The 72,089-nt window shown below is 40.7% G+C and overlaps 1 long non-coding RNA gene and 1 pseudogene across 1 annotated transcript; both read right to left on the bottom strand.

Annotated features, from left to right (window-relative positions):
- Positions 1-6,142: 6,142 nt before the first annotated feature.
- Positions 6,143-7,015, bottom strand: LOC119877450 (annotated as a pseudogene).
- A 29,661-nt stretch (positions 7,016-36,676) lies between these two features.
- LOC102155631 lies at positions 36,677-39,490 on the bottom strand. Its single transcript, XR_005376877.1, has 5 exons — positions 38,965-39,490; positions 37,987-38,106; positions 37,814-37,900; positions 36,928-37,041; positions 36,677-36,847 (listed from the first exon to the last, which is right to left on the bottom strand). It is a non-coding gene; the product is annotated as an uncharacterized LOC102155631 (long non-coding RNA).
- Between the last annotated feature and the right edge of the window lie 32,599 nt (positions 39,491-72,089).

Here is a 72,089-nt window from a genome sequence, read left to right as displayed (position 1 = left end):
ACCCTCCTCACCTCATGGAGCTATTATGTGACGCTAAGTGAGAAGCCGTCTGTGAAAATGCTGTGACATCTGTCCAAGGCCTGATTAGAATAACAGCCAAGTAAGCACTTTTCCACGTGTTCTGTAATCTTCACAACACTAAGTGGGTAGACGCTATCCCCATTTAATAGAAAACCATCTCTAGCCAAGTCACGGAGCTCATACACAATGAAGCTGGTACCTGGGCGGCTACTCTGAACTGTCAGGGAGTTCGTGAACACTGGCCAAGTGGACAAGGGATCTCACTGTCTAGCAACAATTCTCAAATGAGTAACTGAGGCTGGAGGTCTCTCTGCCCCTCTGATCCACAGGCTGCTCTTCCCGGTGCTTGGAGGACAGCCATTCTCTGTGGGAGCAACAGATTTCATGACAGCAGGGAAAAGGTAGAGAAATTTCCTAAATGCACTCAGTCTTTCCAGATCTTTTCTGGACAAAGGCTGGTTCTATATATATTTTTTATTGGTGTTCAATTTGCCAACATATAGCATAACACCCAGTGCTCATCCTGTCAAGTGCCCCCATCAGTGCCCATCACCCAGTCACCCCAACCCCCTGCCCACCTCTCTTTCCGATACCCCTTGTTCGTTTCCCAGAGTTAGGAGTCTCTCATGTTCTGTCTCCCTCACTGATATTTCCCACTCATTTTCTCTCCTTTCCCCTTTATTCCCTTTCACTATTTTTTATATTACCCAAATGAATGAGACCATATAATGTTTGTCCTTCTCCAATTGACTTATTTCACTCATAAAGGCTGGTTCTTTAAAAATAGGACCTCATCCTTGGGCTAGGGTCTGCACTCAGGTATGCACTCAGGTGGCATCAGTATGGCCAAAAAGTGCTCATTTGTCCAAAGCAACAGTTGACTCTCCAGGGCTGCTTGAACCTCTGGCTGTGAAGCTGTCCTCACCCTTATGCCCACAGCCCTCAGCAGCCTCCTACTATCTCCAGCCCTGAATGCCTGTTTTTTTTTTTTCCCTCCTCAGTCATTACCCAAGGCAGGCCTGGCATGGGCATTGGAGGAGGACAGCATCAGTGGTGGTACACAGGGCCAGCCCCAAGCCATGGATTCCAGGCCTTGACTTCTCTTTTGAAAGGTGGTAGTTTAACTTGGAATGAGATGTGCCTGCACCTGCCAAGTTCAATACGCAGTGGAGACAAACACAGCTCTATCCCTGAGAGGCCCCGCCTAAGGCAAGACCCAGACAGGGCAGTTCAACTGGCGAACAGGGCAAGGGGGGAGGCCCAGGCTCCAGAGCAGCTGGATGGAAGTGGGGAAAGAGTAGTTGGAGGGCTGAGTGGCTGAAAAATGAGGAGGCAGTGGTTGACTTTCCATCTCCTTTCTCCAGCTAGCTACTTTCCCTTCGGCCTTAAAATAACCCTATAAGGTTTGATTTAATGCCTTTTGTTGTTTTAACTGGTCCTCCTTAGGGAGGGTTTCCAGCATTTCCAGGAGCCAGCGCAGCCTCAGAGCAAAGCAAGCTCTGCCACACTCGTCCCTTCCTCGGAGTGCAGGCCAGCACCCTGCACTCCAGCTCAGACGAGGTCGTCGTCCCCTTCCCTGGCTTTCTCCCCCTCTCTGCTACTATTCACAGGGGTGGAGGGGAGAGGTTGGGTGGTGGTGGGAGCACCAAGTTTAAAATAGATTCAGCCCAAACCAAAGGGAGCCCTGGAATGCAGAAAAAAAGCCCTGCTAGCTCTGAGTGGTGTGACGTGGAGAAAAGGGAGGACAGAGCCGGTTGCAGATACACCACTTCTGGATGGTTCCTACCCCAAGTATGGATCAATTGCTCTGGCTTCCTTGAAGAGCTGTTTCAAGGTCTCCACATGAGCTGATGTGAATTTTAGCTGCTGTTCTGTAACAGAGATGAATAAAAGACCCCAGGTAATTGCCTACCTGGATACCAGAAAGGGTCTGTAGGGCCCATTTCTAGATTCAGCTGAAGCTGATCTGAAACACTAAGTGGCTGAATAGTTACAGTTGAACTTCAGTAATTATTACAGAATTACCAGTTATACCAGTCCTGACACTTCTAATAGCAACTTAATGGTTGTTTATTAAACTCTCCCCAGTTATGGCTGCTTAGCATATCAAAAGGCTGGGAAAACACCCCCCAGATAACCTTGGGAAGAGAGACAGGCACAGCTCTAATGTGACTTTGCTAGGCTTAACAAAGATCTCAGGAGGAGAACAAATTCCAGCATAGATGAAAGCCATCCTTTAAATAAACCATAGATTGAAAAAAGTGCTAAAACATAGACATACAGAGGACCCCACTGTACAATATTCAACAACTCTCTTCTAAGTAATTTTTAATACTGGAACATATGTTCTGCCCTTGGACTCAGTATTATATAATTCCCACTGTGATGGCAAACAAACTCTCATATGTACATATTATTTATTAGATTATAAACAAAACCTTGTGTACTGTACCCTCTGGGCAAGTAAAGTGATTTTAATCCCTAACATTCACCAAGCTTGATTCTTAACTTTACTGTCTTTAGAATGTAAACAGTTGAACAGAGAGGGGGGGTTTCTCACTGAGCTACCAATAATATCTGCATTGAGATTTTACTGTGTCTCAAATGCTTTGTGAACATATTCATCTAATCTTTAGAATAGCTCTTGGGTTTTATCCCCATTTTACAGATGAGGCACCAGAGATTGAAAGGGCTTATGCAACACACCAACAGTATATAGAGCTTATAAATGTCCAAAGCCAGGATTTAACCAACAGGCATCAAACTCCAGATCCCATGGCTTGACCACCATGCCATACTTCCCTAATTTGATAGTCAACTAATATGTTGACTACTGATTTAAAGTTTTAGCTATGTAATTTAGTTTTCTGATTTGAAGGGAGCAGAAACTGTTGAGGCACCACCAGGATCATGTCTCAGATGTTTTTATGATTTCTATGTCCACCCCCCACACCAGCTTCAGTGAACCTTTGCTTTTGTATTCATTTGCCACAAATTTGCAACAGGTTTTACAACAAATTCTCCCAAACTTGGTGGTTTAAAACAGCATACATTTATCATCTTAACCGTTCTGGAAGTCATAAATCCAAAATAGGTCTTGTGGGACTAAAATCAAGGTGCTGCAGGGTTCTATTCTTTCCGGAGGCTCTAGGGGAGAATTTACTTCTTGTCTTTTCTGGTTTCTAGAGGCTTCCTACATTCATTGGCCAGTAGCCCCCTCCATGTGTAAAGCCAGCAATGGCATCATTCTGAGTTCTATATCCTCCATCACATCTGTGACTCTGCTGCCTCCCTCTTTCAATGATAAGGATCTTTGTGATGACATTGAGCCCCCAGGATATTCCAGGATAACCTCCCCATCTCAAGATCCTTACCTTAATCACACCTGTCTCTTTTATTACCTAAGAGAAGATATTCACAGGTTCAAGGGTTTAGGATCTGGACATCTTTGGGGTTCATTATTCTACCCACCACAGGTTCTAATGGATGCAACTGTTTCTTTTCCAAGGACTTCCCTTGGGCTACTGAAGCCACTTTGCTCCAAAGTATAGAGAGATGGAAGTTCCTGATAGTGTTGCCAACTGTCCTGGTCTGCCCCATCATAAGACTTTTACTGCTAAAACCAAGACAGTTCTGGACCAACTAGGGTGGTTGGTTGCCCTACCCCACAGCCAGTGACTGACAATGCTAGATTATGAAAACCCAACTCCTTGCCTCAAGTATAGGACAAATTCTGAGGGATAATTTAAACTCCGGAGTTCCCCTAGAGGATTAGGCTTAGACTTCTGACCACATAAAATTATATCCTTGCCTGATTTCTGTCTCTTCCCTATCCATCTTCCCCAATCCCTTAGTAAATTCTACTGCAAGCAGTTCCTTGGCAAACCATCTGCACACCAATCTTCATCTCAAGACCTACCATTGTGGTGAAATAATAAGTTTTGTTTACATTTATTCAGCAAACAATACTGAAATCCTATAATGTATCAAGTCCTGCATTTGGGATGAAAAAATCCCTACCTGGGTGTCTCAGTCAGTTAAGAATTTGACTCTTTCAGCTCAGGTCATGATCTCAGGGTCATGAGACATATCAGGCTCCACACTTAGTGGGGAGTCCACTTGAGAGTCTCTCCCTCTCCCCTTGCCCCTTCCCCTCCACTCTCTGTTTCTCTTTCTAAAATAAAATTAAATGTCACATAAAAGCCAAACCTAGTCCTCAGGAAGCTCACAAGAAAAGCAGAGAGACAACTGAGTAGAACCAGCAACACAATGTGATGAGCACAGAGAGAGACATTCAAAGAAGATCACAGAAAAGCAAAGGAAGGGTGCAAACTACAAGGAAAGAGGGGTGGTCAGGGGTCAATCATTAAAGAAACTTGGACATTTTGAAAGCCACTCAAAGCCATTAAAGGAGACACACATTTTAACCAATTTTTGTAAGAGGTAAAAATCTCTCTGAAGGTGTAAGATGGAAAGATAGGAAATATGAGAGAAAAGAAAATTAGAGCATCATACATACCAGCCTGTCCCACATCTGAATGACAGAAGTTACAGAAAAAGAACACAGAAAACAGGAAAAGTTTTTCAATGAGATAAGGAAATTATCAAAATTGAAAAATAAGCCAAAAAGTAAAAGAACCACCAACAGCCTAGAATAAGTGAAGAAAGACTCAGTACAAGGTATATCATTGAATAATTTCAGAATCTCAAGAATAACAAAAGACTCCAAAGCTTTCAGAGAGAATATAAACAGGTATATATGAAGGTCACATTGAAATCTTCTAGACGGGGTGCCTGGGTGGCTTAGTTGGTTAAGCATCCAACTCTGGGTTTCACCCCAGGCCATGATCTCCAGGTTGTGACATTGAGCCCCACATTGGGCTTCACACTCAGTGCAGAACCTGCTTGAGGATACTCTCCCTCTCCCTCTGCCCTCCCATCTGCTATGCTGTCTCTCCAAAATAAACTTTAAAAAAAAAAAAAGGAAATCTTGTAGATATGAGTGGTATATGCCTTCAAACATCTCAGGAATAAATATTCTCAACCTAGAACTCTATGCCCACAAACTATCAATCATGTGTGAGTATAAAATATACTTTAATGCATGCAGGAAGCCTAAAAAGTTATATCTCATGCCTTTTCTTAGAAAGCTACTGCTTATGTGTTCCAGAAAAAAAATAAAGAAGAAAATGAAGAGAAAGGAAAACCTGGAACCGAAGAAAGAACCCAAAGGAGGAATGACAGCTACCTCGCAGGTTTAAAGAGTGACCAATTCAGAAGAAGCAGACTGGTGGAATAGTGTTTGGGGCTTTTATTAATATACTTTTAACTACCTAAAAAGCATAGATCTGCTTTTATCTGATTAAAGCATCTAAGAAAAAATTTAATGATAGGTAGGTACACAGGTTATCAGTTGAATTAATGACTGGGGACAATTATTAAAACTAGAAAAAAAATTTTAAAGGAAATATAATTATAGTACCTTCCTGTACTCCGCAATATCAATGTTTGCACAAAACTAATGATGAATGATGGAAACTATCAAATAAACCAAAAGTTTTATAAAAACATAGAGGAATAGGTGCAGTTGGTGTTACATGCTAAATGGTATCCTAAATTCGTATGTTAAAGTTCTAAACCCTGGTAGTTACAAATGTGACTGTATTTGAAGATAGAGTTTTTAAAGAGGTAATTAAAGTTAAATGAAGTCATTAAGGTGGGGCCTAATTCAATATGACTGGTGTCTTTATAAGAAAAGGAAATTAAGACGCAGATATGTACAAAGGGAAGACCATGTGAAGACACCAGGAAAAAAATGACTATCTACAAGCCGAGAAGAGAAGCATTGGGAGAAACCAACCCTGCTGATACCTTGATCTTGGATTTCCAGCCTCCAGAATTGTGAGGAAATAAATTTCTGTTGTTTAAACTGACAAATCTGTGATACTTGGTTATGGCAGCCCTAGCAGTCTAAGATAGTTGAGAAACATATAAGTCAAGTCTTTATAAATTATAATAGATAGTCAATGTGCAAAAATATCCAAAACTGACAAGTCAAGAAATTTAAAATATGAATATAAATATAATTTTTAAAAAGCACTTGTTAGCATTTAATATGAACCTACTTCCACTTGGCTTCAATCTACAAGGATATAGGCCGCACCCTGCTGACCCCCTCAATATCCTTAATCTCTTCAGGGCAGCCCGGGTGGCTCAGCAGTTTAGCACTGCCTTCAGCCCAGGGCGTGATCCTGGAGACCCAGATCAAGTCCCACATTGGCCTCCCTACAAGGAGCCTGCTTCTCCCTCTACCTGTGTGTCTACCTGTCTCTGTCTCTCTCTGTGTCTCTCATGAATAAATAAATAAAATCTTTAAAAAAATTGCCTTAACAAAAAAAAAAATCTTCTCTTTGGTTTTTTTTTTTTTTCTTTTTAATGTTTACTTATGATAGGCACACAGTGAGAGAGAGAGAGAGGCAGAGACACAGGCAGAGGGAGAAGCAGGCTCCATGCACCGGGAGCCCGACGTGGGATTCGATCCCGGGTCTCCAGGATCGTGCCCTGGGCCAAAGGCAGGCGCTAAACCGCTGCGCCACCCAGGGATCCCTTCTCTTTGGTTCTTCTACTGAAAAATTTGGCCTTCAGGATGACAGGCTGTTTTGGGAGCTTTCCTTTCCCCAATCTTTGTAGTAGCCCAATCACACCATATCAATGATAGGAGCAGCTCCAGTTTTACTTTTGGCAGCATTTACCCACATCTGCTTGCTGACCAAGGTCCACAGTTTCTCAAGGTTGACAAAGCTTGGGCAGAAGTTCTAGTTCCTCTTTAAGTGGTAATGCCTCATACCAACTTTTCCAAAGTAAGCTGGATGATATTGTGATACAGCATGCCACCAGCATTAAACCAGCCATCTGGGTGCTTCTGGTGTTTGCCCATGCAGCTGTGGTCCATGTGGCCCTGAAGCTTCCGGGCCTTTCTCAGTCTGGATGGCATGTCAGCAGCCCACACAAAAGAGCTAATGGTTAAAAGCTAACGGAATTTAAAGAGTTGTCTCTGAAGAATGAGATGGGGCCCCCCACTCCATCTTGAATCCTTAAAATAGGATGTATTTCACAATTCAGGTATTTTCTGATTTTTAAAAGATAATATGCATATTATATCATAAACACACAATTACATGCACATAATTATGGGCAGCACCCCATAATTAATATTTTGTTTGAAACAGAGTACAACAAAAGGGGCAGAGACAATCCCAAGCAGGCTCCATGCCCAGCATGAAGCCCAACACAGGGCTCAGTCTCACAATCCTGAAATCATGACTCCAGCCGAAATCAAGAGTCAGGTGTTTAACCGTGTCACCTAAGCACTCCAACCCAATATTTTTGCAAAATCATTTTGAAAAGGTGACTCTTGCAGAAGTGTGAAAGGAGATTTGGGGGCATGGGAGTATACTAGAGACAAGATTAGAGTCAGAGGCTGATGAGCAGGCCAACATGACAATGAAGACCAGATTTAAGGAGAAGGCAGCAATGATAGGTAAAAAAGAGAGAGAGAGAGAAAAAAAAATGATGGATCAGGAGACCTTATGAACAAATCAAATGGAATGGGTAAAAGAGAAGGCACAATCATAGGAAAAACTCAAACTCTTGATTTGGAAACCTGCATGAACGTAAAGACTGCTAACTCTGGGAAAAGAACTAGGGGTGGTAGAAGGGGAGGAGGGCGGGGGGTGGGAGTGAATGGGTGACGGGCACTGGGGGTTATTCTGTATGTTAGTAAATTGAACACCAATAAAAAATAAATTAAAAAAAAAAGAAGACTAAAGAAATAAACTTATGTAAGAAACAGAAAAAAAAAAAAAAGGAAACCTGCATGGAGGTGTCATGCATTGAATGGGGAAGGTAGAAGGAAAGGACATTTGGAGGACAAGGAGACAGGTGAGGTTGGGCCTGTGAGATTTTCATGAGGAGATATTTTGGAGGCATCTGGGCAAATATATATCTGACATACCTGACAACAGAGTTCCTAGGGGATGAGGAGCAAGGAGGGCAAAGTAGGGACAGGATTTAAGCACTCAACCTCCTTCCTGCTTTCTTTTCTCAATGATGTCTTGTCGTGGAGGAAAAATGACAAGCCTTAAAGTCAGTCCACTAAGTTCCCATGCCTCACACCTAGGAGGCAGCTCACAGGGCCATAGACACCCCAAAAGTCCTCTCATAAGACTAGGAAATTGCTCCTCAGAAAAGCCAATTCTAGGTTCAGTTAATGGCTGAAGTGATAATTGACAACTCCCTTTGATAAGAGAAGCTGAAAATAATTCATCTTCTATCTCCCAAATCAAAATTAGGGAAATGGTCAGAAAGAAACTACTTCTCAAAAAATGCCAGTTTTAAATTGTTTCAGGGATGAGCTATTTCAAAATCAAACCTCATATGCTATTTAGGACATATCAAAGGACAAGAAAAGAAGGAAAATATCTCCATTCTTTTAGAGACACCAACAGAGCTTATATCATCAGATCTTGCCCAGAATAATTGCTTTAAAAACCACTCCAATATATGTAAATATACCTGAAAAGTCTAAATATAATAGCAATAGAATCTAAGAGTATTATAAAATTAATTCAAGTTGGATTTATTTCAGGAAGGTAGGCACAGCTAAAAATTAGGAAATCTAAGTGTAATACATTTCTTCAAAATATTTGATCCATAATGGATCAAAGGAAGAAATCATGTGATGATCATGAGAAATTTCCAAAAAGCATAAGACCTTGATTTATTTTTTAGAAATTCAATAAAATTAATAATATATACATACACAAAACTAACAGCTGGTATTCTCCTTAATGGTGAAGCATAAGCATTCCAATTTAAATCCCAAACAGTATACAGTTAACCTTTTGACCTTCACAGGGGTTAAGAATACTGACCCATGCAGTTGAAAATTCTCATATAATTTTGACTCCCTAAAACCATAACTACTAATAGCCTACTATTGGCCAGAAGCCTACCTGTAATAGACAGTTGATTAATACCTATTTTGTATATTATATGTATTACATACTATATTCTTAAAGTAAGCTAGAGAAAAGAAAATGTTATTAAGAAAATCAAAAGAAAGAGAGAACAAATTTACAGGACTGTACTGTATTTTTCTAAAAAATCTGCATGTATATGAACATATGCAGTTCAAATCCATGTTGTTCAAGAGTCAACTGTAAGCATGTTAAACAATAAAATAATTAAAAAAGTAAAACAAGTGCATTAATATTCTAAACAAGAGGCCAAGTATCCCATATTTGTAGATCTTGTCATTACATTCCTCAAAAACCCGAGAAAATCGATTGGAAATTATCAGAGATAATCAGCAAATTCAAAAAAGTGATTAATTACAAAATAAATGCAGAAAATCAATAGGTTTCTTGTACATCAAAAAAATAAAAATCTAATTCACTTAAAAAATTCAATACAGGGGCACCTAGGTGTGGCTCAGTGGTTGAGCATCTGCCTTTGGCTCAGGGTGTGATTCCCGGGGTCCTTGGATGGAGTCCCTCAGCAGGCTCTCCCCCAGGGAGTCTACTTCTCCCTTTGCTTATGTCTCTACCTCTCTCTGTGTGTCTCTCATGAATAAATAAATAAAACCTTTAAAAAAAAAAGAAAATTCAATACAAAAATAGATCCCATTCTCTTTTCAAGCAGGTCAAATTTGAGTAATACCTACCTATGGGAGTTGAAGATCCAGAAAATGACTTCCTTAAACTCACCATACTCTAGTACTACCTGGAAAGTCCTCATGCAGTTCCATTGATTTTTATATCCAACTTTGAAGATCACTTTTCTAATGGGGGGGGGCTAGAATCAGCAGATAAAGTGTAACAAGATAATTAAAACTCTCTAAACACACACACAAACAGATCCCACTCACATTAATATAAGATTTACCTGAATAGATAGTGGGTGGCTCATTCAGTTAAGCATCTGCCTTCGGCTCAAGTCATGATCTCAGGGTCCTGGGATTAAGCCCTGAGTTAAGCTCCCTGCTCAGGAAGAAGTCTGCTTGAGATTCTTTCTCTCCCTCTCCCCCTTCCGCCTTCGGCTCAAGTCATGATCTCAGGGGCCTGGGATTAAGCCCTGAGTTAAGCTCCCTGCTCAGGAAGAAGTCTGCTTGAGATTCTTTCTCTCCCTCTCCCTCTTCCTCCCCCTGCTCACACGCTGTCTCTAAAATGAATGTATAGATCTTTTAAAAAAAGAAAGAGAATAAAAAAAAAAAAAGAAAGAGAAGAAAATGAAAATGAAAAAGAAAACAAGGAGACAAGGGTTTTGAGTGACACACTGGACCAGATGGATTTAACAGATATATTCTGAACATTTTGTCCTAAGACAGCAGAATACACATTCTTTTCAAGTCCACATGGAACATTCTCCAGAATAGATCACGTTAGACCACAAAACAAGCCTAAACAAATACAAGAAGACTGAAGTCATAGCATGCACCTTTTCTGACCACAATAGTATGAAACTAGAAGCCAACCATAAGAAAAAGTCTGGAAAGACCACAAATACATGGAAGGTAAACAACATGCTACTAAACAATAAATGTGTCCACCAGGAAATAAAAGAAGAAATTTTTTAAAAAATACATGGAAACAAATGAAAATGAAACGTGACAGTCCAAAGCCTTTGAGACACAGCAAAAGTGGTTCTATGAGAGAAGTTTATAGCAATACATGCCTACCTCAAGCAAGAAAAGTCTCAAATAAACAACCTAACCTTACACTTAAAATAGCTAGAAAATGCACAACAAACAAAGCCTACAGCCAGCAGAGGGAGAGAAATAACAAAAATTAGAGCAGAAATAAATGATATAGAAACTGAAAAATATATATGTAACAATCAATGAAACCAGGAGCTGGTTCTTTTAAAAAATTAATAAAATTTATAACCTCCAGCCAGACGTATCAAAAAGAAATGAGAAAGGACTCAAACAAATAAAATCACAAACAAGAGAGGAGAAATAACAACCTTCACCACAGAAACACAATTATAGGAGAATATTATGAAAAATTATATGCCAACAAATTGGACAACCTAGAAGAAATGGAAAAAGTCCTAGAAATATAGAAATTACCAAAATTGAAACAGAAAGAAACAGAAAACTTGAACAGACCAAAAACTAGCAAAGAAATTTAATCAGTAATCAAAAGCTCCCAACAGAAGTTCAGGATCAGATGACTTCACAGGTGAATTCTATCAAACATTTAAAGAAGAATCAATATTTATTCTCAATCTATTCCAAAAAAATAAAAAAAAGAAAGGAAAACTTTCAAATACATTCCATGAGGCCAGCATTGCCTGCTACCAAAACCAGACAAAGACACCACTTAAAAAGAGAACTACAGGCCATGTCTATGTCTTCCTCTGTGAGATTTCTGTTCATGTCTTTTGCCCATTTCATGATTGGATTGTTTGTTTCTTTGGTGTTGAGTTTAATAAGTTCTTTATAGATCTTGGAAACTAGCCCTTTATCTGATATGTCATTTGCAAATATCTTCTCCCATTCTGTAGGTTGTCTTTTAGTTTTGTTGACTGTATCCTTTGCTGTGCAAAAGCTTCTTATCTTGATGAAGTCCCAATAGTTCATTTTTGCTTTTGTTTCTTTTGCCTTCGTGGATGTATCTTGCAAGAAGTTACTGTGGCCGAGTTCAAAAAGGGTGTTGCCTGTGTTCTTCTCTAGGATTTTGATGGAATCTTGTCTCACATTTAGATCTTTTATCCATTTTGAGTTTATCTTTGTGTATGGTGAAAGAGAGTGGTCTAGTTTCATTCTTCTGCATGTGGATGTCCAATTTTCCCAGCACCATTTATTGAAGAGACTGTCTTTCTTCCAGTGGATAGTCTTTCCTCCTTTATCGAATATTAGTTGACCATAAAGTTCAGGGTCCACTTCTGGGTTCTCTATTCTGTTCCACTGATCTATGTGTCTGTTTTTGTGCCAGTACCACACTGTCTTGATGGTTTATGTATACAATGGAATATTACTCAGCTATTAGAAATGACAAATACCTACCATTTGCTTCAACGTGGATGGAACTGGAGGGTATTATGCTGAGTGAAGTAAGTCAGTCGGAGAAGGACAAACATTATATGTTCTCATTCATGTGGGGAATATAAATAATAGTGAAAGGGAATATAAGGGAAGGGAGAAGAAATGTGTGGGAAATATCAGAAAGGGAGACAAAACGTAAAGACTGCTAACTCTGGGAAACGAACTAGGGGTGGTAGAAGGGGAGGAGGGTGGGGGTGGGAGTGAATGGGTGACGGGCACTGGGGGTTATTCTGTATGTTAGTAAATTGAACACCAATAAAAAATTTAAAAAAAAAAAGAGAACTACAGGCCAATATCTCTGATGTGAAAATCCTCAACAAAATACTGGAAAACTGAATCCAACAATACATTTAAAAAATCATTCACCATGATCAAGTGGAATCTAATCCTGTGTTGCAAGGGTGGTTCAATATTCACAGATCAATCAATGTGATATATCACATTAATAAAAGAAAGGATAAGAACCATATGATCATTTCAATGATGCAGAAAAAGCATCTGACAAAATAGAATACCCACTTGTGATAAAAACCCACAACAAAATTGGTTTAGAGGAAACATATCTAAACATAATAAAGGCCATAGATGAAAAATCCACAGCTAATATCATAAGTGGATATTTAAGTAGGTAGGTAGATAATATCCTAAAACTCTCAAATTTTCCTCTATCAGGAAGAAGACAGGGATGTCTACTCTTACCACTTTTATTTAGCATGGTACTGGAAGTCCTAGTCATAGCAATTAAACAACAGAAAAATAAAAGGCATCCAAAATGGGAAGGAAGAAGTAAAACTTTCAATGTTTGTATACAACATGACACTATATACAGAAAACCCAAAAGACTCCACAAAAAAACTGCTAGAACTGATAAACAAATCAATGTACAGAAATCTGTTGCATTTCTATACCCAATAATGAAGCAGCAGAAAGAGAAATTAAGGAATAAATCCCATTTACAATTGCACCAAAACCAATTAGGTATCTAGGAATAGGGCAGCCTGGGTGGCTCAGCAGTTTAGCGCCACCTTCAGCCCAGGGAGTCCCACATTGGGCTCCCTGCATGGAGCCTGCTTCTCCCTCTGCCTTTCTCTGCCTCTCTCTCTCTCTCTCTCTCTCTCTGTGTCTCTCATGAATAAATAAATAAAATCTTAAAAAAAAAAAGATATCTAGGAATAAACCCAACCAAAGAGGTAAAAGACCTACACTGTGAAAACTGTAAAACACTGATGAAAGAAATTGAAGATGACATAAAGAAATGGAAAGACATTCCATGTTCATGGACTGGAAGGACAAATATTGCTAAAATCTCAATACTATCCAAAGTAATTTACATATCTAGTGCAATCCTTAGCAAAATACCAACAACATTTCTCACAGAGCTAGAACACACAATCCTAAAATAGTATGGAACCACAAAATACCTCAAAAAGCCAAAGCCATCTTTTTTTTTTTTTTTCCAAAGCCATCTTTAAAAAGAAATGCAAAGCTGGAGGCATAACAATTCTGGACTTCAAGTTATATCACAAAGCTGTAGTGATCAAAACACTACGGTACTGGCACAAAATAGACACATAGATCAGTAGAAGAGAACAGAAAGGCCAGAAATCAAACCACAATCATATGATCAATTAATCTCCAACAAAGTAGAAAAAGAATATCCAATGGAAAAAGATGGTCTCTTCAATAAATGGTGTTGGGAAAACTGGACAGCAACATGCAAAAGAATGAAACTGGATCACTTTCTTATATCACACACAAAAAATGAATTCAAAATGGATGGGTTTGCCTGGGTGACTCAGTTGGTTAAGCTTCCAACTCTGGATTTCAACTCAGGTCATGATCTCAGGGTGGTGAGATCAAGCTCTGTATCTGGCTCCATGCTGGGAGTGGAGCCTGCTTAAGATTCTCTCTCTCCTTCCTCCTCTGCCCCTCCCCACCCCACTCATGCTCTCTCTCTAAAAAATAAAATAAAATAAAAAGCAAAAATGAACTATTGGGATTTAATCAAGATAAAAAGCTTCTGCATAGCAAAAGAAACAGTCAACAAAACTAAAAGACAACCTACAGAATGGGAGAAGATATTTGCAAATGACCTATCAGATAAAGGGCTAGTATCCAAGATCTATAAAGAACTTATCAAACTCAACACCTAAGAAACAAACAATCCAATCATGAAATGGGCAAAAGACATGAACAGAAATCTCACAGAGGAAGACATACACATGGCCAACAAGCACATGAGAAAATGCTCCGCATCACTGGCCATCAGGGAAATACAAATCAAAACCACAATGAGATACCACCTCACACCAGTGAGAATGGGGAAAATTAATAAGACAGGAAATAACAAATGTTGGAGAGGATGTGGAGAAAGGGGAACCCTCTTGCACTGTTGGTGGGAATGTGAACTGGTGCAGCTACTCTGGAAAACTGTGTGGAGGTTTCTCAAAGAGTTAAAAAATAGAGCTACCCTACGACCCAGCAGTTGCACTACTAGGGATTTATCCCAAAGATACAGATGCCGTGAAAAGCCGAGACACCTGCACCCCGATGTTCATAGCAGCAATGTCCACAATAGCCAAACTACGGAAGGAGCCTCTATGTCCTTCGACAGATGAATGGATCAAGAAGATGTGGTATGTATACATACAATGGAATATTACTCAGCCGTTAGAAACAACGAATACCCACCATTTGCCTCAATGTGGATGGAACTGGAGGGTATTATGCTGAGTGAAGTAAGTCAATCAGAGAAGGACAATCATTATATGGTTTCACTCATGTGGGGAAATAAAAAAATAGTGAAAGGGATTATAGGGGAAAGAAGAGAAAATGAGTGGGAAAAATCAGAAAGAGTGACAGAACACATGAGAGACTCCTAACTCTGGGAAATGAACAAGGGGTGGTGGAAAGGGAGGTGGGCAGGGGGAATGGGTGACTGGGTGACGGGCACTGAGGGGGGCGCTTGACGGGATGAGCACTGGATGTTATACTATATGTTGGCAAATCAAACCCCAATAAAAATATATACATATTTTTAAATGATTTAAATTTTCAAAAAAATTTTAAAAATAAAATAAAAAATTAATAAAAATTCAAAATCAATGAAGATCTAAATGTGAGACCTGCAGTCATAAAACTCCTAGAAAAGAACACAGAGAGTGACTTCTTTGACACTAGCCATTGCAACTTATTTCTAGATATGTCTTCTGAGGCAAGAGAAACAAAAGCAAAAATAAACTCTTGGGACTACATCAACATAAAAAGTTTCTGCACAATGAGGGAAATAATCAACAAAACTAAAAGACAACCTACAGAATGGGAGAAGATATTTGCAAAAAACATATCCAATAAAGGGCTAGTATCCACAATATATAAAAACCTTACACAACTCAATACCCAAAAAACAAATAATTCAACTGAAAAATGGGCAGAAGGCATGAATAGGCATTTTCCCAAAGAACACACCCGATAGCCAATTGACACATAAAAAGATGCTCAACATCACTTATCATTGGGGAAAGGCAAATACAAACTACAATGAGCTATCACCTCACACCTGTCAGAATGGCTAAAATCAACAACATCAACAACAGGTTTTGGCGAGGATGTAGATAAAGGGGAACCTTTGTTCACTGTTGGTAGGAATGCAAACTGGTACAGCCATTATGGAAAACGGAATGGAGGTTCCTCAAAAAGTTAAAAATAGAACTAAAAATAAAAAATAAAAATAAAAAACTAAAAATAAAAAATAAAAATAGAACAACTAATACAATACAGAAATTGCACTACTAGGTATTTACCCAAAGAATACAAAAATACTGGGACACCTGGGTGCCTCAGAGGTTGAGCGTCTGCCTTCAGCTCAGGGCGTGATCCCGGAGTACCAGGATCGAGTCCCACATCAGGCTCCCTGCATGGAGCCTACTTCCCCCTCTGCCTGTGTCGCTGCCTCTCTCTGTGTCTCTCATGAATAAATAAATAAAATATTTTTTTAAAAAAAGAATACAAAAATACTACTTCAAAGGGATACATGACCCCAACGTTTATAGCAGCATTATATACAATAGTCAAATTACGGAAGCAGCCTGTGTCCACCAATTGACAAATGTGTAAAGATGTGATATGAATATATCACAATGGAATATGACTCAGCCATAAAAAAGGAATGAACTCTCTTTGCAATGACATGGATGGAGCTAGTGTATTATGCTAAGCAAAATAAATCAGATTTTTACTCACATGTGGAATTTAAGACACAAAACAAATGAGCAAAAGGAAAAAAGAGAGAAAGAGGCAAATCAAGAAAAAGACTTAATTATGGAGAACAAACTGATGAGGAGGAGGTAGGTGAGGGGTTAGATGAAATAGATGAGGAGGGTTAAGGCGTGCACTTGTGATGAGCAGTGGGTGTTGTAGGGAAGTGTTGAATCACTATATTGTACACCTGAAATGAATATAACACTGTATGTTAACTAGTTAACTAGGTAGGAAAAAATTTCAACCCTACTACAAAAAAAGAGAGAAAGAAAGAAAGAAAGAAAGAAAGAAAGAAAGAAAGAAAGAAAGAAAGAAAGAAAGAAGAAAGAAAGAAAGAAAAAAAGAAAGAAGAAAAGAAAAGAAAAGAAAAAAGAAAAGAAAAGAAAAGAAAGGAAAGGAAAAGACAAAACACCAGTTTTAAAATCCTCTGACCATACATTCTCCACTAGAGAATATTAGGTCCTTTACTCAACTCAAAGTTCAAACTGCCCTCTCTGCCTACCCACTCATCCAGTATCATCATTAAGCAAATGTATAAGTCCAGAGTTCTGCACGCCATCCAATAGCCCCACCAGATTAATCACCTCCCATGAAGTCTTTAAAGATTATACCACTAGGCCTCCTCCTATGTAACTCACCCCTAACAATGCACTTGTCACACTAGAATCTAAGGGTTTTTCTGCTTGTATGGTAATGGGCTCTCTGAGAACAGAACTCAAGACGTCTGGCCTTTGGTAGGTATTTAATGTTTGCTGAATAAATCAGTGAATGAATGATGACAAATGATTAAGGCATTACTTTTCAGACTAGACCAAAACAGAAGCCAAAGCCCAGAGAGCACACTTGACTATGGTGTGGTCACTTGCCTAGGGCAACTTTCCATTCATAGAAGACTGGAGAGCTTCTCTGTTACATCCATCTATTATCACAACACAATGTTCCAGATATATTTTTTACATGTATTTTTTCACATACCAACCTTTGGCTCCTTCTCAGAAGGGACTAAGGCTTTGTGCACATTTGGACCTCTGCCAGCTGGACCAAAATCTAGAGCAAAGTAGGAGTTCTCTACTTGCTGCTTCAATGCATGAATTGACTATTGATCGAGTTGTATTCTCCTATCAGAAATCCAAACACTAGAGCCAAGCTGACAGTTTTCTGCAAGAGCCAATGATCAGGGACCCGTGCATTTTCTGCAGTTGACTTGGCCTGAGGTTCCCCCTCATCTCCCCTTTGGGAGGTCTAGGGCCACTAAACAGTGGTTTATGAGCACTGAGGGAGAATCTTGGTTAGACTTGACAAGTGGGGCAGCCACGGTGGATCTGGCCCAGGTAGCATACTCTAAACATACTTCATGTCCCATTGGCCACTGAGCATTGCAGTCAACAAAGGAAATAAGGCTGTACTGAGAGGAAAAACAAAGAGAAACAAAGCTTAAGCTTGCAGCTAAGCTGCAAGAATACTTTCTTCTTAAACAGGAAGCTGGAGCAATGGGCATGACACCAGCCTTCAGAGGTGTAGATGCCATATCAGAGTGACCATCTGGAGAGTTCCCCACTCCAAGCTTTGCTGTTAGTCTGAGGAGGCCAGAGTGCAACCAGAGGATGGGAAAGAATTATTCTTGAGCCTTTCAGAGAAATTTAACATTATAATTATAGTGTTGCTATTATTTAATCTTGAAGTTTAAAATTGTCCTAGGCCTTTATTAGACCTTTGAGAAACACAGGCCTTCCTTTGTTAATAATAACCTAAGACAATTGTGGAATTAATTTGGAGTTGTGTTCTGTTCATATTTTATCTGCATAAAATTCCCCAAGAAATTCATTAACCAGGATTTTTGTTATAGCAAAAGAACACTTATATTAAAAAAAAAAAAAAAAAAAAAAAAAAAAGGAGGTAAAAGCTACTCATAGACCTTTCTCTATAACCTAGGGAGCAGGTAACAGCTAAGTTGGTCTCAAAAGACCCTTGCTTATGACTAATTTAAATCCTTTATATCAAATATAAAGCCCTGAGAGCAGATCTAAAACCCCCAACTATCAGAGTGCTCTCACTTTGTCGGCTACGACTACTGGAATTGAGATGAGTCTATGCCCAAATCAATGTAAACACAACTTGAGATGTATCACACTATTCTTTGTGTGTACAGACACATATAACACATGCATACACACAATTTTTTTATCTCCTTAGTAATATCAATTTGCCCTAAAGAGATTTCTTTATCTCTATTGTCTCATATAAAAGTCTATATGTCTGATATTAACAGCTAAAATTCCAGCTTCTTTGCAGTTGCTGTTCTCATGCTATACCTTTTCCCATCCTTTTGTTTTCAATCTGTTTGTATCTTTGAACCTAAAATGTGTCTCCTGTAGACAGAATATAGTTGGATTTTGTTTCTTTTTCCAATCTGGAAATCTCTGAACTTGATTGGATTTTTAAACCATATACACTTAATGTTATTATTGATACAGTTGGATTTACAACTGCCATCTATTTGTTTTCTATACATCTTCTTTTTTGCTCCTCTATTTCTTTTACTTTCTTTTTTGTCTGTTTTTTAATTGTTGAAATAAGATCAACATACAATTTTATATTAGTTTCAGGTGTACAACATGGTGAATTGACAATTCTGTGCGTTATTCAGCACTCACCATCATAAATGTAGTCACCATCTGTCACTATACAGAACTATTACAATATTTTTTACTATATTCCCTATGCTGTACTTTTCATTTTCACGACTTACTTGTTTTATAACTGAGAGTTTGGAATTCTCAATTCCCTTCATCTATTTCACACATCCTCCCATCCATCTCCTCTCTAGAAACCACCAATTTGTTCTTTGTATTTAAGTTTGTTTTGTTTTCTAGACCCTTCATACATGTGAAATGATATGGTATTTGCCTTTCTCTGTCTGACTTATTTCATTTAGCACAGTACCCTCTAGATCTATTCATGTTGTCACAGATGGCAAGATCTCATTCTTATGACTCAGTAATTAATATATTAATTAATTCATTCTTATGACTCAGTAATTAATATATTAATTAATATATTAACATATTCTGTTAATACCACCTCTTCTTTATCCATTAATCTATTGATGGATTCTAGGTTGCTTCCATATTTTGGTTATTGTAAATATGCTGCAATAAACATTGGAGTGCATATATCTTTTCAAATTAGCATTTCTGTTTTCTTTGGGTAAATACTCAGCAGTGGAATTACTGGAATTTCTCTTCTGATACCAACTAATACTGGATCCTTTAGCCTTCTTTTCCAGGCATTCTCCAATTCACTGATCAGTTTGTGTTTCCCCTAAACCAATGACAAGTTCTCTTTAAATCTATAACTACCAAACCTCACACTGAAAAATATTTCAAACCACTCACTATAGCCACAAATATAAAGGGAGAGGCAAGATAACCAGATATTTAATCGGATTTCTCATCAGTGCTTTGGAAACATGCAAAACATTTACCTAACCATCCATAAATACCGAGTGTCCTCTTTCATGTCTATGCTCCAGAGCATGAGGCATCACCATAAATGAAATCTCACTCTTCATTTCTTGCCTAAGATATTTTCTTTTCTGCTAGTACATTAGTTAACTGCACACCAATTCTGGATCTGTCTTGGCTCCTTGAGGTACAAAAAATAAGATGCAGTGCTTACTCTTCAAAAAATAGTCAAAAAGGAGATAAAGACATGCAAATTAAAAGCTGCATGATGAAAAGAACAATAAATACCATTACTTGAGTATTTACTACATGCTGGCTAGTCATGAAGCTATAAGCATACCTCCTACAGTCTTTTGCCACAGCCTTATGATCTTATAAATGAGGAGACCAGGGCTTGGAGAGACCAGGTCCTATAACCAGGTGGTTGAAAGAGCATGTTGCAGCAAAGAGGGGAGGGTCAGTTCAGCCTGGGCAATGCAAGAAAGACTTCAAAGGTGGAAAGTCTTCAGTTGAAGAATGAGAGGAGGCTTCTAAGTCAAAAACATTTGCCTGGCTGTGAATTTAAAACAAATAAGGTTGCAGGTCAAATTTCTAAAAGGGCTTTTTTTTAAAATATTTATTTTTTTGAGAGAGTGAGCGACAGAGAGCATGAGCAGAGGAAGCTACACCAGGAGAGGGGGAGGCAGGCTCCCTGCTGATTAGGGAGCCCAATGTGGGGCTCTATCCTGGGACCCTGGAATCATGACCTGAGCCGAAGTCAGACACTTAACTGACTGAGCCACCCAGGCACCCTTTAAAAGGGCTTTTAGAGCCAATAATTGGAACTTTTTTAGTGTTTTCCTACTAGCCCTAATAAAGTCACAAGATCACTAAAAAACTAAATGATATGAAATAAGGTACACATGGATGATCCTCTTCAAACATCTGTCCACCCCACTGGATCTTCCCCTCCTCCTAAAATGCTACAATTAGAGATTCATTCTTTTGGTAAGGTATCTGGTCTGCTCTCTGGCAGTTCCCTATTAAATGCTCAGATGAGACACGTGCTAGTTACTATCCATTAACACTATAGCATGAGTCAGTATATCCATTCAATGCTAGGCCTAGAGTTTGACCATCAGTTACTATCTGGGTGATCTTAGGCAATTTCCTGAACTATAAAACAGGGATGGTAATGATAGTATCTACTGGTATGATTATTGCAAGGATAAAATATATGCAAAGCACTTAGCACAGTGCCTAGCACTTTTTGTAAGCACTCAGTAAATATCAGTAATCTTATTTATAATATATTTAACAAGAGCTGGAGGAGAGGAAGATTAGAGGGGAAATGTGTAGATGAGGGAAGGCCAGTGAGGGAAGATCAGGGGGAGATTGTCTCTCTGGAGCTGAGAGTCAGACACTGACATTGGAGACAAAAAGGCAGAGATTGGGCAAGTGGAGATGGAGGTTGCCATCCCTGGTATGGTACTGTTTAAGGCTCATATGGTTACATATTAGTTTCCCCATAAACTTCATCAGTCTCATTCACCACTGTATCCTGCATTTCCCACAAAGGTGCTCCATAAGTATTTGTTGAATGACTGAATGAACAAAATGGATTGCCTTTGAATTTCATAATACATATCATATACATAGAACATATTCCACAATAGTCATTGTAGTCATACTGGGTTCACAAGTTAGCAGATTACTTTTTGTCTTTATACATCTCTGTATTTTTTGTTTCTGAATTTTCTGCACCAGTCTTTAGTTTTATAATTTGGAGGGGGAAAAGTTCAGACAGTTCTTGGTTTTCTGGACAACAGCGATTAGACTGCTCTCATGTTTCCCTCATAAAAGAGGGAGTTTTTATGAAACAGAGCTTCTCAAATTCTAATGTGCTTACAAATTGTGTGAGAATCTAGTTAAATGCAGATGCAAATTCAGCAAGTCTAGGGCAGGCACCTGAGTGTCTGAGTTTCCAGCGAGCTCCCAGGCAATGCTGACAGTGTTCGTCTATGCACCACACTGTGAGAAACCAGGTTGTAGTCTAATCTGGTTGGATAAAATAAATCCAACCCAAACATACGTACCAAGAAACCAAAAGCAAGAAGAGAATATGTACAATGGGGAGACGGCACCTCATCCTGAAGCCAACATGACTTCAAGGCATTTATCTCTTAGGTTGTGCATTCTTGAGGATTCTATTCTGCTCACTGGGTCCATTGGGAGGCTGTCTTGTTCAAAAGAAGGGATTCGAGTCTGTGAAAGCATCCAAGATTCTCATATTTTCACAACAAAGGAAAGGCTCATTTTTTTACTCAGTCTTCCATTAAACACTGCCACTGTGGCTGTCAGTTGTGTTCTCTTTAGATTAATGTCTCCTAAATTAATTTTGTGTTCAATAAACCTCCATAACTGTTTGTTCAGCAGACCAAATTGGACCCTTCAATTGAACTAAGGGTAGAAGCAGAGCCACACAGCTCTTGTCCCCATTCACATGCTGTTGGCCCTTCTTTCATTAGTCACTGTCACTGCTGGTGTTCACCGGTCCCTGCTAAGCTCCTCCATATAATCAAATGTTGCTCCTATTGAAATATAATCCTCCCAGAGCATAGAGGGGCATTTTCTAAATTGGCTGAAGAGGATTACAAAGCACTGGAGAAGAAAATAAGTACAAGTGGAAGCAATCCATAATTTAAGATTCTTTGACAGCAGCAAATCTTTACTTTTTTTTTTTTTACTCTTCATTTTCTCATCGAATTTTTAATACACTCCCCTCCCATCCACCTTGTCCTGTTAAGTTCCCATAGTCGATACTGACTCTGCTAAATCCCAATATTACAGATTTTGGAGTTGGTCGAGACTCCTCATTTTGCAGATTAGGAATCTGAAGCCCAGTGAGGCTGGACAACTTTCCCCAAGCCCTGTATTGTGACCAAGACACCAGGACTCCTCCATGACCCCAAGCTGTCTTCCTTAGCTTAATTGTTTTGAGAGCTTGGGAGTGGACAAACCACGTTGGTTGCTATTTTGCTATCAGGGTAAGTCCTAGTAAACACCTTCAAAATCCAAATGCTTGGGGGGAGGGGCAAGATGGCGGAAGAGTAGGGTCTCCAAATCACCTGTCCCCACCAAATTACCTAGAAAACCTTCAAATTATCCTGAAAATCTATGAAATCGGCCTGAGATTTAAAGAGAGACCAGCTGGAATGCTACAGTGAGAAGAGTTCGCGCTTCTATCGAGGTAGGAAGACGGGGAAAAAGAAATAAAGAAACAAAAGGCCTCCAAGGGGGAGGGGCCCCGCGAGGAGCCGGGCTGAGGCCGGGGCGAGTGTCCCCAGGACAGGAGAGCCCCGTCCCGGAGGAGCAGGAGCTGCACCGACCTTCCCGGGCGGAAAGGGGCTCGCGGGGAGGTGGAGCAGGACCCAGGAGGGCGGGGATGCCCTCGGGCTCCCGGGGACACTAACAGACACCTGCGCCCCGGGAGAGTGCGCCGAGCTCCCTAAGGGCTGCAGCGCGCACGGGGGACCCGGAGCAGCTCGGAGGGGCTCGGGGGCGGCCCCGCGGAGGGGGCTGCGGGGCGGGAGCAGCTCGGGGGGCTCGGGGGCGGCTCCGCGGAGGGGGCTGCGGGGCGGGAGTGTGAATCCAACAGCGCAGGCCCGGGAGCACAGGGCGCCGGGACACAGCCCAGGATCCGGCCTCCCCCGGGACAGGCAGAGGCCGGGAGGGCCCAGGACAGCGAGGACGCTCCTGCCCGGAGCTGAGCAGATCAGCGGCCCCACCCGGAGCTTCCAGGCCCTGCAGACGGAGACCTCCGGAGTTCCTGCCAGAGCTGAATCCAGGTTTCCAGAACTGCCCCAGCCACTGGGGTTGTTCCTCCAGGGGCCTCACGGGGTAAACAACCCCCACTGAGCCCTGCACCAGGCAGGGGCACAGCAGCTCCCCCAAATGCTAACACCTGAAAATCAGCACAACAGGCCCCTCCCCCAGAAGACCAGCTAGACGGACAAGTTCCAGGGGAAGTCAAGGGACTTAAAGTATACAGAATCAGAGGATACTCCCCCGTGGTTCTTTTGTTTTGTTTTTTGTTTTGTTTTGTTTTGTTTTGCTTTTTGATTTGTTTCCTTCCCACACCCCCCTTTTTTCTCCTTTCTTTTTTTTTTTCTTCTTTTTTTTCGTTTTTTTCTTCCTTTTTTTTCTCTTTCTCTTTTCTTTCCTTCTTTCTCTCCTCTCTTTTCTCCTTTTCCCAATACAACTTGCTTTTGGCCACTCTGCACTGAGCAAAATGACTAGAAGGAAAACCTCACCTCAAAAGAAAGAATCAGACACAGTCCTCTCTCCCACAGACTTACAAAATCTGGATTACAATTCAAGGTCAGAAAGCCAATTCAGAAGCACTATTATATAGCTACTGGTGGCTCTAGAAAAAAGCATAAAGGACTCAAGAGACTTCATGACTGCAGAATTTAGAGCTAATCAGGGCAGAAATAAAAAATCAATTGAATGAGATGCAATCCAAACTAGAAGTCCTAACGACGAGGGTGAACGAGGTGGAAGAACGAGTGAGTGACATAGAAGACAAGTTGATAGCAAAGAGGGAAACTGAGGAAAAAAGAGACAAACAATTAAAGGACCATGAAGATAGATTAAGGGAAATAAACGACAGCCTGAGGAAGAAAAACTTACGTTTAATTGGTGTTCCCGAGGGCGCCGAAAGGGACAGAGGGCCAGAATGTGTATTTGAACAAATTCTAGCTGAAAACTTTACTAATCTGGGAAGGGAAACAGGTATTCAGATCCAGGAAATAGAGAGATCCCCCCCTAAAATCAATGAAAACCATTCAACACCTCTACATTTAATAGTGAAGCTTACAAATTCCAAAGATAAAGAGAAGATCCTTAAAGCAGCAAGAGACAAGAAATCCCTGACTTTTATGGGGAGGAGTATTAGGGTAACAGCAGACCTCTCCACAGAGACCTGGGAGGCCAGAAAGGGCAGGCAGGATATATTCAGGGTCCTAAATGAGAAGAACATGCAACCAAGAATACTTTATCAAGCAAGGCTCTCATTCAAAATAGAAGGAGAGATAAAGAGCTTCCAAGACAAGCAGCAACTAAAAGAATATGTGACCTCCAAACCAGCTCTGCAAGAAATTTTAAGGGGGACTCTTAAAATTCCCCTTTAAGAAGAAGTTCAGTGGAACAATCCACAAAAACAAGGACTGAATAGATATCATGGTGACACTAAACTCATATCTCTCAATAGTAACTCTGAACGTGAACGGGCTTAATGACCCCATCAAAAGGCGCAGGGTTTCAGACTGAATAAAAAAGCAGGACCCATCTATTTGCTGTCTACAAGGGACCCATTTTAGACAGAAGGACACCTACAGCCTGAAAATAAAAGGTTGGAGAACCATTTACCATTCGAATGGTCCTCAAAAGAAAGCAGGGGTAGCCATCCTTATATCAGATAAACTAAAATTTACCCCGAAGACTGTAGTGAGAGATGAAGAGGGACACTGTATCATACTTAAAGGATCTATTCAACAAGAGGACCTAACAATCCTCAATATATATGCCCCGAATGTGGGAGCTGCCAAATATATAAATCAATTAATAACCAAAGTGAAGAAATACTTAGATAATAATACACTTATACTTGGTGACTTCAATCTAGCTCTTTCTATACTCGATAGGTCTTCTAAGCACAACATCTCCAAAGAAACGAGAGCTTTAAATGATACACTGGACCAGATGGATTTCACAGATATCTACAGAACTTTACATCCAAACTCAACTGAATACACATTCTTCTCAAGTGCACATGGAACTTTCTCCAGAATAGACCACATATTGGGTCACAAATCGGGTCTGAACCGATACCAAAAGATTGGGATAGTCCCCTGCATATTCTCAGACCATAATGTCTTCAAATTAGAACTAAATCACAAGAAGTTTGGAAGGACCTCAAACACATGGAGGTTAAGGACCATCCTGCTAAAAGATGAAAGGGTCAACCAGGAAATTAAGGAAGAATTAAAAAGATTCATGGAAACTAATGAGAATGAAGATACAACCATTCAAAATCTTTGGGATGAAGCAAAAGCAGTCCTAAGGGGGAAATACATCGCAATACAAGCATCCATTCAAAAACTGGAAAGAACTCAAATACAAAAGCTAACCTTACACATAAAGGAGCTAGAGAAAAAACAGCAAATAGATCCTACACCCAGGAAAAGAAGGGAGTTAGTAAAGATTCGAGCAGAACTCAACGAAATCGAGACCAGAAGAACTGTGGAACAGATCAACAGAACCAGGAGTTGGTTCTTTGAAAGAATTAATAAGATAGATAAACCATTAGCCAGCCTTATTAAAAAGAAGAGAGAGAAGACTCAAATTAATAAAATCATGAATGAGAAAGGAGAGATCACTACCAACACCAAGGAAATACAAACGATTTTAAAAACATATTATGAACAGCTATACGCCAATAAATCAGGCAGTCTAGAAGAAATGGACGCATTCCTGGAAAGCCACAAACTACCAAAACTGGAACAGGAAGAAATAGAAAACCTGAACAGGCCAATAACCAGGGAGGTAATTGAAGCAGTCATCAAAAACCTCCCAAGACACAAGAGTCCAGGGCCAGATGGCTTCCCAGGGGAATTTTATCAAACGTTTAAAGAAGAAACCATACCTATTCTCCTAAAGCTGTTTGGAAAGATAGAAAGAGATGGAGTACTTCCAAATTCATTCTATGAGGCCAGCATCACCTTAATTCCAAAACCAGACAAAGACCCCACCAAAAAGGAGAATTACAGACCAATATCCCTGATGAACATAGATGCAAAAATTCTCAACAAATTACTGGCCAATAGGATCCAACAATACATTAAGAAAATTATTCACCATGACCAAGTAGGATTTATCCCCAGGACACAAGGCTGGTTCAACACCTGTAAAACAATCAATGTGATTCATCATATCAGCAAGAGAAAAACCAAGAACCATATGATCCTCTCATTAGATGCAGAGAAAGCATTTGACAAAATACAGCATCCATTTCTGATCAAAACTCTTCAGAGTGTAGGGATAGAGGGAACATTTCTCAACATCTTAAAAGCCATCTATGAAAAGCCCACAGCAAATATCATTCTCAATGGGGAAGCACTGGGAGCCTTTCCCCTAAGATCAGGAACAAGACAGGGATGTCCACTCTCACCACTGCTGTTCAACATAGTACTGGAAGTCCTAGCCTGAGCAATCAGACAACAAAAAGACATTAAAGGCATTCAAATTGGCAAAGAAGTCAAACTCTCCCTCTTCGCCGATGACATGATACTCTACGTAGAAAACCCAAAAGTCTCCACCCCAAGATTGCTAGAACTCATACAGCAATTCGGTAGCGTGGCAGGATACAAAATCAATGCCCAGAAATCAGTGGCATTTCTATACACTAACAATGAGACTGAAGAAAGAGAAATTAAGGAGTCAATCCCATTGACAATTGCACCCAAAAGCATAAGATACCTAGGAATAAACCTAACCAAAGATGTAAAGGATCTATACCCTCAAAACTATAGAACACTTCTGAAAGAAATTGAGGAAGACACAAAGAGATGGAAAAATATTCCATGCTCATGGATTGGCAGAATTAATATTGTGAAAATGTCAATGTTACCCAGGGCAATATACACGTTTAATGCAATCCCTATCAAAATACCATGGACTTTCTTCAGAGAGTTAGAACAAATTATTTTAAGATTTGTGTGGAATCAGAAAAGACCCCGAATAGCCAGGGGAATTTTAAAAAAGAAAACCATATCTGAGGGCATCACAATGCCAGATTTCAGGTTGTACTACAAAGCTGTGGTCATCAAGACAGTGTGGTACTGGCACAAAAACAGACACATAGATCAATGGAACAGAATAGAGACCCAGAAGTGGACCCTGAACTTTATGGTCAACTAATATTCGATAAAGGAGGAAAGACTATCCACTGGAAGAAAGACAGTCTCTTCAATAAATGGTGCTGGGAAAATTGGACATCCACATGCAGAAGAATGAAACTAGACCACTCTCTTTCACCATACACAAAGATAAACTCAAAATGGATGAAAGATCTAAATGTGAGACAAGATTCCTTCAAAATCCTAGAGAAGAACACAGGCAACACCCTTTTTGAACTCGGCCACAGTAACTTCTTGCAAGATACATCCACGAAGGCAAAAGAAACAAAAGCAAAAATGAACTATTGGGACTTCATCAAGATAAGAAGCCTTTGCACAGCAAAGGATACAGTCAACAAAACTCAAAGACAACCTACAGAATGGGAGAAGATATTTGCAAATGACATATCAGATAAAGGGCTAGTTTCCAAGATCTATAAAGAACTTATTAAACTCAACACCAAAGAAACAAACAATCCAATCATGAAATGGGCAAAAGACATGAAGAGAAATCTCACAGAGGAAGACATAGACATGGCCAACATACATATGAGAAAATGCTCTGCATCACTTGCCATCAGGGAAATACAAATCAAAACCACAATGAGATACCACCTCACACCAGTGAGAATGGGGCAAATTAACAAGGCAGGAAACCACAAATGTTGAGGATGCGGAGAAAAGGGAACCCTCTTACACTGTTGGTGGGAATGTGAACTGGTGCAGCCACTCTGGAAAACTGTGTGGAGGTTCCTCAAACAGTTAAAAATAGACCTGCCCTACGACCCAGCAATTGCACTGTTGGGGATTTACCCCAAAGATACAAATGCAATGAAAGGCCGGGACACCTGCATCCCGATGTTTATAGCAGCAATGGCCACGATAGCCAAACTGTGGAAGGAGCCTCGGTGTCCAACGAAAGATGAATGGATAAAGAAGATGTGGTCTATGTATACAATGGAATATTACTCAGCTATTAGAAATGACAAATACCCACCATTTGCTTCAACGTGGATGGAACTGGAGGGTATTATGCTGAGTGAAGTAAGTCAGTCGGAGAAGGACAAACATTATATGTTCTCATTCATTTGGGGAATATAAATAATAGTGAAAGGGAATATAAGGGAAGGGAGAAGAAATGTGTGGGAAATATCAGAAAGGGAGACAGAACGTAAAGACTGCTAACTCTGGGAAACGAACTAGGGGTGGTAGAAGGAGAGGAGGGCGGGGGGTGGGAGTGAATGGGTGACGGGCACTGGGGGTTATTCTGTATGTTAGTAAATTGAACACCAATAAAAAATAAATTTAAAAAATTAAAAAAAAATAAAATAAAATAAAAAATAAAAAAACAAAACAAAAAACAAAATCCAAATGGTGCTTTGATAGTTATAGCAACAACTAGAGCAGTAGCCCTTGATTTTACTTTTCAATTACAGAAATTTTCAAAAATACTCCAAAGCAGAGAGAATGCTATGATGTATTTCCATGTGCCTGACATCCAGTTTCAGTGATTATCAACATTTGGCCATTCTTGTTTGATATACTCACTATTTCTTCATTTTGGCTTAAGCAGTTCTTTTTAATACTTCTGATTATTTTTTCCAGGCTTTACCAATGTGTCTCCAAATGGTATGCACTTGCTGTTATCTCCAGATTTATCAATTTTAGGTATCACCTATTGACATACCTCTCTTCCCCAGCCCAATATTCTATCCTCTGGTTCAATTTCTCCAAAGATTAAGTTCTCAGCCTCCTGCAGAAGTGGAATGAGAACCTGATATTTAACAACTGCTTACACCAACTTTCAAGTAGCTACTTCACTATCTCCAGGGCTGCACCTTACCCAGCGTTTGAAAGTTCCTGTGGCACCCCCATATTGGAGCCTTTCCTGTATTCTGCATGACAAAAGCAATCAAACAGAGCATGTGTGCATGCACACTCATACACATACACCTTTACTCACACTCACTCATACACACACCTTGCAAACAATTTTAAGCTTCATCCTCTCAATCTGTGAACTTTTCTTCCCTCCTCTCTCTGGCTTGATGTTTTGTGATTCAGAGTTCCAAATGTTTCATAATTTTTTTTATAAAAAAAGATTTTATCTACCTATTTGAGAGTGAATGAGAGAGAGAGCACAAGTAGGGGAGAGGGGCAGAGGGAGAAGGAGAAGCAGACTCCCCACTAAGCAGGAAGCCTGATGTGGGATTCCATCCCAGGACCCTGGGATCAGGACCTGAGCTGAAGGCAAATGCTCAACCAACTGAGCCACCCAGGTGCCCCTCAAATGTTTTGTAATTTTCTATTCCTTGTTCTTGTGGTTGATTTTGGATAATTTGGGGGGTGGGTAATGAGAGAAACATCCCTACTATATCATCTTCCAGAATATTTACTAAGATGAAACCAGCTCCATCACTTACTAGCTATGACATTTTGAAAAAGAGACTTATCTTTTCTGAATCTCAGTTTTCTCAGCTTCTCCAATAATCTACCCTCCCAGGTGGCTGGATTGAATGAACCTGATGCCTGCAACCCAGAGGAGTCCTGTTATATCAAGGGACGGACAATGGTCACCACAAAAGGCAGTGCTAGGACTCCCCCCAGGGGGTTGGATGGCAGAGCAGGTCCCAGGAATAACTTGGTACCCTGCTTGGCACCACTACAGATAATTTATTTGCCTGCATTTCTGATTCAGCTCATTGCCCAAAGACCATGCAAGGGCTGGGGGGACAAGCAGAAGGCTCATCTTTCAAATCTCCACAGCAACCATACACTGAGGAAGAACCAAGGGGTCAAAATTCATGGTCATCCTCATAGAATTGAAATTCTGCATTCTGCCTTAGTGTTTCATTCATTGTGCTTTGTTTTCTAACAAATCAAAAGCCATCTGTCTACCTATAAAAATTATGTTTGATTCCCACTTCTAGGAATCTATCCCAAAGATACACAGGCAAAAATAAGAAGAGATATGTACATATGGCATTTTACTGTTGTGTTATTATATATTAATAGAACACTGGAAAAATGTAAATGCCAATCAATATAAAAGTGAGTGAATAAAATATAATATATAATAAGTGTATTTATAAAATATAATATAAACACAGTGGAGTGCTATACGCCTGTCAAAAGATGTACAGTGTAAGGAAGTAGTTGCTAGGATAAATAGTAAACATTTTAATGCAGTGAAGTTTGTATAGTTCCTAAAAAGTGGTAAATATAAAAATATGCATTTATGGAAGGATGAACCACACAACTCTTTAAATGGTTACCTATAATCAGAGGAGAATAAAAGGAATAAAATCCTAGCTTCTCAGAATATAACTGGTTTTGAGGATTTGACTTGAAACCATACAAATAACTTACATAATTTCAAAATAAAATTAAATTTTTAAAGTGCAATCCCTAAAATCAAAAGAACAAATGAACATAAACATAAATACCTTGGTAACACAATCCCAAGAAAAAATATTCTAAGTGACTCTAAAGTAATTACCTGTATATATCTAATAGCTTATACCTTTAAAGAAAGAAAGAAATGCAAAATTCTTGTTTTCAGTAACTACATTGTTGAGAGGAGTATTTACATTATTATACAAGAGATTTTACTGGCAGTGTTTAAAAAAAAAAAAACATGTACTTATGATGATGTCATTGAAAGTCAGGTTTTTCCATGCAAGGGAAGATGACACATATGTCAGATCAGTAAAATTTACTCTATAATCCTAAATTTGAATAGAGAGTATCAATGTAAACTTATAAGGTATTTTTTTATTTTTTAAATTTTTTTTAAGATTTATTTATTCCAAAGAAAATGCAGGGGGTGGGGGTGGGAAGAGGCAGAGGACGAGAGAGGGAACAAAGTCTACTCCAAGCCTGGAGCCTGATGCAGGGCTAGATCTCACAATCCCAAGATCATGACCTGAGCAGAAACCAAGAGTCAGATGCTTAACCAACTATGCCACTCAGGCACCCCTTAACTGTTTATTTTGAGGTAATTATAGATTCACAGGAAGTTGCAAAAATAGAGGTACTATGAACCCTTCACCCAGTTTCCCCTAATGGTTACTTGCTACGTAATATGGTACAATATCAAAACCAGGAAACTGACGTTGGTACAATGTGTGAATACAATTCTATGTTATTTTACCACTTGTATCAATTTTTATAACCACCACTACAATCAACATACAGGTTATTCTATCATCACAAAGATCTCCCTCATGGTAACCCTTCATAATCATACCCACTTCCTCCCACTCATCACCCTAACCCCTGCCAACCACTTATCTGTTTCCATATCTATAATTTTGTCATTTCAACAATGTTACATAAATGGAATCATAGAGTATGTTACCCTTTGAGATTGGCTTTTTTCATTCAGCAAAATGCCCTTGAGACCCATCCAAGTTCTGTATATCAATGGTTTGTTCCTTTTTATTATATTCCGTGGTGTGGATGTACCACATTTTGCTTAGCCATTCACTCATTTAAAGATATTTTGGTAGTTTCCTATTTGGGACTATTGCAAATAAAGCTGCTACAAATATTTGTGTTCTGGTTTTTGTATAGACATAAGTTTCATTTCTCCAGGGTAAATGTCCAAGAGTGTGTGATACGGGGTCATTCCATAAGTCTATGTTTCATTTATAAGAAATTGTCAAACCATTTTCCAGAGTGGCAGTACATTTTACATTCCCACCAGCAGTTTGAGAGAACTGGTTTCTCTGCATCCTTGACAACGTTTGATATGGTACATTTTATTATTTTAGCTGTTCAAATAGTCATATAGTGATATTTCATCATGGCCTTAATTTGCATTTTTCTAATGACTAGTGGTATTCAACATGTTTTCATGTGCTTATTTGCCATCTGTATATCCTTCTTAGTGAAATATCTCTTCATGACTATTGTCCATCTTTAGCTGGACAGTTGTTGAATTTTGAGAGTTCTGCATGTACATATGCCCTTTGTCATATATGTGGTTTAAAAATATTTTCTCCATGTAGCTTGTTTTTTCATCTTCTTAACAAAGTCTTTCACAAAGCACAAGTTTAAATTTTGGTGGGTACCAATTTAGCAATTTTTTTTCTTTTATGAATTTAGGTTTTCTATCTAAGAACTCTTCACCAAGCTATAGGTCCCAAATATTTTTGCTATGTATTCTTCTAAAAATTTTATAGTTTTGTGTTGTACATTGAAATCTATGACCTATTTTGAGTTACATTTGATATAAGTTGTGAAGTTTAGGTTGAAGTTTGGTTTCGGGGGTTTTTTGTTTTTGTTTTGACCTATGAATATGCAAATGCTCCAACACCATTTGTTTAAAAAGATAGTCTTTCCTCCACTGAAGTACTTTTGAATCATTATCAAAAGCCATTGTGGTTTATACCTGGGTTTGTTTATTTTGTTCTATTGATCTGTATGTCTTCATACCTGCTCCAGTAATACTTGCCTTAGTTATTGTAGTCATATAGTAAATTTTAAAATCAGGTGGACTGATTTTTCTCACTTCTTTTTAAGAATTCTTTTAGCTATTCTTGATCCTTTACATTTCCATATACATTTTAGAATAAACTTACCTGTTTCTATAAATAAATCTTGCTGAGATTTTAATAGGAATTGTGTTGATCTATAGATTAATTTGGGGAAAACAGACACCTTTTTTATGTTGAGTCTTTCAATCCATGAACATGATATGTTTCTCCATTTATTTAAATCTTCAATTTCTTTCATTAACATCTGGTACTTTTCAGCATATAAGTCTTTACAACTTCTGATAGATTTATACCTAAATATTTCCTTTTTAAGTAGGCATAAATGGCATGTTTGTTATTTCACTTTGTATGTTCCTTACCAGCATAAAGAAATATAATTTACTTTTGTTTGTTTTTTTTTGGGGGGGGGGTTCTTTGTTTTTTTTATAATAAATTTATTTTTTATTGGTGTTCAATTTGCCAACATACAGAATAACACCCAGTGCTCATCCCATCAAGTGCCCCCCTCAGTGTCCATCACCCATTCACCCACACGTCCCGCCCTCCTCCCCTTCTACCACCCCTAGTTCGATTCCCAGAGTTAGGAGTCTTTATGTTCTGTCTCCCTTTCTGATATTTCCCACACATTTCTTCTCCCTTCCCTTATATTCCCTTTCACTATTATTTATATTCCCCAAATGAATGAGAACATATAATGTTTGTCCTTCTCCGATTGACTTATTTCACTCAGCATAATACCTTCCAGTTCCATCCATGTTGAAGCAAATGGTCGGTATTTGTCATTTCTAATGGCTGAGTAATATTCCATTGTATACATAGACCACATCTTCTTTATCCATTCATCTTTCGTTGGACACCGAGGCTCCTTCCACAGTCTGGCTATTGTGGACATTGCTTCTATAAACATCGGGGTGCAGGTGTCCCGGCTTTTCATTGCATCTATATCTTTGGTGTAAATCCCCAGCAGGGCAATTGCTGGGTCGTAGGGCAGGTCTATTTTTAACTCTTTGAAGAACCTCCACACAGTTTTCCAGAGTGGCTGCACCAGTTCACATTCCCACCAACAGTGCAAGAGGGTTCCCTTTTCTTCACATCCTCTCCAACATTTGTGGTTTCTTGCCTTGTTAATTTTCCCCACTCTCACTGGTATGAGGTGGTATCTCATTGTGGTTTTGATTTGCATTTCCCTGATGGCAAGTGATGCAGAGCATTTTCTCATGTGCATGTTGGCCATTTCTATGTCTTCCTCTGTGAGATTTCTCTTCATGTCTTTTGCCCATTTCATGATTGGATTGTTAGTTTCTTTGGTGTTGAGTTTAATAAGTTCCTTATAGATCTTGGAAACTAGCCCTTTATCTGATAGGTCAGAAAATTAAGAATTAAAAAGATTCATGGAAACTAATGAGAATGAAGATACAACCGTTCAAAATCTTTGGGATGAAGCAAAAGCAGCCCTAAGGGGGAAATACATCACAATACAATCATCCATCCAAAAACTGGAAAGAACTCAAATACAAAAGCTAACCTTACACATAAAGGAGCTAGAGAAAAAACACCAAATAGATCCTACATCCAGCAGAAGAAGAGAGTTAATAAAGATTCGAGCAGAACTCAACAAAATCGAGACCAGAAGAACTGTGGAACAGATCAATAGAACCAGGAGTTGGTTCTTTGAAAGAATTAATAAGATAGATAAACCATTAGCCAGCCTTATTAAAAAGAAGAGAGAGAAGACTCAAATTAATAAAATCATGAATGAGAAAGGAGAGATCACTACCAACACCAAGGAAATACAAATGATTTTAAAAACATATTATGAACAGCTATACGCCAATAAATTAGGCAATCTAGAAGAAATGGATGCATTCCTGGAAAGCCACAAACTACCAAAACTGGAACAGGAAGAAATAGAAAACCTGAACAGGCCAATAACCAGGGAGGAAATTGAAGCAGTCATCAAAAACCTCCCAAGACACAAGAGTCCAAGGCCAGATAGCTTCCCTGGGGAATTCTATCAAATGTTTAAAGAAGAAACTATACCTATTCTACTAAAGCTATTTGGAAAGATAGAAAGAGATGGAGTACTTCCAAATTCGTTCTATGAGGCCAGCATCACCTTAATTCCAAAACCAGACAAAGACCCCACCAAAAAGGAGAATTACAGACCAATATCCCTGATGAACATGGATGCAAAAATTCTCAACAAGATACTAGCCAATAGGATCCAACAGTACATTAAGAAAATTATTCACCATGACCAAGTAGGATTTATTCCCAGGACATAAGGCTGGTTCAACACCCGTAAAACAATCAATGTGATTCATCATATCAGCAAGAGAAAAACCAAGAACCATATGATCCTCTCATTAGATGCAGAGAAAGCATTTGACAAAATACAGCATCCATTCCTGATCCAAACCCTTCAGAGTGTAGGAATAGAGGGAACATTCCTCGACATCTTAAAAGCCATCTACAAAAAGCTCACAGCAAATATCATTCTCAATGGGGAAGCACTGGGAACCTTTCCCCTAAGATCAGGAACAAGACAGGGATGTCCACTCTCACCACTGCTATTCAACATAGTACTGGAAGTCCTAGCCTCAGCAATCAGACAACAAAAAGACATTAAAGGCATTCAAATTGGCAAAGAAGTCAAACTCTCCCTCTTCCCTGATGACATGATACTCTACGTAGAAAACCCAAAAGCCTCCACCCCAAGATTGCTAGAACTCATACAGCAATTTGGTAGCGTGGCAGGATACAAAATCAATGCCCAGAAATCAGTGGCATTTCTATACACTAACAATGAGACTGAAGAAAGAGAAATTAAAGAGTCAATCCCATTGACAATTGCACCCAAAAGCATAAGATACCTAGGAATAAACCTAACCAAAGAGGTAAAGGATCTATACCCTCAAAACTATAGAACACTTCTGAAAGAAATTGAGGAAGACACAAAGAGATGGAAAAATATTCCATGCTCATGGATTGGAAGAATTAATATTGTGAAAATGTCAATGTTACCCAGGGCAATTTACACGTTTAATGCAATCCCTATCAAAATACCATGGACTTTCTTCAGAGAGTTAGAACAAATTATTTTAAGATTTGTGTGGAATCAGAAAAAACCCCGAATAGCCAGGGGAATTTTAAAAAAGAAAACCATATCTGGGGGCATCACAATGCCAGATTTCAGGTTGTACTACAAAGCTGTGGTCATCAAGACAGTGTGGTACTGGCACAAAAACAGACACATTGATCAATGGAACAGAATAGAGAACCCAGAAGTGGACCCTGTACAATTTACTTTTGTATGTTGATCTACCTACAGCCTTATTCGGTTCATGAGTTAGTTCTAGAAATTTTTATGTAGATTTATGGGGATTTTCTACATAGGTCATCATGTCATCTGCAAATAGTTTTATTCTTCTAATATGCATGCCTTCTATTTCCTTTTCTTACCTTAATGCACTGTCTAGGGCTTGAGTATTAGTTGCATAAGAGTGGTGGGAACGCCAGATGAGTCCAGAAGCCAGGCTGCTCACTCAGTCTTTGCTAGGCGTGAGGAAGAGGTATGTTTTATTTAACTGGATGAGGATAATTATCAAAGCATTTTCTATCCTTCCAGGCTGTACCTTTCACGGTCCTTTGGCTAGGGAGAGAAGGCTTTTCTTGGGCCTATTTTTGTCTGTGTCCATTGGCATTTTTGATTACCAGCTTCTGAGCAGGTGAACTGGGTTGCAGTCAGTCTGAAATATAATGAGGAAAAGAAAACCCAGGGAATTCACAGCCATATCTTTCCTCAAGTCATGAAATCTCCAGCTGACCCACATCCTTCTCTATACCTTTCAGAGTCTTCATATGTTTAGAATGTCCAGAAATTTGCAGTTGTATTTAGTAGAAAGAGTGGGGAGAAATGCATCTAGTCCATCTTGTCTGGAACAAGACTTTTTCCTTTTTGAAAAACTCAAAGAAGTGTTTTCTGAACATGATAACTCAATTGATATTTGAATTGGTGATCTTTAGCTGAAGGGAAGCGCAAAGTCTCAGGCCTATAATTGCTTAATGCTCCATCAGATAGAATTCTGCTCCTTAAGAGAGAGGGAACTCTGACATCTCTCCTGAGGCTTTCAGAAGTTCAACATTGCTCCTGAGATTGTCCCTAACACAAAGGGAACAGTTATTCCAAAGACACCAAAGATAGGAAGGCAGCTGGTGCATAAATGTCAGGATATAACCATTCTCCTTCATGTGTCCTGAACTCTCTTAGTCAAATTTTTGGTAGCTGAATCACTGAGTTTGGGATTTTACCCGAGAGCCCTCAATCAGAGGGAGAATGAATGGTTTGTGATATGTAAAACCCTAGTCCCCATTCTAAACCATTCCCACATGATAGTTTCAGTCTCTCAGTGTTATCATGTCAGATGTCCCTTGGTGCCAACAGAATTCATTTCAAATGTGGAAAGAGAAACAAGAAAATCAAAAGTCAGTCTCAGTGGATCTGAGTCTTGACTCCCTTACCTTATCAATGTCTCCTTTATTCTGTAGATAGATAGCAATTGGCTCCCAGAGGAAGAAGAATGATATGGGGAGGAGCTCAACCACACCCTGAAAATAAAAACTGGAATTGAGCCCTACCTTGTCATGTACCATCAATAAAGTATACTGTACCCAGCTTAAAAAAAAAACAAAACCTGGAATTGAAGCCACACATCTCGCTAAGTCTCCTCAGATAGTTTTTCATCATCTGAAGCACACTGCTGCTTTAGGCAATGAGCACTGAGATGTGTGCTCTGTTCTAGAGTGTTCCATGCCTACATCACAGAGAGACAAAATAGTCACAAACTGTTCCCAAGGGTACGGGAGGGGAGTCCATGCCTACCACAGAACCTAAGAAGGTCCTACCACCCTTTGGGCTCCTAGATCCCTCCCAACTTTTCTGGGACTTCCTATTTGCTAGCCTTGTCCTATCTTCACATCACATCTATACCTTAGTGTAGTTTTCTATTTATTCAATCTACAATCCAGACAAGCTGGGCTCCTATAACCTAGGAAGCCCTTTACTGCTTAGATATTTGGCTTGTACCACACCGGTTCCACAGCCTGTGAGAGTCTGGAGTTTTCCTAAGAATTTTGCTAATTCCTAAGCACCAAACACACACACACCTTTGTGGAGGCATGATGTAGAGAAAGTGTACATATCTTCTACACACAGCTCTATGAGTTTTTATATCAGAATATACCTGTGAAACTAGCACCCAGATCAGGAATCAGCATATTCTCTGCACTTGGATGCCCCCCTGGTCACTATTCCTACCTTTTCCCCACACCACTGCTAGAGTCACATTGAGCATCTTTTGAGGGCTGAGATTACTACTGGGGACACTTTGAAGCCATTATGTATAGTAACTCACTGACTCCCCACCATTACCACTGAGATTATTCTATTACTGACCCATTTATGGGAGAGGACTCCAGGGGACATGCAGGATAAGCTACTTGCCCAGATCCCACTGCTGGTGATTAGCAGAGCCAAGATTCAACACAGCTGTCTGGATCCTGAGCCACACTCCTGAACCACTAATGGTTCATGACCATGCCAAAATGTCATGGTGGCTGGGAGAAACAATGTGAGTCAAATAAAACCAGATTCTGGAAGAATAGCCACTCACCTCCACATGGCTCTTGGCTTGTAGCTTCCGTGTGCCCTTTTGCTTACATCTCCTTATCTGCTACTCAGAGACCAGTGAAGGGTATGAGACTCAGAGCAAGGAAGGGGCTGACCTAAAGGTCACAGCTGAAAGGGCAGAGTCAGGTTTGAGCCCAGACCAGATTAAGAACCATTCTTGTTCCATTTTCCACGAGGAAACTGAGGCCAGAAGGAGTCAATTACACTATCCTTCACTCCTTCCAGTGGGTTTTGCTTGTGGCTGGTGCTAATTTTCCTCAGTCAGGGCCCATGTCTGGACTGAATGATTAGAGGCCACTTGATTCTTTTTTCAGACTCTTTGTTGGAGCCTGGGACCTTGAGCTGCACTTGTGCTGTGACAGGGACCCATGGACCCAGGCAGCTGCTGTAGGAGGAAGAGAAGACAATAAGGAGATGAGTGCAGCACAGGATGATCAGGGTAGGGAAGTCGCATTGAGAGCCCACTAGAGGATGACTTATAGGCCCCTGACCCGCAGGGACAGCCCACAACAGCCTTGATGGCATAATGGTATCAAGGTGTCAGTTAGGCAGCATTCCATTATGGAACTCAGAGTCTTCTTCCAAGCTTATATGGTGCCTGGTAGCAGAATTCACCTGCCTGTGGGTGTAGAATTGAGGACCCCTGATTTTGCTAGCTGTTATCCAGGGACTGGAGGTCACCTCCAGGTCCTTGCCACATAGCCTTTCCGTGGGACCTCGTACAATATAGCAATTTTCTTCATTTCAAGGCCAGCAAAAGAAATTTCTACCATCCCTTGAATTTGTTCTGCCAGGGAAGGCTCAGGTTTCCTTCCTTAAGAAGGATTCAATCCTAAGGACTTAATATTGATTTTCCCGGCCCATCTAAATAATCTCCCTTTTGATCAACTCAAGGCTGACCAATTAGGGACCTTAATTACATATGGAAAATCCCTTCCTTTTATTAACATAATCATAGAATTGATATCTTACTATATTTAGAAGTCCCACTCACACTCACAGGAGGGAATTATGGACAGCATATACACCAGGGAGTCAGGAATATCGGGGCTATCTTAGAATTCTGCTTATCACATCAGGCGATGATATTAATTTTGTTCCAGTGACTTCATTTGAGAACCACTACTTTAATAGAGCTACTAAATAAATATGAACATTGGTGCACCTGGCTGGCTCAGCAGTTGAGCATCTGCCTTCGGCTCAGGGCGTGATCCTGGTCCGGGGATCGAGTTCCGCACTGGGCTCCCTGCAAGGAGCCTGCTTCTCCCTCTGCCTGTGTCTCTGCCTCTCTGTGTGTCTCTCATGAATAAATACATACATACATACGATGGTGAAACAATGAGTACAGAAAAGCAATGATTATATATTTCTGGATAAAGATTTCCAATTAAAATGGCAGCAAGAGTTCAAGTGGAAACCCACTCACTACACTGAGTACCTATTGATACTGGGTCTATTTCTTTTCATTGTGAAAATACACTTAAAAAGAGAGAAGAAGAATAAGAAATTGGACATAAGTATGCAGTGGTGAGTGGGGGCTAAAACCTTTGGCTACTGGACTCTGGAGTTATAGGCATATGGAATTGAGTTCAGCTCTCTTGGAGCTCTTAGGAGCATTTGGAACTGTTGACTATGCCCTCTCAGTTCCATGACACATTTCCCTAAGCACAAGCAGCTCCAGTGCTTCCTGATTTCCCTTTGGCCCTCTGCACATTTCTTCTCAGTCTCCTTTGCATGTTTCTCTTTCTCTCACCTTCAGGTTGTTGCTCAAGAATCTATCTTGCAACTTCTTTTCTTCTCAAGTGATATGCTTCCCTGGAATACTCCAACAAGGACCATTCCTTGTTGATAGTTCTCAGCCTTTATCTCCCTCCAGGTCTCTTTTCCTGAAAAACTGATACATATATCCACCCACTTCCAAGATAGCACCACCTATAGTTCTCTCAGCCCTTCAAACTCCATGTATTCAAATTTGAACACATCACCTTTCCTGTCCCCAATCCCTCCACCAAAAAATAAAAATGCAAAAAATAAATAAATAAATAAATAAATAAATAAATAATAAAAATGCTGCTTCTTCCATATTTCTTATCTCAGTAAAAGACACCATCATCCACCAAGATGTTTTAAGCAGACCTGGAATTCTCCCTTGATCTATCACTCCTCACCTGCCCATTTAATCAGTCATCACCACCTATCAATTTCACCTACCAAATAATCCCTCCATCCATCCACTTCCCTCCATTTCCATAGATGCACCCATAGTCCAGGTCTGCATCATAGAAATGAGTTCCTAACTAATGTCTCTGCTTCTGCTGTTATTTCCTTCCAATCCATGCTCTACTTCTTGGCCAGAGGGAGCCTACTAAAATGCAAATCTCATCATACTACTCCTCTACTAAAGGGCTCATTGGCTTCCCATTGCTCCTTATGGCAAATTCCATACCACGGCTACAAACTTCTCCATTACTTGGCTCCCCAATTCTGGCCTTGCCAATCCTCACTGCACCCTCTATAACGCAGCCATACTGAACTTTAGGTCATTCTTCCTGTACTCTACCCTCTCCCCTTTTTAAACTTCTATTCAATTGTCAGGTCTTGGCTTATACATCCTAACCTCCAGGAAGCCTTTTCTGACTCCCTTGACAAGGCTAGGGCCCCTACCAAATATACCATAGCATCCTGTACTTCTCCATCATAATATTTATCATACATTATTGTATGTGCTGAAAGTTCCTTGAACAAAGACACAGTGATGGCCATCATTCAGTCCTCCTCTGTATTCTCAGTGCAGCCAATGAAGCAGTGGGTAAACTATGTCCTTCCAGAAATGGTAAGTGGCTGAATGTCCCAGAGGCATTTCCTTGCTAGATTTACCATGGGAGATGTCACAAGTACTGAATTCCCTCAGGAATAGAGGCATAGTCACTAGGACTCAAGCAAACAGAGAGGTTTTTCCCTGAATAAAATATGATTTTAATTTGCACAATATGCACATTTATAATAATAATAGCTGCATGAGACATGCAATAATAAGTTCCTAATGCTAACCTGGGGCAAAATATCTAATACAAATTAAATTGGCTCTGTTCCTAGGAATTTTAGTATATTGCATTGTGGATTTTTAGCCAAAATTGTGCAGAGCATAGCTGATTAATATTCTAATTAAAGTCAGAATGGAACTATAGGAAATTGTTGGGTTTCCCCAGTAATGAATAAATAAATGCCTTCGTAATAAAAGTAGGCTCCCAGTAGACATTAATATGGACTTGGCTGTCTTCTGTGGGTACCACATACGTCACTTCAAGTTATGAGATCTTGAAATGCTGATGTTTCCAGAATCTGCCCCATGAATGCCCTCTTGACTCTAGAATCATTTTTGACTTTTGGAGGAATTCTAGATATATGTGCAAATCATTTTCTTCTCTTTTATACCTCAACATGGAGAAACAGTCCCATTCAAAATTTTGAAGGGGCAACTCATTACACAATTTGATTTTGCCTTTGGCCACAGATGGTTGAAACAGATGTGGACACTTATACCAAAATGGGTCAATCTGAAAGGCATATGAACATATGGAGCTGAGCTGGAAAGCCAAGTGGTCTTGGGGTCTGAGAAAACTCCTCGAGGGCAGCCATGACAAACTCACTGTGAGCCTCAAATGAGCACAAACCCAAGTCTACATGGGCTGACAGATGCAGCATTCACTGTAGCAGGAATAGGAAACCATGAGGATCCAGATGGCAGGGAGAAATTAGAGTACATGCAATTTCCCAGAGTGCTTAAAATAAACCCTCCTTCTCTTACACTACTTTGAGTCACATTCTCTCCTTGCTATCCAGCAACTCCTAAGATAAAAGGAAGTAGTGGCACCAGTCACATGATTTCCTGCCCTGATTTTTAACTTCATTCCTGATTAAGAACTGTACCAGTGGTGGCCCAGTAGTTGAGCATATGCCTTTGGCTTAGGTTATCAATCCCTGGGATCAAGTCCCCCATCAGGTTCCCCTCAGGGATCCTGATTCTCCCTTTGCCTATGCATCTGCCTCTCTCTTTGTGTCTTTCGTGAACAAATAAGTAAATAATCTGGAAGAACAAGAACAAGAACAAGAAGAAGAACAAGAAGAACAAGAAAAAGAACAAGAAAAAGAACTATAGTACAAGTGTCTTGGATGAGGACAGAGATAGGGTCCTGAGGAAAATGGTGAGGAGTGTGAAGCTGGACAGAGTAGCAAAAGTAAGGTGAAAGAATCAGGAGCCAAAAGAACTCCAGTAACTGAAACTAGGTAAATCTAACAAGAAAAGGGTTGATATGGGAGAATGCAAAACCCACACTTAGACTGGAAAAAAATCAACTGGTCAAGAATGAGTGGTGGAAGTGGAGAACAGATGTAACAGTAATGTACATTGAAATGACTGAGGGAGATTGTTGACAAACATGTCTGACATGTCCATGCTCATGAATGTAAAGCTACTCTATGCACATACTATAAGGCAGGCACTCTATTAGGTACTCTACATCCACGTTTCACAAATTTTACTGTGGTCTTCCTAATATCTAATAAACATAGAAGGCCTCACTTTCAGCAAAGTGGTTGAGGAAAAAGAAGAGATTCAAAAGAGTCTTAAATGCACCAGTTTCAGTGGTTGCCCCTTTTAACTTTGTCGAGTCTCTCTTTCACAGCTATAGTGGACATCAATCCCTATTTCCTCTGAAGCTTCCTCTTTATCCTTTCAATAGATGTTTTAATTTAGATTTCCCTAAAACAGGTCCTGACATAAAGGTTCTAGTGCAAACAGTTGATTCAGGAGGTGGTCTGGGGAATACTAGCTGAGTGGAGGAAGTGAGGCAAGAAAGGGAAGGCAGCCAACATATTATCCAACAAGTTCCTCCTAATACAGTTGCAGCTCAGGCTTGATGAGACCTCCAGGAGCCAGTGTAGGACACAAACATTAGAGTTATCTTTCCCAATACATGAGAATCTGGGGTATTTATCCATCAACTACTAAAATGATTAGTTGAATGCTTCTTCCATGACACTGATCTTTTGGCTTGTCTTGCAGACTATGTGCTCTATTGGGCAGAGAGTCACAGATACCACAGTAGCAGCCTTTGTATTACAGAGGTAAATTCTGAGGGGCAGGATGGGGCACAGATAACTACAAAACCCAAGTTTTCTTCAGGATTCATTATATTTCTCCACTGCTATGCTTTTTGGCTTCATATGTGGCTCAAAAGATGAGCTGGTTCTTTTACAGCAAGCAGAAAATGGCAGGACCAGGAACCCATGAGAAAGGAAGAGGCTAGAGAGTGTTATACAAGATTCTCACCGTCGTGTTGCAGGACAAACTTGTCTGAAATAATCCTAAAGTGCACCTATTCACTACATGCACACACAAGTGTCCCAGGGTCTGAGCATCTAAAAACTCCCATTGCAGAAAATTGGACAGCCACGTGCAGAAGAATGAAACTAGACCATTCTCTTACACCATACACAAAGATAAACTCAAAATGGATAAAAGATCTAAATGTGAGACAAGAATCCATCAAAATCCTAGAGGAGAACACAGGCAACACCCTTTTTGAAATTGGCCACAGCAACTTCTTGCAAGATACATCTATGAAGGCAAGGGAAACAAAAGCAAAAATGAATATTGGGACTCAGTCAAGATAAAAAGCTTCTGCACAGCAAAAGAAACAGTCAACAAAACTAAAAGACAACCTATAGAATGGGAGAAGATATTTGCAAATGACCTATCAGATAAAGGGCTAGTATCCAAGATCTATAAAGAATTTATCAAACTCAACAGCCAAGAAACAAACAATCCAATCACAAAATGGGCAAAAGACATGAAGAGAAATCTCACAGAGGAAGACATAGACATGGCCAACAAGCACACGAGAAAATGCTCCGCATCACTTGCCATCAGGGAAATACAAATCAAAACCACAATAAGATACCACCTCACACCAGTGAGAATGGTGAAAGTTAACAAGGCAGGAAACCACAAATGTTGGAGAGGATGTGGAGAAAGGGGAACCCTCTTGCACTGTTGGTGGGAATGTGAACTGGTGCAGCCACTCTGGAAACTGTGTGGAGGTTCCTCAAAGAGTTAAAAATAGAGCTACCCAGGACCCATCAATTGCACTGCTGGGGATTTACCCCAAAGATACAGATGCAGTGAAATGCTGGGACACCTGCACCTCAATGTTTCTAGCAGCAATGTCCACAATAGCCAAACTGTAGAAGGAGCCTCTGTGTCCATCGAAAGATGAATGGATAAAGAAGATGTGGTAGGGCAGCCCGGGTGGCTTAGCGATTTAGCGCCTGCCTTCAGCCCAGGGTGTGATCCTAGAGACCCAGGATTGAGTTCCACGTCAGGCTCCCTGCATGGAGACTGCTTCTCCCTCTACCTCTCTCTGCCTCTCTCTCTCTCTCTCTGTGTGTGTGTGTGTGTGTGTGTGTCTCATGAATAAATAAAACCTCTTTAAAAAAAAAAAAGATGTGGTCTATGTATACAATGGAATATTACTCAGCCATTAGAAATGATGAATACCCACAATTTGCTTCAACATGGATAGAACTGGAGGGTATTATGCTGAGTGAAGTAAGTCAATCGGAGAAGGACAATCATCATATGGTTTCACTTATATGGGGAATATAAGAAATAGTGAAAGGGATTATAGGGGAAAGGAAAGAAAATGAGTGGGAAAAATCAGAGAGGGTGACAGAACATGAGAGACTCCTAACTCTGGGAAACAAACAACGGGTAGTGAACGGGGAGGTGAGCGGGGGGATGGAGTGACTGGAATGACAGGCACTGAGGGGGGCACCTGATGGGATGAGCACTGAATGTTACACTATATGTTGGCAAATCAAACTCCAATAAAAAATATACAAAAAATAATAAATAAATAAAATGAAATAAATAAATAAATAAAAACTCCCATTGTAGCTGCAAATCCTAAGCAAGCTGTTTATTTTCTAATATGACCCAATAAGTCAAGGGGGCCCTAAGACACTGAATAAATTGGCTGAAAGCTAAATTCTTCTTGTTTCTTCATAAAGTCCTTGACTTTGTTCTCTCTTATACTTGAAATTGGAAATACATTGAGATTTTCAAAAATAAAAGGGGAGAGTAGTGATTTTTCACCTGAGCTGGTGAAAAATTTCACTAGCATACAATACATGTAAATATTACACTAAAGTCTTCCTAGTGTGTAGATCTTTTACTAAATTTTGTATTTTAATTCCAGTATTGTTAACATACAGTGTTATATTAGTTTCAGGTGTACAATATAGTGATTCAACAATTCCATACATTACTCAGAGCTCATCATGATAGGTGTACTCTTAATCCCCATACCCTATTTCACCCATCCCCTCACTCTCCTCCCTTCATTGGTTCTCTATGATTAAAAATCTGTTTCTTGAACACAGGCAACACCCTTTTTGAACTCGGCCATAGTAACTTCTTGCAAGATACATCCACGAAGGCAAAAGAAACAAAAGCAAAAATGAACTATTGGGACTTAATCAAGATAAGAAGCTTTTGCACAGCAAAGGATACAGTCAACAAAACTCAAAGACAACCTACAGAATGGGAGAAGATATTTGCAAATGACATATCAGATAAAGGGCTAGTTTCCAAGATCTATAAAGAACTTATTAAACTCAACACCAAAGAAACAAACAATCCAATCATGAAATGGGCAAAAGACATGAACAGAAATCTCACAGAGGAAGACATAGACATGGCCAACATGCACATGAGAAAATGCTCTGCATCACTTGCCATCAGGGAAATACAAATCAAAACCACAATGAGATACCACCTCACACCAGTGAGAATGGGGAAAATTAACAAGGCAGGAAACAACAAATGTTGGAGAGGATGCGGAGAAAAGGGAACCCTCATACACTGTTGGTGGGAATGTGAACTGGTGCAGCCACTCTGGAAAACTGTGTGGAGGTTCCTCAAACAGTTAAAAATAGACCTGCCCTACGACCCAGCAATTGCACTGCTGGGGATTTACCCCAAAGATACAGATGCAGTTAAACGCCGGGACACCTGCACCCCGATGTTTATAGCAGCAATGGCCACGATAGCCAAACTGTGGAAGGAGCCTCGGTGTCCAACGAAAGATGAATGGATAAAGAAGATGTGGTTTATGTATACAATGGAATATTACTCAGCTATTAGAAATGACAAATACCCACCATTTGCTTCAACGTGGATGGAACTGGAGGGTATTATGCTGAGTGAAGTAAGCCAGTTGGAGAAGGACAAATATTATATGTTCTCATTCATTTGGGGAATATAAATAATAGTGAAAGGGAATATAAGGGAAGGGGGAAGAAATGTGTGGGAAATACCAGAAAGGGAGACAGAACGTAAAGACTGCTAACTCTGGGAAACGAACTAGGGGTGTTGGAAGGGGAGGAGGGCGGGGGGTGGGAGTGAATGGGTGACGGGCACTGGGGGTTATTCTGTATGTTAGTAAATTGAACACCAATAAAAAAAAAAATCTGTTTCTTGGTTTGTCTTTTGCTTGTTTGTTTTGTTTCTTAAATTCCACATATGAGTGAAATTATATGATATTTGTCTCTCTCTTATTTATTTCACTTATATTCACCAGCTCCACCCATATTGTTGCAAATGGCAAAATTCATTATTTTTATAGCTAAATAATATTCCATTACATATATCAGATCTTCTTTATCCATTCATCAGTTGATGGACACTTGGGCTGCATTCCTACCTTGGCTATTACAAATCAGGGTGCATGTATCCCTTTGAATTAGTATTTTTGTGTTTTTTGGGTAAATACTGGATTTACCCAAATCCCGTGGTGTCATTGCTGGATCATAGGGTGTTTCCATTTACAACTTTTTGAGGAACATCCACACTATTTTCCATAATGGCTGCACCAGTTTTCATTCCTTCCAACAGTGAATGAGGATTCCTTTTTCTCTACATCCTCATCAACACTTGTTTCTTCTGTTTTTAATTTTAGCTATTCTGATGGGTATAAGATGATATCTTATTATAGTTTAGACATGCATTTACCCCTAGCATGTAGATTTTTAAATCAGTTGGGGCATTAAAAATGAGGTAGTAATCTATTTTTTGGAATAATTGTCTTTATATCAAAAGAAATGCTCCAGGTTTTTTTTAATATGGAAGGAAACACTCTTAGGAAAAAGTCTCTTTCCCTGAAAATATTACTTTTCTTCTTTTCTTTCATTCATTTCTGACACCAGCTCACCTGGCAGCTTCCCTTCATGATGAATCAGCTTGTAAACATAGGCCTCATTCATGATAACTTTCCAGAGTGAAAAGCAATGTGACAGCTACCAATCTCTTCCTATCTAAATTTGAAACACCAATCCTTGCTTTACACACTTTTTCACATATACTATTCCAGCATTCCATGAATGTGACTAACTCATTTTACAGTTGTCTATATATCTTTTTCAAGTCTACATTGTTGGCCTACACTTAATATCCCCCAAGGAAAGACTCTCAGCTATCTTATCCATTTAAAACAGTGGGAAATATCAGAAAGGGAGACAGAACGTAAAGACTGCTAACTCTGGGAAACGAACTAGGGGTGGTAGAAGGGGAGGAGGGCGGGGGGTGGGAGTGAATGGGTGACGGGCACTGGGTATTATTCTGTATGTTAGTAAATTGAACACCAATAAAAAAAAATGTGAAAAAAAAATAATAAAAAATAAAAAAAAAAAAAAAAGAAAAAAAAAAAAAGAAAAAAAAAAATAAAACAGTGGCATATGCCACCAGCATGGCTGCCATGTTGCACAGCTCCAGGGGACACCATTCATGTAGAATACTGTAGGAATCCTGGAATTATAAATTTATTGGTGCTGGTCATCATCAATCCAAGATTAATGTTCAATGGTGACCTTGACAATGAAGTCACTTTTCCATAGCAATTATGACAAATCCACTCACAACAAGGAAAGAATATGGGTTTGCAGGTGAGGTAAAATTTAAAAATAAGATCAGAACTAGACAAGAATTCAAAAATCAACTAGTGCAACCCCTTCATTTGACCCCAAGCTGTTCAAAGCCAGAATGGTTAACACAGCTTGGAAATGTTGAGCTCGTTCTAGAATATTCTACAATATGTCTTCTGCTACATCACTCATCATCCCTCACATCCCTACCTTCTCCTCCACTTCTACGCTCTACCACACACCTTACCATTACTCACAGAGAATCTACATCAAAGGTATCAAACTCAAATGGCTAAGGGGCTAGGCAGAGAAAATAAATTAAGTGAACGAAATGGGGATTGTGGTGACTTCAGGAGGGTTCCCCTTACCTGAGAGAAGAGCCATTACTCAGCCAAGAGTACCAGACAATTGATGTTCTTTGAGAAACACCCAAAGCCTAGATTTTTATGTGAAATTTCCTGGATTTTAAATATAATATGTTACCTCGGGTTGTTTGTAAGCACTGTATCCCAAACAAGCTAGATCTGGCCCACTGTTTGTAGTATATGTCCTTGATGATGGACCCCATGAAGAAATCAACATCTCTTTATCACTCACAGCTGGGTGATCTGTTATGCATCAGTATCTCTGAGCCTTGGTTTCCTCACCCATAAAATGAGAGATTGACCTTATGGGATTTTGTGAGAGCTAAGCTTATATAGGTAAGAACATAGCACAACTGGCTGGCACAGTCAATTCTCAATAAGAGATGGCTGTTCACTTCCCTTTGTAGCAGAGACATGTGCATGCAGCTATTGGTAGAATTCACCACAGCCTTCCACCTGTTCCTTTCCCTACTGCTAGGGGAAAATCCCCAATACTGAATGCAGTAGGGGAGGTTGGTCTTTAATCAGTCATCTTTATCCTAAATCAGGGTTTTTACAAATCAAAAAATTTGGTTTTGCATGCTTTCTAGCCTAAGGACAGTAAGAACAAACAAATAATAAAAATAAAAGAGACTATATACTTATATTTTCCATTTAAACAGAAAACATAATAGTTATAAATATGAAGGTAGGATGCTCACTTCCTGACACATTCGCTGAAGATCACACTATATCATGTGTGCTTGGATCCAATTTACCAAGTCCTGCTGGGCAGCCAAGGGCAGAAGTCAGCTGTTAGCTAAGAATACACTGATGTCATCTCTCAAAAAGTGAGTGGGCCACTACCTTCAAAAGGACTGAGCTAGGGGGTGCCTGGGTGGCTCAGTCAGTTAAGCATCTGACTCTTGGTTTTGGCTCAAGTCATGATCTCAGGGTTGTGAGAGAGCACTCCATGCTCAGGAGGGACTCCGCTTGTCCCTCTCCCTCTGCTTCTCCCCAGCTCCCCTGAGCTGGTCTGTGTTTAACTGTTGACAACATAATAACAGGAAATGGGACCAGGGCTTAGGGTCAGGGCAGAAGTCACTGGAACTGGGCAAGTCCCTGGAGCACCAGGCTGGTTCACTCCCTTTCTATTCCCCTCCTCACAGAGATACGGGATGTCCAATGACAGTAAGATGTTTGAACTCAGACTCAATGCCTGAATTACCAGTCGGACTTCCTGTGTTTCCCTCTCATTCCTATTTGGTGATGATTTTCATACCTGGATCATAATAGGCAAAAGATATGCAAAGCTGCATTTTGTAAAGGCAGTATGGATTCTGGAGCAAAGTTGTTATAAAGTCAGAAAACTTGTGACATCTCAGTTCCTGCCAAGCTAAAATATCCTCTAATTTAACATTAAATAAGCAATATAGAGATTTAGTGACCCCTATATGCCCACCAGCCCCTCACACTAGGCTTTCACACTGTAAGTACTGATTAGTGAATAGAACCAACTCTTGGTAGAGGAAATAATAACCCATGAAGTAAAGTCAATAGTGAAATGAAAACTGATAATCTCCAAAAGCATGGATTTACTTCTTCATTCTATTTCCTACTAACAGGCTTTATCCATTGGTTCATTCACTCATTCATTCATTCATTCAATATTTATTGAGCACTTAACACACTTAAGAGTTGAATTTTGAATTAAGAAACAAAACAGATGAACATAGGGAAGGGAAGGAAAAATAAGATAAGATGAAAATTGAGAGGGTGGCAAACCATAAGAGACACCGAACTCTAGGAAACAAACCGAGGGTTGTTGGAAGGGAGACAGGTGGGAGAAAATATAATAGATAATTGGATGATGGGCATTAAAGAGGGAGCTTGATGTGATGAGCACTGGGTATTATATGCAACTGACGAATCACTAAATTCTACCTATGAAACTAATCTAAAAAACATTTTAAAAAGTTAAATTTTGAGGATAAAAAGCTGATCATCACTTAAGACCTAAGGTATATCTACTCTGTGAAAACTACATGGCCCCAGAACATAATTGCACCAGATCATCCATTGTGGATATCAATTTATAAGGCCCATCTATCTAAGTCAGCATATACGTTAAAAGCTTTTTTGCCCATGAGGCACCTGGGTGAATCAGTCAGTCAAGTATCCAGCTCTTGTTCAGCTCAGGTCTTGATCTCAGAGTCCTGAGTTCAAGCCCCATATTGGTCTCCATGCTGAGTGTGGAGCCTACTTAATAAAAAATAATAATTAAAATAATTTTTAAAAAGTTTTTAAACTGTTTTGCCCTCAATTTTCCTCTGTGTTACACTGACAGCATGAATGTCACTTGGTTTGGCCAAATTGAAAAGCAGCTTAAAAGACAGAAGGGACATTTGCTTATAAATTTATCATTATTTTGGACTATGAGTTTATTTCATGTTGGAGCTGATGACTCTCAAAGCCTTCACTTGAAATATACCAAAACTGTCCTAGATCTGTCTGTTATCAAAGAGTTGATCAGAGAGGTGGATGTGACAAGAACTAGGAACTTTCTGGTGACCTATAAACATCATTTAACCACAATTCACATGAAGAGAATTATAAGACTAGGTATGATGCCAATTGAAAGAACAAATCATGCTTGCTGATTCATCCATGTCATTTAGCACATATTGAGTACTTTTTGCCATTTACTATGCACAATGTTTTAGTTAATCTTCTAGAATACTCACAAAAGCTCTGTTAGTATCTTTCCCATTTTATAGCTGAAGAAATTCAGGTCTTTTCAAGGAGTTAAACACTCGCCCAAGGTCACAAAGTTAAGAAAAGATGGAACCAGGAATCAAACCCAAATAATCTGAGTCCAGAGCCCCAGTTCTGAATCACACAGTTTCTGCAGCTCTGTCGTATACATCACTTCACTTGTGTGCCGCCACCAACCTATGGTAGCCAGAGAGCCTCTATTCTCCATTTGAAAGATGTCAGACTACAGTTTAGAACTCACAGCTTTACCTCTGTGGGTTACAAGAGAACAGAGCACAGATACACCACCTATGGCTTGCAGAGACTCGAGGAATCTGGAAGGTCTATAGCTCCTACTTGGCGTATTCTAAGATACTGCACCAAGACTGTGCTCTCGGCACGTTCTCTCAGATCAATGACTGGTGACAGGAGACTCTAGAGAAATGAAAGCCCAAGTACCAACCTGAATGTGTCCTTACCCTCCCAGAAATCAGATTCAAAGGGGAAGAACAAATATCCACGCAAGTTATAAATGCATTTACCTCTTGACCCAATGACCTCTCTTCTAGAAATGTGTTCCATTGATATTCCTGCACTCGTGAAAAGATCATTCTTTGCTGCACTATCTGTAACAAGAGTAGAAACAACTCAAGCATCTATCAGGAGGGAACTTGTTAATTATGGTAAAGCCTTTTAGTGGAATACTACAGAGTTGTGAAAAAGAATGAAGAAGTTCTCCATGTACTGATACAGAAAGGTGTCGAAGATACAAAATACAGAAGAGCATGACATATCAGATAAAGGGCTAGTATCCAAGATCTATAAAGAACTTATTAAACTCAACAGTAAAGAAACAAACAATCCAATCATGAAATGGGCAAAAGACATGAACAGAAATTTCACAGAGGAAGACATAGACAGGGCCAACAAGCACATGGGAAGATGCTCCGCATCACTAGCAATCAGGGAAATACAAATCAAAACCACAATGAGATACCAGAGGATTTTCACCATTCTCACACCAGTGAGAAATAACCAGTGAAAATTAACAAGACAAGAAACAACAAATGTTGGAGAGGATGTGGAGAAAGAGGAACCCTCTTCCACTGTTGGTGGGAATGTGAACTGGTGCAGCCACTCTGGAAAACTGTGTGGAGGTTCCTCAAAGAGTTAAAAATAGACCTGCCCTACGACCCAACAATTGCATTGCTGGGGATTTACCCAAAGATATATATGCAGTGAAATGGCAGGACACCTGCACTCCAATGTTTATAGCAGCAATGTCCACAATAGCCAAACTGTGGAAGGAGCCTCAGCGTCCATCAAAAGGTGAACAGATAAAGAAGACGTGGTCTATATATACAATGGAATATTACTCAGCCATTAAAAATGACAAATGCCCACGATTTGCTTCAACGTGGATGGACCTGGAGGGTATTATGCTGAGTGAAATAAGTCAGTCGGAGAAGGACAAACATTATATGGTCTCATTCATTTGGGAAATATAAAAAATAGTGAAAGGGAATAAAGGGGAAAGGAGAGAAAATGAGTAGGAAAAATCAGAGAGAGTTACAGACATGAAAGACACCTAACTCTGGGAATCAAACGCCAATAAAAAAAATGTACATAAATAAATAAAAATAAAATACAGAAGAGCATTTTTGTATGCTATTTTGTGTAAGAAATGATATATATATGTGCTTATGTTTATATATTCAATATATTTTTGTATACATTGACATTAACTATAGAAGAATACACAGGAAGCTAATAAAGATGGTGATCCCTGGGATACCTGAGTCGGTCAGTTGTTGAGTGTCTGCCTTCAGCTCAGGGCATGATCCCAGGGTCCAGGATCGAGTCCCACATCAGGCTCCCTGAAAGGAGCCTGCTTTTCCCTCTGCCTATGTCTCTGCCTCTCTCTGTGTCTTTCATGAATAAATAAATAAAATCTTAAAAAAAAATATGGTGATCCCTTTGCATGCCAAGGGAGCACAGTAGATAGCACAGAGGGGGCAGAAATGGGAGTGAGTTCTATATATCCTTTCATAACATTTGCTTTATAAACCATGTAAATAAATTACCTGTTCAAAAAGGATGACCATCTTGAGCCCAGCTAAAGATTATTTGAACCTTTATGGAGAGTCAGCTGCTGAGTCTGGTCATGAAGAACAAGTGTGTGTTGGAATATATACACAGATTTGCAAACATCTTCTCTACCCTGACACTTCATTGGCTCAAACTTGGAGTAGACCAAGATTCTGTAATAAATGGATCCAAACACGGACCTTATTTCTTGCTCATGTACCTGGGAGGGGCTTTGAGTCTGCAGCAACTCCCTTCCACATGGTCATTCAGACACCAGGAATCTTCCATCTGGCATCCACCCCTCTCATTCCCTAAGACCTCATTATTATATATATAAAACTGACAGAAGGGAAACAGGTGTAGGAGGGCACATATTCTCACATGCTCCTTTTATTAAAGTGATACACATCATTTCCTCTCATATTCTATTGGTGAGAACAAGTCTCATGACCACAACCAAGTACAAGGCATGCTGAGAATGCAGTCTCTAGCTGGACAACCTCTTTACATCTCAACATTTACTATGGAAGGGGAGAATAGACAGTTACCCATCTCTGACACCATTATTATCTCTATTACTGAAGGAATTCTGGGAGGATTGCTAGGCATCATTCATCCAGCTAACCTTTCCAAGGAACCCCTGTGCCAATTCCTGCTGATATAAAGGAAACTTTGATGTGGTTTGTGGTTTGTGGAGATGAAGCTTATCTTCAGTTGGAATGATGAAAAGAGGGCCACAGGAACTGGTTGAAGACCTCATTTACCCTGAACCTCCATATGGCCCAGTATGGGAATCAGAATCACTATCTCTTTCCATCACCCATCTCTGATTCTGTCATTAATCTTTCTTTCTTCCCCTGTAGATTTTCTCCACATCTCTTATCATCTATGGTAAGAAGGCCTTTCAATGACCAGTGTGTGCTCTCTTCTTGACCCACCTGACTCCAATTCTACCTTTCATTTCCATAAGCATGACTTCTTTATTCCCCAGGAGATCACCCTCCCAACCCTGTCTACCCAATGCCTTTACATGTGCTTGTACTTATGTGCACACACATGGATATATGTATACGGCTGTGTGCACACAAGCGCATACACTGAAGCTGTGATGTAGCTTTTATTGTGCCCAACCCCAGGGAAGAACAAGCAGGATGATGAAGGCATAAACTTGCCCACAGCCCTGTAGGAAGGAAGAGAGAAACACATGGACAAGTATCCAAGGGGCAACAATTAGTGATAGATTCTGAGCTGAAATACCTCTGCCAAGGACCTAAAGCAACGCAAGTGTGATCTAGTCCACAGAATACAGCAGGTGGAAGCAACAGATGCAGATTTTGAAGGCTTCCATATTAAACTAGAGTAAACAAAAGCAAAATTCAACCAGACGATGTAACTCCAGGAATTGCTTTTTCACCACCAAGGGCCTGTTTTAATTATTTATATACATCACATCAGCTTGTGTTTGCAGAGATTTTCCTTCCAGAGAAATTGCATTTATTAGATAGCAAGTTCTTTATTTCCCCTGTGTCTTATTAAGCAAAGACATGTGCAGGTACCAAGCAGGGTTTCTGATCATTCATTTGTTCATTCAACAAACATTTACTAAAACTTTACCATGTGCCAGGCACTGGGGATATGGTGGAGAACACAGAAGACAAGGTCCTTGCCCTCCTGTTCTTACTGCAGATCATCAAAAGATCATAAGTACATAAATACAAATTATAAAAGAGAATAAAGGATGCCATGAGAAAGCATGAGATGAGATTTGCGTGGGACTTCAAGAAAGACATCTCTGCCTAAGGGACACCTGAGCAGAGACCAGATTCTCAAAAGGTGTGACTGCCCTAAATTCAGTAATTCCCTCCAAAAGAGATGAAAACACTGAACTTAAAAAGGAAGCTGATAATGTCTACATGTCTTCTCTGTGCCAGATACAGGGCTGAGCTGTTTCTCAGGACTATTGCTTCTCCTCCCTTGCCCAGGGCTTCTAGGTGGGTGACCTGCTCCCCAGTTTTTACATATTAAGAACCAAGCTCCAAAAGTTTCACTAGCCTGATTGTACCTCTTGGTTAGTAAATGGCAGATCAGAGAGTCAGACCTGGATCAAAGCCCTAAGGAACCAGTACCAGAAGACAGGGATGCTTGGAGGGACCCTGTTTCAGTACTGCAAGGAAAGCCACCAAGAGGCACCTGCCCCTGCTGTGAAGGAAGCATTCAGATGCTTAAACTCCTATAGGGAGACTGCAAGAAACCATAACCACACAGGCCCCTAGAGCCCTCGGACCACCACCTCCTAGGCTGTGCAAACAGGTGGCCCATGGATGCAGCCCAGCCGATGAGAGAGTTGTCTTTTTGTACAGATTTCTATAAATGAAATCTGGGCTCTAACAAATTTGACCTCTCATGCTGAGTCCTTTGCAGGTCCCATCATCATTCCTGGCAGGACTCCCAATCCCTCATAAAAAGGAATGTGTGACCTATTTTAAAATTCCTCTAGGGAAAGAGTCAGCATGTTGCCTTGGCAACTGATGAGAACCCTTCTAGGAGTCCTGCTTGGCTCTTCCTTCAGTCTAACGGTACTTCCGCCCTGATGTGATTCAAAGCCTATGCTGACCTCCCAGGGGTGGAAGAGAGGACAGAAGTGATTCTCTGCAACCATACCCTCCCACCTTGCTCCATGAGAGTGTAGGGGACAGAGAAAGGAAGCAGAAGACAAAGGAGCATGGGAAGAGGGAAGAGGATGACAAAGGAGGACCCTTCTACCCAGGGATGGAGGCATGGCTTGCAAGGCCTGGGCAGTCTCTAGTCTCAAAACTTTGAACTGATTCCCTCACAGAGTTGTTGACATGCCCATCTGCCTTCTCCTCCACTGACTAACCTCCTGACCCAGAGCTTTAAGAAGCCTTCCTTTCTACCAGCCTTGCTGCCCTCCTCAAGCTCCCACAACGCTGACTGACCAGGTCTCCCATCAGGGCTTGCACTGTGGACTTGTGTCTTTAGCTTTGCTCATGCATACATCCCATCACCCTTTCTCAAAGCCCGAAGTTCCTGGGGTAAAGAGCCTATGTCTGATATTGCTTTTCAACCATCACTTCAGTGCACTGTAATATTTGTTTCTACTGACTTCAAAGAGAGTTATAGACTTCTTTCCCTCTCACCATGCTGTCGAGCAGATACTGACTTCTCCTTCAGCCATTCTCCTTGTGGAGGAGACTACCTGCACCAACAGGCACCCAGACCTTCATGGGACCATCACAAAGCAAAGTCCTTCTGCCTGGCCCTGATTAGAAAGTGGGAAGCAGAGCTTTGAAGAAAGAAGTGAGGGATTGGCACAAATGCTTTCCAGGACTATTTTGGTTGTAAATGACAAAAGCTCAAGTCAAACTGGCCTAAGCAAACACAAATGAGAAAAAAAAATGTGTCGACTCATTTAACTGAAAATCAGGCTGAATCCAGTGGCTATGACAATGTGGACTCCAACCCTTAAATTTATTTTGTCTTGGCTTTATTCTCAGCAGGTTTGCCAACATGGTGACAAATATGGTCACCAGCAGAACCAGATAACTGCCCTACCAGGGTTGAACTCCAGCAGAAAAAAGATGCCACCTCTCCCAGAGTTCAAACCAAGTCTCAGGACTGAGTCTAGATCATGTGTCCAGCCCTGAATCATTCTCCCTGGAAGGGCTTGAGTCGTGTTTCTGCTTCCTGGAGTTGGGTGGAGTCTCCCCCACAAACCTTGTGACCTTGAAGAGGGGAGAGGTGATACCCTGTGCAAAATCAAAGTGCTGGTAGTAGAAGAAGACACGGACGCTGGGCTGACAAGCACAACAGATGTCCACGGCCACCTGCATCCTTTCTCTTCTCTTTTTCTTGTTCAGAATAATAAGATGTGGAGTTGGAAGTGTCTCCCCCTTGAGAAACATCTTTAGCTCTAAAGGATTGGGCAGGGCCCAAGAAGAACTGAATTGGAGGGGGGAAAAGTGAGTCACCTAAAATTGGCGCTGACCCTAAGTTTACAGAGAGAGAAGTGAATGGGGGTCATATTTATTCATTTTCTCATTGAAATCCCCAGCTCTGTTTCATGTTGAGGCCTTTCCCATTGGCTGTTCATTGCCAGCAGGACTTTGCAGACATCAGAACAGTTTCCTTAATTATATGTCTGTATTTTAAAAAATAAATAGTGGTGCTTATCACTCTGCCTGCACATGGGGACCTGGATGAGCCCACTGACGCAAAGCAGTTTCTAAGCAACTTGTGGAGCTGGTGCCTAATGCAACAGCCATGAGATTTGGAGGAAAAATAAAATAAAGCCCATGGACACTCAATGTGGAGCCAATTGTGATTGGTTCAAAAAGGCTGCCCAGGGTCCTTTGGGAGGTTAATTCCATCTCAGGCTGACAGAAAGGGGCTTGTTTCCGGAAAGCCAGGATCTCTCTGGTGTGGGACGCTTGATAAGTGGGCTTCTGGAGGATTCCAATAAGCACTCTGTCCCAGGGAGCCCTGGTGCTGATAATGTGATAATAGAATTGCTGATGTTCGGAACTGAGAGAGGCTCTGAGCAGTGCAAGCAAGTCCAGGGAAGAAGGTGAGGACAGGGAGAAGGCAGGGCCAGGTTTCCTTGTGTCTCCCCCACCTCCTCACCTCTCAGACAGTGTAGCACTACTGCCCAACAGAGAGGGGGAGGTGTTCTGAGTGAGGAGAAGAGATTCCTGGCCACAGAACTGACCTTACAGAACACACAAAGTGAACTATGGCCAGCAAATGGATGTCATGAATAAGTAAGACCAGCATTTGCATCTGGCTACAACACTCACATCTGCATGACACTGGGAGAATCATTTTTACCTCTCTTTGCCTAAGTTTTCTTGTTTTTTTAGGTGGAAATCATAACAGGATCATCCTAAGGATTAAAGATTTATGGAACACACAGCATTCCCTCTGCCATAAAAGGTTCATACCAGGCCTCCATGGTGACTGCACTAAGATTCTGGAGATCCTATTGGTCATTTCCACAATAGACTAACTATATCCATTAACTTTTTTTTTAAGACTCTATTTTTATAAGTAATTTTAGGTTCTCAGGAAAACTGAAAGGAAGGTATAGAGTTCCCATACATGCACACTCTCCCATTATCAACATCCCACACACACACAGTGGTGTATTTGTTACAATTGATGAGCCTACATTAATCCATCATAACCACTCAAATTCCCTATTTTACTTTAGGGTTCACTTTTGGTGGTATACATTCTATGTATTTTATCTGTTAACTTCTGCCATGTAACAAACCACCCAAAACTTAGTGACTTCAAACAACAATTTATTTAGTTTATGATTCTGTGGGTTGACAGTTTGAGCTGGGCTCAAATGGATGGTTCTTCTGGTCCCAACTCACTCATGCCTCTGCAGTCAGCTGCCAGGCCATCTGGGAACTGACTGATCTAGAATGCCTTCAACCAAGATGGTTTGTCTCTACTCAACATGACCTCCATCCGCTGTCTTGCTAGCCTGGGTATGTCACATGATGGCTGGTCATGCTCTGGACAGGCACAATGTCCTTTGTACCCCATTCTACTGGTCAAATTAAGTTACACAACCATCTCAGAAGGTGAGGAAACAGATGCCACATCTTCATGAGAGATGCTGCAAAGTCCCATAGTAAAGGGATGTAACTACAGGGAAGGGAATAATAATGGCCCTGTTTGCCATCCACCATAGCTCTGTCCAGAGAATCTTTGAAGGGGGGAAAAATGGTTCACATCCATGTCTAGGCTTCTTGGGAATAGCTCTTGGTGATGTTGCTGACCAAGGACAGCTTCCTGCCAGAAAAAGCCATGAAACTGCCCCCACATTTCCTGATATCCAAACCCAGTATCTATCTATACAGCTAAAATAAACCAAGGAGACCTGAGGGATGACAAAATAAGGTATAATTTATGGAGAAATTTGCTAATAATAAAAATCACTGACTCTCAGAGTTAGAATTGGCCTTAGAGGTAATTTAATCTAATGGTTTTTAAACTCATGTGACATGGAACTATGGGGGTTTCAAGAAGGTAATTCATGAAAGTCAATGTAGGAAATGACTCTGGGCCCCTCACCCCTACTTCAAGGCATCCATAATTTTCTGTAATGAAAAAGCTACTAGCCACTTTATTGCAAAGATTCTTCTACTCCTTGCACAATATTTCTCCTAGAATTGCCTGTGGTTACTTGGATTCATCAGATTTTTACTATCCAACATCTTTCAGGGAACTAATATATGTTGAGGACGTACTACACACAAAACATCATGTTAGGTCCTTCAGTATTGAGTCTGACTTTCTCTGCCATGCAGGTCTTAGGGTCTTTCAAATGTCTTCTTCATGTCTGCCTTTATTCTGGGCAGCTGCTCGTCGATTCACTTTCTGAGTCAAGCTTTTGTTCCAGCCAAGTTCCCAGTCTCTATCACTGCCACATTCAAGAGTTCTTTCCTGCTGTAGAGAACATCAACCTGCTTTCTAAATCCAAGCACCACAAGTTCTATGCTGTCTCAGTCAGCTCCAGCCCACCCAGGTGTCCAAGAACAATCCAGTATGAGTGGCAGGAGATCCTCAGTAAACCCCCGTGCTCCCGCTTTCCACCTACATCCATGGCCCTTCTCTGCTAACACTTCCCCCAAGCCAAACTGGTATTAACAACATATCTAACATATCTAGCCAGGAATCAGGTCCATTCCTATTCAAGTCTTTGACTCACATGACACCATCTCATTTCTGCAAATCCATTGCTAAATGATAAATTTAAAAATATATTAATAGGAAATGACTGAAATTTTTATTTTGAGGCAAAAAATCCCACATGTACCTTTTCCATGTTTCCAATTATATGATGTACCTGAAGTAGTCAGTCATAAAAACGGAAAGTAAAATGGTGGTTACTAGAGCTAGGAAGATGGAAATGGGGAGTTGTTCAATGAACAGAGTTCCAGTTATGCAAGACAAAAAAGTTTTAGAGCTCTTCATTACAACCCTGGACTGAGAGTTAACAATGCTGTACTATATACTTAAAATTTTGTGAAGAAGGTCTACCTCATGTTATATGTTTTTTACTGCAATAAAAAAGAATAATAACAACAACTATCTCCTACCTTCCCATTGTTGGATGGTAAAGATATTTCATGTGAAAATGGTTTCGAAACAGATCAAGTACTATGCAAATGTAAGGGATTATTACTTTGATTATTATGGTACCCCATCCCATTCTTTTTCTATTTCAGAATGCAAGATTATCTTCTAATTAAATCCAAATTGGAAGAAGAAGCTACACTTTACACAAGTCCCTCCAGTAGTCTTCTGGTGCCAAACACCAGGCAGGGCAGCAACACAAGTGAGCCCAAGCAGGCAAGACTCCTTAACCATAGACAGAGAGATTGCTGATGGGCAAAGTTGAGAAAAAATTGCTTTGTGATGCTTGTATATGATATCTAAAGGCAGAGCTGTCCTCTCCAGCCAGGAAATCAATTTGCACCCTGACCAGAGATGTTTCAAAGAGGGAGTCAGAGAAACAATCATTAAAAAAGAGAGAGAGACAAAAAAAAAAAAAAAAAAAAAGAGCATCTCCAGCTTAAAAGTAAAAAAAATTCCGAAAGCTAGCACAGTGCCCAGTATATTGTATTCACCAGCCAAGATACACAGAAAATATTGGTTGGATGGAAGATGGATGGATATGTAGGTAGATGGAAGAAAGGAGTAAAAATCAATGAACAAGCATAAAAATGCTCCCAAGTTGGGCTTCTACCTTTAGGAAGAGATGTCTGCCCACCAAAATGATCAGAAACTGCTATTTCAACAAATACTAAGGCAGGTTTTCATCATGAGCAGCTTTTCATGACCCAATGTTAGCCACATTGCCATTGTTAGCTTGAAGGATGACTTCCCACAAAATTACAAAAATGATCCCCTCTTGGAGAGAGATTAGGAAAAGGCACCTGCTCTGGGCTGGCACAGCCAGGGCCCACACCTTGGATTCTAGTGTCTGTTCATTCCCTCTGTTAGATATTTCTGTGCAATACACAAAATGAACATCTGCACTAAGTGGCTTTGATTAGTTGCATGATGAAGCAAAAGCTAATAACTTGGGAGGAGACAGATTGTGGCTCTGTGGTTTGCCAAGCTCCCTTCTCCGGCCTCCTTTTGGGCTAGAATCAGGGTTTGACAGCCAGTGGCCTTAGGTGAGCACACACAGAACTGTTTTGGCAAAGAGCCAGAGAAAAGACATCCTGTCTAATCTTTACCCAGGTCAAGGTAAACAATACTTCCATTACCCACTGGGACTTCTCTCCTGCCCCTTTCCAGTCAACTTCTTCAACCCTAGCTCCCTTGACAACCACTATTAAGACCACTATCACTATATATCAATTTTGTCTGTTCTTTCATAAAAATATAATCATATCATATATTCTCTTTTGTGTCTGGCTTCTTTAACATAATATGCTTGAAATTAGTCCATTATTGTGAGTAGCAGTAACTCATTCCTTTCTTGCTGAGGAATATATTCAAATGGCCAAATCACATATAAAAGGGTATTTAAGGGCAGCCCTGGTGGCTCAGCGGTTTAGCGTTGCCTTCAGCCCAGGGCGTGATCCTGGAGTCCTGGGATTGAGTTTCACGTCGGGCTCCCTGCTTCTCCCTCTGCCTGTGTCTCTGCCTCTGTGTGTGTGTGTGTGTCTCATGAATAAATAAATTTAAAAAACAATTTTTAAAAAGGGTATTCAAAGTTATTAGTCTCATCAAGGAAATACAAATTAAACCCACAGTGAGATACCTCTACACCTTCACAGGACTAGCTGAAAACAAAGACTGACGATATCAAGAGTTGATGAGGATATGTAGAATCTGGAACTCTTGGACACCACTTTTAGGCATGTACACTAGTAAAATCACTCTGGAAAATCCTTTGGCTTTCTAATAAACTTAAACATACACATCTTCTATGACCCAGTGATTCTACCCCCAGATATTTACTCAAGAGAAAAGAAAACATAAATCCACAAAATGACCTGTACAAGAATATTCCAGTAGCTTTGTTTATAAAAATCCCAAGTGGAAACAGCTGAGATGTCCATCACCAAGAAAAAGGATAAATAAACTGTGGTATGCCCACAAAATGGACATGTCACTCTTAAATCTCTGGGGCTTCATTCTATGGGAAGAATAATATACCATATAGAGAATTGTTAGAAGAATAATGTGGAAAAAAAAAAGAATAATGTGGAAAGTGGCTAACAAATACAGGATTTATCTTCGGTTTTGTCGCTACATAAGTAAGAAAAAGACAAAGAAAAAGTAGGTGAAAAAAAGACACAAACCAACATGCTATTGGTTGGCAACTCCTAAAACTACTTAAATATCTCATCTCCCATGGATCCAGCTGCCATTTTTCTGACTTGCAAGCAAAAAATAGTCATGAAATGAAACCATTTGGCCAAAACCAAAACAAGGTAACCAGATGGGTTTGTCTTAGAGCCTTAACCTTTAAAAAAAAACACCCAAATTTCCTGCACATGTTTAATCTGCTTAACTTAGAAATCTCAAAACATCTGCTTCTGCATCCTTTCCAACATATTGATTTTGTTTTATTATTAAATGCTTCATCTTTTATTCTGTTTTAATCAGAAAACCACCTCAAACTCTGGAAACAAGCAGCAAAATAATCACATGCACACACATATACACTCAGACACAGGTACACACATATGTTGCCTTCTCCATCTATGTATATATGGAGGTCTTCATGTTCTCTACATCTACATATGATAAAGCAATGAGTCACTTGATAGCAAACTTGCCAGAACATATACATATCTGCATGAAGTCCCCCAAAGTGGACAGTTTTTATCCTTATTCCCACAACGCTGTTCTTGCTCAAAACATTTTTAGATCTTTGGAAGCTATGTTATATAAAGAACTGTGAAAACAACAACTGGGAGAAGAAAAGCCTACCCTTAAATATTTAAAGAGGCATTTTACAAAAGAAGGAATACATATTTTATATTTTATAGTCATTGTACACATGAGGAAACAGGTTCTGTCACGTGTCCACAGTCACACAGCCAATAAGGGTGCTGACTTGATGTGAGCTCAGACAGTCTGCCTCTGATCTGCTTTACCACCAGCCTCTCAGAATAGAATGGAGCAGACTAATGATGAAGACTGATCTTGTGCCCGGGTATTCTGGTGGAAGAGGGCTAGAATAACAGTGGGTGCTTCGGGGGAGAGTTCTCAATCAGCCCCAAGGACTGGGGGTGTGGTAATAAGTGCCAGGAAAGACTTCATGGAAGAGCTGCCATTCACAAGGAAGGGGCTTTAAAAAGCTGATTCAACTCCTTGCAGACTGGTGGGTTCTTATGTTCTCACCTTTTCCCAAGGTTGGATCAGGAAAAGCCAAGTAGGACATATAACATCACATACCTCGTCACTATCCTTATGCTTGTCTGGTCCTCAAAGAGCATTTGAACTCTCTCCTGCAGATAAGGATCTTGAGACAGCTTTGGAAAATGGGGCCACTGTGGGGATATAAGTGACCTGCCAATGCCTTCTCCCCTCTGCCTCCCAGACTCCAGAAATTCATCATTGGATCTTTCTTTAGCAGTCAGGTAGTGGTCCAAGGAGTTTGTGTGTGCAAATACGTGCGTGCGTGCATGTGCATGCATGTATGGGTGGGTGTGTTGGAAGGGAGGGAGGGGGCTGCCTTTCTCCCAGCCCCAGAGCATCCAGACTCTGCAAATGCAAAGCTGAAGCTGCCTGGCCCTTTGATCAGGACCCCATGCTGTGCCTTGTTCAGGGAGTTTTTAAATTCTCTTTCATTTTATTGAGCGGCTTTGCTCCCCACCTCCCATCCCAGAGTCAGGTCTCAGGATTATTGGGTCCTTCTCATTGATTTGTTTTCCTGACCTTTGTAGTAGATACTGAAATATATGGATGGAACAAGAAAGGGAAAGGGAGAGAGCTCGGGTAGCCTCTGGAAGGGAGGGCTCCTGGTGAGGATCTTGGGTCTGGTCATGTTTTACAGAAAAGAGATAAGTCAGGTGGCAGTTGACGGGTGCCCCAGAAGAGGAAGTACCTGGTTATGGGGGCCAACTACTGAAGACCAGGCTGAGGTCGCAGCTCTGTGTCACCCACAGGACCAGGAACTAATGCTGGACCTCTGTATCTCTATCCATTTGTCTTCTGTTGAAAAAACTCCTATGTCATCTCCTTCTTTCATTCTTTTGGAAAATCCGCACTCCACTCCTCTCAAGGCTCTGTACTAGGAAAACATGCGTGCTCTTCTTTCCTCTGTGAGTCCCAGTTTTGTATTAAACTCATGTTCTCAGATCAGCCACAGATACAGATTCCATCATTGACATTGAGAAGGAATAAATGAATATCTGTGGAGTATCCACTGCCCAGCATTGTGAGAGGTGTTTTATTTGTATTATGGGTGACTAGGCCAGAATTTTCCCACTCTTCTAGAAATGAAGGTAGGACCCACAGTGGAGCCACCAACTGGAAGGCAGTGCTGGATTGAAGACATGTGGTTCCTTCTCATGAGTGTGAGTGCCATTCCCACTTCAAAGCCAAGTGGGAAGGCTTCAAGAGTCAGCAATAAAAATCTGGGATTCCTGCAAGATATAGAGTCTGGACCCTCTTACCCAGGGAGGCACTGTGTCCACCTGAGCAGAAGACATGTCTGAAGAGGAGGCACAAGGCAGAAGGGGAGAGCCCAGAGCAGCCCGTTCCTCAGTATTTGGTGAGGCTAATGATAGGAGTGCCCCTAAAGGTCAAGTGTCAAAGTGACTGGACTTTGTCTTTCCTGTACTCCACTCAGGTGGGCTGCCCACTACACACAGGGAGGCAGGAGGAAGAGGAGGTCGTGTGGTAGACTCCATAGTGATTGCTGAGTGGGAGGTGGGAGATGTTAGCCTCCATCAGGGAGTTACCACAGGGCCTTCAAAGACCCAGACATGTACCCTGCAAGAAAGCCTCACCTTTGGACTCGTGTCACAGAGAGTATCAACAACCAGTCAGTGTTGGCCTAAGAAATATCAACAGCTTCCAAAGGAAGTACCAGAGATGGGCACAGTTATATAAAGAGATGCTTGTCCTTTTCCTCTTCCTTCTACCAGAGAGACCATTCTGGAAAAACTAGATTCTGAAGGAGTAGATGCTCCAAGCTACCTAGAGGGAGGGAGGTCATGTAAATGAGATTGAAATGGAGTTTGAGAGTTAGCAGGCCCTGTATACCCCTACCAATATCTCCTTATCTTTACCTTTGGGTAGTTGGAAGAGGGGCAAGATGGCGGAAGAGTAGGGGTCCTCAACTCACCTGGTCCCACCGACTTCTCTAGATAACTTTCAAAACATCCTGAACACCTACAAATTAGACCTGAGATTTAAAGAGAGGACACCTGGAATGCTACAGAGAGAAAGTTTTCACTTCTAACAAGGTAGGAAGGCAGAAAAAAAATAAATAAAAGAGAATAAAGTTGGGGAGGGGCACTGTGATCTTTACCTTTGGGTTCACACAGGCCTGACTTCTGACTGCCAGAACCTGCATCTCTTTGCCTACAAGCTTTTCTCTGGCCGCTGAGGCCCTTTCTGCCCACAAATAAGTGCTGGGGAGTTGACACCATCCTAGAGGCAGCCCTTATCCACTGACAGGTGGGATTTGGTGTACAAAAACCAAATTTGTACTAGCTCCTTCATCGGAGTCACTTGTTCTACACTGTATTAGTTATCAATTGCTGTATGACAATTTCTCCCCAAAACATAGCAGCTGGAGACAACAATGAATATGTATTACCTCACAATTTCTGTTGGTCAGGAATTCAAAAAAAGCTCGAATAGGTGGTTCCAGCTTCAGGGTGCTCATGATTTTTCAGTCAAGATGTCTGCTGGGGCTGCAATCAGTTGAAGGCTAGACTGGGGCTGAATGACGTGTTTCTAAGCTACCTCATCAGCACTGCTGACTGTTGGCAAGCTTCAGTACATCACACTTAATACTTCTTCATGATCTGTGGCTGGCTTCCCCTGGGGTTCTAATCCAAAGAACTGAGAGACCAAAGTGAGAACAGAAAAGGTCGTCTTTTTTACGACCCAGCCTCAGAAGTCAAATACCGTATTAATTATTGATGGCTAGATAACAAATTACCCCAATACTAGCAGCCTTAAAAAAATATATTCACTCACAATGTCTATTGGTCAAGAATCTGGGCACAGTTTAGCTGGGTGCCTTTTGACGCCTATGACTCAGAATTCCTCACCAGGCTCCTCCCCCATGTGGGCCTCTCCATAGGGTAGCTCACAACATGGTTTTTTTTCTCAGAACTAGTGAAGGAGAGAGTAAGAGAACACAAGTAAGGCAAAAGCCAGAGTATATTTGTGACATAATCTCAGAAATGACATCCATCACCTTTGTTATATGCTATGGTTAGAACTGCGTCACTTCTTATATGGTTATAAATGGCCTACACTCTAGGGAGAGGATTGTACAAGGTCACGAATACCAGCAGGTAGAAAGAATTGGGGCCATTTCAGAGGCTGCCTATCATGGAATAGCACCACTTCTACCATATTCTCCTGGATACACAGGCCACACACATAGTTCAATGTGAGAAGGCATTACACAAAGGCACGAATACCTGAAGGTGAGGAACACTGGGGCAGGCTAGAGGGATGACCCCCACAAAAACTGTTTCCAGAGTTCCCTAGTGAGATTATGCATTTGCTGATAATGCATTTTCAAGTGCCTTCCTTCCTTCCCCTGGATCACTTCCTCTACTCCCCTGCTGGTCTTTTCTGACATCTCCCAAATAAACCCCTTGCACATGAATTCTTATTTCAAGGTCTACTTCTGAGAAAACCCAAGCTAAGACAAAGGGTGACCTATTAAATTAGACTTATATAAAAGTGGGTTTGTGTGTGTGTGTGGGTGGGTGGGTGGGTGTGTGTGTGTTAGGAACTGATGCAAAATTCATTTCTTACTATGAGACACAGCAAAATTTTTGAAAACCATTGTAGGAAGCACCACAGGATTTCAGGGCACAATGGTTTCATTTAACCCTGATGAAATCTAGAAAGACTAGATCTTAAGAGGACTCAAAGGGGATAGAAAGAAGACAAAGGAACATGAAAAATTGGAAAGTGCATTGTACATCCAGAAACAGTGACATGTAAAACTGGGCTGTTACTTCTGGAGTTTATTCCCCACTTGTCTGTCGAAGTTTTGTTTCTATCTGCTTATCACTTTACCTCAATGGAGGCCTTGTGTCAAGATGCCCATATCCAGTCTGAGCTCCAGCCAAGCCTCATGCCTAGCAAATATTCCATACTTTCATGAAGGAGAATTGCTCTGTAACCAAATTGTAGAGATGAAATGCAAAAAAACTTCATAGCATTTAGTGGAGAGGAGGGAGGTTCCCAGGAGTAAGCTAAGTCACTTGAAGCAACTGTATATTTTCATACATTTTTCAAAACTCTCTTTGAGACTGACTTTAGATAGATAGGTACCAAATGACTCTTGACCTCTATGTACCCAAAAAATGCCCAAGAGAAATCAAGGCCTTCCAAAGCACTCAGCTATAGGCCTATCAAGGGCTGGCTAGAGGAGCTTAAATCCAAATTAATTACCCAGATATCTCTAGTTCAGAAGTTGGGCCACAGACAAACTCATCAGCATGCAGTAGCTGCACCAGTCCCACGATGAGAAGAAAAGGAAGCAGGATAATGAGGACAGTAGATAAAAGGGATACCATGGAGGAGGATCTTAATTGTATCTTAATTGAGTCACACACTTTCTCCTTCATGCAGATCCCAGACCTCAAGTCAGAGAGTGGCCTCTCTGTTTGGGTATTTCCTGTGTCCCAACCATGACTGGTCAAGATCCAAGATCAACATATTGTGGCATTCCATGAAAAAACAAGTGTATCAGTTAACTGTTGCTGCAATAATGCTATATAATAAACCACCTCAAATCTTAGTAATAATCACTTACGTCACCCACATATCTGCAGTCTCTGGGTCTGCAAGCCAGCTGGAAGTTGGCTGATTCAAGCTGGGATTGACCAGGAACTCTGCCTCAAGCTTTGGATATAACTCATCTTGGCCCTCACTGAGACTTGGCTCATATCTGCTCCATAAGTGTTAGTTTCAAGGCCCAGAAATCTAGAAGGTCTTCTCTGACACACAGGAAAAAAGCAGAAAATCCAAGGCCTCTTAAGACCTGAGCCTGGAACTGGAAACCTCTCACTGGCATCCATATATCACTTGCTCAATGATGTCACATGGCAGTACCCAAAGTCAAGAAGGGGTGAGGGCCACACTCCACCACAGTGAAATCATGGCAAGGGTCAGGACATAAGGCAGAGGGATAGACACAGAGACAACAATTCCATCTACCAAAGCTTCTGTCTTCCTCCAAACTCCAACTGAAGCCATGATCATTGATAGAGACTCTGGAATTCTAATCCATCGGCTGCATTTATGATACCTAGGAAGGACGAAGATGAGAATGACAAGCTCATGCACCAGGCCACCACAAAAACTGGAGGACAGCGATAGAGTATGTCCCCCACTTCATTTGCACTTTGGGAGTAGTTGGTGCAGACCATTGCACTCACGGGCCTAGATTGTCAGCACTGGTTATTACTTACTATCCAAAGAGGTTTGGTGTTTCCTCTGACATTGGAATATAAGGGTAATTGCAGGTTATGTGGTCATTCCCAGGAAGAGAAGGAGGTCTTTCTTCTAAGAGAGATGCTCTACAATCATGAATGTTTCATAATAATCTCATTCTTTCTACATTGGCTCTGGCCTATATGGTTGGCTGGCAAGGCTACTTCTGGGAAGGAAAAAAAAGAATCCCATTCCTTTTCTGAAAGTGGAATCCAAAGAAACCCAGCTCTTTTGCCTTGGATTGACAAAAACAGAAAACTATCCCAGACTACTCCAACCTGCAGAGCTTGGAGTCAGCTGTGACGAAACGCATTCCCAGGCCTTGTGAGTCACTACCTGGGTGGGCACAGAGTCACAGCACTCAGATCTGCAGCTTGACCCTGCACAAAGGTGCCCACCCAAGGAGCGGGCGCCCACCCAATTCAGCGGGGCTGAATTCCACTCCAGTTTCCACTGCCAAGTCAAGCACCCAGACCAGGGGCTGCATAATCCCAAAGGAAGAGGCAACTTTGATAAGTAATCTGCCCACAAAGGGCACATTTTGGTAATCCACAGAAAGATGACTTAACACCAAAGGAGAATTTATCTCTTTGGCAGTCAGATGTTTGGCTCTCCCAGATTGCCCAGAGGCTACCCACTAGCACAGTATTTTACTTTGGATCACTCTCCAACTCTTCACTACTCCCACCACAGCATCTGCATCCACATCCTTTGCCATGTAAATCTGCAATGCCCCACCACTGGAAGAGGCAGGATATACATCCCCATCCCATGATGGGCTTGACCATGTGACCTGCTTTGCCCAGTAGAATGTGAGTGGATGTGAAGTGAGCAGAGACTTTAAAAGTACTTGCTTTGTCTAGGTTGGCCTTTCAAGCCTCCACCATCTGCCATAAACTGGTAACAGAGGGAGGAGTCCCATGATGACCCAGTCTGAAACAGAGCCACTTTCACTGCCTCACAAATCAATAAGCAAAACAATAGATGTGTGCTGTTTGTTATGAGATAAAACCTGACCAATACACATGTTGTGCAAATCATGGAACAGGACAAACTCTCCTCTCAAAGCAAGAAGCCTAGGTCATCTAGTTGAAAGAAAGCATGGGAATGATGCCTAGCCAGATTCTGGAGCTGAGCTTCCAGGACTTTCCATTGCATGCCTGAGGTTTCCGTTGTGAGTAAGGAGGAGGGGCTGTGAGGAATTCTGACTGTGCCCAGGTACTGTGATGTCCATTTAGGTGGCTCCAACCCAAGTGCTGCCTGCTGGAGCAAAGGCCAGCATTCTGGGCAGAGTTGTCTGCTCTGGTGCCCACACCTTGCTTTCCTCAAGGAAAGCTGCAAACGCTCCAAGTTCAACCCTCTGGGGAGGGCAGACGTTTTGCCTGCAGAAGCCTTTCTACTGAGTCAGCCAGTTTTTAATGAGGGCTGTACACCAGACAGTGCTGCCACCTCGCCACTCTTATTAAACCTTGATCGCAGCTCTACCCAGCTGCAGTTGATTTGGCTTTTGCAAATGCAGATGCATTTCTCACCACTCGCCATAATAAACTGAAGAACAGTCAGGTTTATTGACTTGTGGGAAGAGATTTTGGTAAGGAGAAAGGAAGGGAATTCCTCTTCTATGCTGTTTCCAGCCCCAAAACAAATACCAAAGTCAAATGCTTAATTCTCAGAGGTCAGTTGAGGAAATGAGCCCGTGTGCAACATGTGTCATGCTTAGATAGAAAGAGACACAAGATGGCCATCCTCTCTGTGGCCTCCTCTCCAGGTGTAATGGTGCCAAACTCCAGGAGGACAATGATATCTGGGTTCCTCCCATCTACATCCGTTTAGAACAGTATCCAGAAGAAATATCTTTGCTGAGAACTCTTTGAATAAGAAAATATCCTGTTAAGAATAAGCCAACCAACCAAGGGGCACCTGGGTGGCTCAGTTTGTTAAGATCCGACTCTTGATTTCGGTTCAGGTCATGATCTCAGGGTTCTGAGATCGAACCACATATCAGGCTCTGTGCTGGGTGTGGAGCCCGCTTGGGATTCTCTCTTGCCCTCTTCCTCTGCCCCTCCTGACCCCCACCCCCAACCTATGCATGCACGCACTCTCTTTCTCTCTCTCTCTCAAAAATAATAATAATAATAATGATAATGATAATAATAAGCCAACCAACACCATGTAAAGAAAATTAAGGTTTAGTGAACAAACACATGTTGAAAAGCACATGGGTGCTTTCCCATGAATCATTGCT

This window comes from Canis lupus, chromosome 23 (assembly GCF_011100685.1).
Source record: "Canis lupus familiaris isolate Mischka breed German Shepherd chromosome 23, alternate assembly UU_Cfam_GSD_1.0, whole genome shotgun sequence".
NCBI classification, from domain to species: Eukaryota; Metazoa; Chordata; class Mammalia; order Carnivora; family Canidae; genus Canis; species Canis lupus.
This window is presented reverse-complemented; position numbering and strand designations above follow the sequence as displayed.